A 71,494-nucleotide genomic window follows, 5' to 3' on the forward strand; every position below is an offset into this window, starting at 1 on the left:
TGCAGAGGCGGGCAACGACAAACCACCTCTGCTTGATCACTTGCCTTGAAAAGTGATGGCTCTTTATGTACACAAGAAACCAGCTGAAGTAAATGCGGCTCTTTCTTATTCTGCTCTCAGACCTACTTTTAAAATTGAAACTGTTATATAAATGAGACCTTGAGCAATTTGCTGGTCTTTAAGCCAAGTTTGCCTCACAGGATGGTCATAAGTGTAAAATGGCTTGTGGCATCTTTGATTTTTTTTTAAAAAAAAGTAAATAAATCTGCTAAGAAATACGTGGTACAAATGATCCGCAAATAAAATGCCTTTTTATTTTTAGATCACTGCCTCTCAATCAGGGGCCACCTTCCCTTCTTAAGCATGTTTTTAACTCTCTGTCAAATACCCATTTTTTAATCCAATGTATGCAATGATTTCTCATGGGGATACTATTCTAGCCTGAAACATCAATAAGTCAACTGTGTGCATATGAAACCCCTTGAAGTAATTGTGTGTGTTCTTTTCTATTCATTGCCTGACTTTCACTCATTCCCAATATTTCTACTGAGCGTGATCAATACTGACTGTGGAGAAGAAGAGCCAGATGAATAAAACATGATAATTTTGGACCATATATCCATAACATTCATTCTCCATGTTGATGGGTGCTTTGTATTTATGTCAGAGACCCAAGTTGTATTTATAAATGTTGTGTAAGCACACTCTTGGACAAAAAGGAACATTTTGGGAAATCAAAAGACATAATTTCAATCCCTGCCCAGGACAGAGACATAGAAGAAGAGTTTGGATTTATACTTCACCTTTCTCTCCTGTAAGGAGACTCAGCGTGGCCTACAAGCTCCTTTCCTTTCTTCTCCCCCCAACAGACACCTTGTGAGGTAGGTGGGGCTGAGAGAGTTGTGAGAGAACTGTGACTAGCCCAAGGTCACCCAGCAGGAATGTAGGAGTGCGGAAACACATCTGGTTCACCAGATAAGCCTCTGCCACTCAGGTGGAGGAGTGAGGAATCAAACCCGGTTCTCCAGATTAGAATCCACCTGCTCTTAACCACTGACACCACGCTGGCTCTCAGTTGTTCCAGTGATAAATATCAAGTACACATGAACACATGTAGCTGCCTTATACTGGATCAGATTATTGATCCGTCAAGGTCAGTATTGTCTACTCAAACTGCCAGCAACTCTCCAGGGTCTCGGGGAGAAGACTTTCACATCACCTACTGCCTGGAGAATTGGGGCTGCTAGAGATTTAACAATGGGACCTTCTTTGTGCCAAGCAAACATACTACCACTGAACCACAGGTTCTCCCTAATTGTACTACATTTGCCCAGTTCCTTACAAGGGGATGAAGAGCAAACATTACAACAGAGGAGACCAGAAGAGGATTTGATGGTGCTTTTTTTAAGGGTGGGGGGGGGGCGGGGAGATCCAGCTGCAATGATATCCTTTGGATATTGGCCCTGGAATGTAAACGGGTCTGTTCTGATTTTTCTCATGCATCCTGTAGACAAGATATCACAACGGGGCATTTTTATTGTGGTCATTGCACAAACTGTACATTGTCCATGAATATCAGAACCTCCGAACATCCTACCAAAGAATTCAAGTGGGTTCTGAAGTCACTTACAACCTGCCAAGCGAAATGGTGCATGTACTTTCTTAAATGCGCCTTCCAAAATTATATACTGGGATGAGCACAAGACTGTTAAAATATAGGATTTCAGAGCATAGATAAAAAATAAAACACAGACATCTTGATGATCCTCTAGTAGAGCACTTTTATTATTATAATACACATAACAACACGGCACAAGTGTCTGGAATTCTATTATTATTATTATTATAGCATAATTAATATAGCATAATTAATATAGCATAATTAACCATAAATAAATAAATATAGGTTCTATACATATTAAAATATGAAACCCCATTAAAATACAGCGTTCTAAATTAAAAAAAAACAACAGATGGCGTCTCACAACTAAACCCCCCTGAGAGAGGGTCGGCAGGGTTCACTGATATTATAAAGAGGGGGTGGGGGCAATCAGCGTCTGGCCTCCCCAAGAGCCCGGTGGAACAGCTCGGTCTTACAGGCCCTGCGGAACTCATTAAGGTCCCGCAGGGCCCAGACAGCTGGAAGAAGAGCATTCCACCAGGCAGAGGCCAGGGCTGTAAAGGCCCTGGCCCAAGTGGAGGCCAACTGCATCATTGAGGGGCCGAGGACCACCAGTAAATTGGCCTCTGCACTCAGCAGTTGGGACATATAGGGCAAGACAGTCCCGCAGGTATGAGGGTCCCAGGCTGCGCAAGGCCTTAAAGGTTAACACCTTGAAAATGATGCGGAACTCAACCGGGAACTCACCACTGGCCAAAGGCCATACCAACAGCATCAGCAATTACACATATGAATTACATAAGAGATTAAAACAGTGGTGGGATTCAAATAATTTCACAACCGGTTCCAGTGGTAGGATTTAAATAATTTAACAACTGGTTGTTTACAAGCACCATTTTAACAACCGGTTCTGCCAAAGTGGTGCAAACCTGCTGAATCCCACCACTGGATTAAAACCAATAGTTATATAGCATAAGACAAAATTAAACTTAGGGGCAAAAAATCCAAACATAGGGGCAAAAAATCCAAACTTCACATACACGCTACAGGGGTCAGTGCTATCAGTCACAGACCAGGAAAGGGATTTGGGCGTCTTATTTGAGAGTTCCATGGGAATGTCAACTCAATGCATGGCAGCTGTGAAAAAGGCAAATTCTATGCTGGGGATAATTAGGAAAGGAGTTGATAATAAAACTGCAAGGATTGTCATGCCCTTATATAAAGCTGTGGTGCGACCGCACTTGGAGTACTGTGTTCAGTTTTGGTCGCCACATCTCAAAAGAGATATCGAAGAGATAGAAAAAGTGCAGAGAAGGGCAACGAGGATGATTGAGGAACTGGAGCAGCTTCCTTATGAGAGGCTGCAGCGTTTGGGACTCTTTAGTTTGGAGAGGAGACATCTGAGGGGGGGATATGATTGAAGTCTATAAAATTATGCATGGGATAGAAAATGTTGACAGAGAGAAATTTTTCTCTCTTTCTCACAATACTAGAATCAGGGGGCATACATTGAAAATGCTGGGGGGAAGAATTAGGACTAATAAAAGGAAACACTTCTTCACGCAACGTGTGATTGGTGTTTGGAATATGCTGCCACAGGAGGTGGTGATGGCCACTAACCTGGATAGCTTTAAAAAGGGCTTGGACAGATTTATGGAGGAGAAGTCGATCTATGGCTACCAATCTTGATCCTCCTTGATCTGAGATTGCAAATGCCTTAACAGGCCAGGTGATCGGGAGCAACAGCCGCAGAAGGCTATTGCATTCACATCCTACATGTGAGCTCCCAAAGGCACCTGGTGGGCCACTGCGAGTAACAGAGTGCTGGACCAAATGGACTCTGGTCTGATCCAGCAGGCTCGTTCTTATGTTCTTAAACTTGTAACAACGTTAGAACAGCATCTTATGATTATGTCTGCAGGCTAACACAGTTGCTCTCCTTCCTTCTAAGCTTAATCAATAAGAACATAAAAGAGGCTGCTTCCTGAGTAATTTCTGTAAAAACATCAGCCAGAAGAAAACACAATATATTTTCCCCACTATCTTTCGATTTATCTAATATGTTTGTAAGATATTAGTTTCTAATATGGAGGTATAGAGGACAAGCTATTACATAATGGGAGAGCATCCTCTACCTGGCCAGAACCACAAACAATTTGCAAGAATACATTAGTCGATTGGCTTATCTGCATATCTTCCATTTAAATAGTCAGAGGGAAAGGATTGAAATCTAGGGCGAGTAAAAGCCTTTCTTAGATTTGCATTTGGGAGATTATGAAGACAGGGGGCCAGACACTTGTGTTTCTTTAGCCTGAAAAACCAGGGAGAAAAATTTGACGTTGCAGCACTGTCTTCATCCATGAGGGCGTCTCTTTTAAATAGTTGCTCTCGTATTTTACTAACTTCCCAGTCCTTGATACAATCGAGGAATGGAGGGAGGATATCTCATAGAGCAGTGGCGGCGAACCTTTGGCACTCCAGATGTTATGGACTACAATTCCCATCAGTGTACGTAATTGTGTACGTAACTGTGGTTCCCACATATTAGTTTGATTCCTATAACCTCAACAGAGACTGGCTAGATGTCCCTGAGATAGACCTGTTAATCTTTTACAGTGTAAGAGCAGCCTGAGGTGAATTCTTGTTTTTATTGCCAGAACACCCGTTTCTAAGAGGAGCAAACAGGCCGGTGTGGAGCCTGGGAGACCGAAGATCTTTACAAGGAGCTTATTCTGAATAGTTTCTAATTGGGCAATTATATTTAAATTTCCAGCCCCAGATTTCAGCTCCGTAAAGAACTTGAGCAATTATCTTTCCTTGAAAAATATTCAGGGCTGGAGGGACTAATTGACCACCGTTTGTGAAGAAAAATGTTAATAACGAGTTAATAGAACAAGTTGCTATTGAAATTTGTTATTTTATTTGTATACTCCAGGATAGGGAACTATGTGAAACTATACCTAAGTATTTATAGATCCTAAGTTGTTCAACTTGTTGTCCAGCAATCTGCCATTTAAGTGTCTTTGTTCTCCTTCCAAAAACCACTATCTTTGTTTTCTTGTAATTTATATTTAGTTTGTTGTTTTTACAATATGTCACCACTTGGTTTAGCATCCTTTAAATCCCTAGTTGGGTGAAAAACATGGCAGCCGTATCATAAAGTAAGAGGGGGATCTTTCTCCCTTCAAGTGATGGAGGAAAAAATTCTGTTGATTTTAGACCTCATATACAGTTGTTGATATAGAAGTTGAACAGAAATGGAGCTAATAGGCAACCCTGTTCAGTTCCTTTCTCTAAGGCAGTGGTTCTCAACCTGGGGGTCAGGACCCTTTTGGAGGTCGAACGACTCTTTCACCTAAGACTCTCTGCTTCAGTGTTCTCCATCTGTAAAATGGATAAATGTTAGGGTTGGGGGTCACCACAACATGAGGAACTGTATTAAAGGGTCGCAGCATTAGGTCGCACTGATCTAAGGGGATTTTGTCCATTAAGAAGTTATTATTTCCAATTCTTATTCTGGTAGTTATATTTGAGTGTGGTTCTTTCAAATTTAAGAAGGATATTGACAAGCTGGAATGGGTCCAGAGGAGGGCAACCAAAAGCTCTGGAATCCATGCCCTACAAGGAGAGACTTAGGGAGCTGGGTATGTTTAGTTTGGTGAAGAGAAGGTGAAGAGGCAACATGATAGCCATGTTTAGATATTTGAAGGGATGTTATGTTGGTGAGAGAGCAAGCTTGTTTTCTGTGGCTCCAGAGACTAGAACCAGGAGTAATGGGTTCAAGGTGAAGGAAAAGAGATTCCACCTAAACGTCAGGAAAAACTTCCTGACAGGGCTGTTCAACAATGAAATGCACTACCTCGGAGTGTGGTGGAGTCTCCTTCTTTGGAGGTTTTTAAAGAGAGGCTGGATGGTCATCTGTCAGGAGTGTTTTGATTATGTGTTCCTGCATTGCAGGAGATTGGACTTGATGGTCCTTGTGGTCTCTTCCAACTCTATGATTCAATGATCCATCTTCGTTTGCACATTTTCTGTGAGTTACAAGTCTGGGAGTTTGCTGAACGGGCGGCGTTTCCTTGACCCCATCTCAATTGGGAGTGCCGTTTAGATAATGCAATCCAGATGGTAAGTTCAACAATATAATTAGTGTTCGGCAAGACAGAACTTCTTATCAGAAGAAAAATATCCAAGCCATGTAATTAAAAAGCATATAGTAACGCAAGCGGCACGTTAAATATAGCATAAAATCAGAGAGCTCAAAAAGCTGAAGGTCACCATTTAACAATAAATAACTGTTAATTTAGCAGTTATAATGGAAACAAATAATATACTGCTGGCTAAAAATGTGCTACTAGCACTTAGAAGCAGTCTCTTAATATAGTTTTAAAAGTTAAAAGGTTAAAAGATTGGAGCAATCTTACAAAGCTGCTACCCGAAGCCATCTTTTCTTGTTAGTACATTTAGTGGTTCACATTTATAGAGTCAATGACTTCTGCTGTCCCACTTGGAAATGAGCCCTTTGGGTCAATTCTAAATACCTAGGTCTTACATTACAATTTCAAAGTACTGAGACCACAACTGGATTTATTTTAAAAAGAGAGAGAGAAATGCAAGGCACTCAGATGAACACAGAAGTCATATCCGTTCCGTAGTCATATCGTTCCGTAGAGGCCAATTTGCTAGTGGTTCCCCAGCTCCCTCGAGTAGATAGGCTGTAGCCTCCATTAACCTTGAGGCCAGGGCCTTCACAGCCCTGGCCCCGGCCTGGTGGAGAGCAGCTTCTTCCACCAGCTATCACGGGTCTCGCGGGACCTTGGTGAGTTCCGCAGGGCCTGCAAGACAGAGCTGTTCCGCCGGGCCTTTGGAAAGACCAGCCGCTGATGGTGCCCTCCCCCCCCTCTGGCCCTACACCTGGGCCTTTAACATCTATATCAAGATCTGCCGTTCCTCTCTAGGGGGAAGAATTTAATATTAGGTATCGGGCGCCACCTATACCTATATCTATGCTTTTATTCATTCTACATTTTATATGTTAATGTGTAGCTAGTTTCGCTGCTTTTATAAGTTTTAGCCTATTTATGATATTTGATGACTGTATCCATTGTATGCTGTACGCCACCCAGAGCCCTTCGGGGACGGGGCGGGATAGAAATTTAAAGTATAAATAAATAAATAAATAAAAATATCCCTTGCCCTGTTTACTAGCACCTGAACTACCTATGGTTACTCAGTGGTGAAGCAAGGGGTCTCGCCGTAGGTCTGCGTATTTAATGTTCTTGTAAAAATGTGGATTTGTAAGAAGAAATTTTAAAAGGGTAATTAATTAACTGGTTGCAGGTAACACTACATTGTTCAAGATGGTAAAAGGCCACGTCAGTATGTTAAGGTACCCACATTCATCCGTGAGATTAGTATGAAAATCTCACTCATTCAGTGGAACTGGATTGTGAATGAAACTGTCAGGTACTTAATTTCACAGGAGGCGCTGTCATAAAGCTGTTATCATAAGCTAGTTACTTGGAGACAGAAACCTCTGTATCCATTATCAAGGGTCCCTTGAGATCTGGTTTGCTGATCCGAGGATAAAATGCTATCAATAATTCATTCAGTTTGCAGTATCATTTTCAGTTTTGACATAAATCCTTTTCCCGCTGTGCTGCTGCCCATATGTCCTGCCCCTTTGCGGTTGGCAACACATTTCTTTATTACAATTATCTGCGGGGCGCGGGGGTGGGGGGGAGAGCTTTAAAGGCTAATTTATGTTTTAAACTTCAGGGTGATTTCTTTAAAGTGCTATTTTGAAAAAAAAATAATCAGAATGTTTTGCGTGGCATAGTAGTCACGGACTACACAACAATTCACACTGCATTCCACATGGTGAATTTCACAAACGATAAAAATGAAATATTAGAATTTGTATGCATTGTAGGCAAGGAAAAGGGGGTAGTATTTCAAGCAATACAGATGGCCCTAGAAAGAATTAAGCCAAGAAATGGACCATATCTGACAATCAGGTTGTGAAATGGAGGGAAAGGATAGCCCCTCCAAAACTTCAGGCTTCAAAATGCTGTTAATAGAGAGTTGTCCTTTAACAACATTGTAATAGCTATTAGAAATAACCACAAAGGTGCAACAAGCTATTAGAAGTATGTGGCAACTGAGGGAGGGTCTTCTTGGCTGAGGTGCTGCAAATATGGAACTCCCTCCTTCCCAGGGTTATTCCCTGGGAATCTCCCCCACTCTATCACTGTCTTTCAGCGTAGTGTAGTGGTTAAGAGCAGGTGGATTCTAATCTGGAGAACTGAATTTGATTCCCCACTCCTCCACCTGAGTGGCAGAGGCTTATCTGGTGAACCAGATGTGTTTCTGCAGTCCTTCTGCATTCCTTTTGGGTGACCTTGGGGTAGTCACAGTTCTCTCTGAACCATTTCAGCCCCACCTGCCTCACAAGGTGTTTGTTGTGAGGAGAGGAAGGGAAAGGAGCTTGTAAGCCACTTTGAGTCTCCTTACAGGAGAGTAAGGTGGAGTATAAATCCAAACTCTCCTTCTTCTCTTCTTCCAGCAGTGGATAAAGACTTTTCTTTGGCATTCCCTCACTAACTGTCCTTACCGTTTGTGTGTTTTAATCCCCCCACTGATTTCCTTACAATAATTATTTATAAAGAATGCTATAAAGAATGTTCATTTTGAACAGCTAGTTGGCAAGTGTTTCTAACAGAAATTCTTTAGAGATATACACGGAGGTTACATGTACTCAGCTAGCCATTAGGGTAACTAATGCCTAGTGGTATCTTAGTTGGTGCTTTATGAAAGTGTTTGTGTAATACATCTGGAGTCCCGCTAACATCACTGGAACCACCATTCCCCCTCTCTTCTTGGGGAGGGTTTTCATGTGGGTTTTAATTGAGGAACGCCACGAAATTTGTATTGATTGCTGGATTTTAAATAGTTTTTAGCATGATGACCTTGGGGCCTATATTATTTATGTATATTTTGTAATTTTTTTATGTGCTCCACTGGTTTTATTGTTGTTTGTTACGTTATACACTGCCCAGAGCCCTTCAGGGGAGGGGCAGTATATAAAATTAACAATAAATAAATAAATAATACACATGAATTGCTTTAAGGGGATTAACATAATATATTTGTTACCCTCAAGTGCATTTTTTGCTTTAACTAACCAACTTAGATACCCTTCTGGAATCTGATAAACACATATCATACAGCAAAATCAATCTGTTTTAAATCTGAGATTCATGATACCCATTCAATGTCCCCTCCTTGTATTAAGCACTAAGTGGGTCTCAATTTACACTTGCTAACTTCAGGTGTCCCCCACCCCCCCCCAATCCTTGGCTCTTCTGCTATTGTGCATGTGAGGAAAAAAAAACATAGGCTGTTCTGAATGCATTCATACCCAGTTTCTGAACTATAAATGGTCATATCAGAAAATTAATTTCCAATTGCATTTAAGCCTTCCCGTGCTATACAATGCATTTGTGATTTTGAACTGAGCACATTAACAGTGTGATCCTAAGCATCATCATTTTAAGTCCATTGATTGCAATAGACTTGGAATGGCAAAACTCTGCACAGGATGGTACCATATGTAAGCTAGGCTTTTTACAGAATGAGACGACATTCTTTGCACACTGTGGTTCTAGTCCAATGTGAGTCATACACCACAAGCAACGATACAGATATGTGCTGGTGCCTTTGAAATCCTTCCTTTTTGAAAATGCAAGTCATATGCCTAAGAGGACACTAAGAGCTGATATTCACTTTCCCTTTTCTACTTGCTTGAGTTTTTGCAGTCAGAGATGGAAGACATGTAAATGAGTGCATATTTTGAGCCATTTCACTTTAAAATACTGCCCAGTAGCGACTGGGTCATGATCACACTAACCCAAGTTGCATCTATTTTAATTTTTTAAAATCATTTAGGCTTCCTCAATCAGATATCTGAAGGGGCGGTATATAAATGCCCTAAGAAACAGGAATGGGCCCTAGAAAGACAACCAAGTGTCGCTTATTCTTGATAGGATGCATATGTCTTTTTGTACTTCAGTCAACTGAATATTACTCAGCTCGCCAGCATGATAAATTCTGCCGCTTTGCATGTGGAAATGATTTCAAACAAATGCTTTCTTCTGAGGAGGGTGTACGAGACAGAAATTTTACACAACAAAATCTCAGTGATTGGAATTCAATAGGGGAATCAGTGTGTCCCCTGCCACAGTGGAGTTACACAGATAAAAGTGAGCTTGATTTTCAGAGGCTGAGGTCACCATGGACAAAAAACAGCCATTCCCACTCCTCCATGGGGGTTCCATGCAAAGTTCATTGCTTCCTTCCATACGCACAAATACTTGTAGGTTTTTTCATTCTATGGAAAAGAAGTAAAGTACAACATTTAGAGATGCCATCAAGGTAAAAATTATAATCCATCTTCCTTCCCTGAACGATCTACACATAATACCAAACCAGAGCTCCCAAAGGCACCTGGTGGGCCACTGGGAGTAGCAGAGTGCTGGACTAGATGGACTCTGGTCTGATCCAGTAGGCTTGTTCTTATGTTCTTATGGCTTGATGCTCTGTGAATGTACCCCGTGCTCATGATTTGCTGTCCCCGCTCAAGCAAAGTTACACCCGTTTTATTTATTTGTTTGTTTGTTGCATTTCTACTCCGCCAAATCTCCTAGAGGACTCAAGGCAGTTTACGATAAAAAAAACACAATATAATACAATAAATAATACATATATACAATTAAAAAGCTTTTAAAACAGTGACAATAAATAGTATAACGAGAACCTACAAGAGGACATATAGAATATAAAAACAGATGTGCACATCATGTCCAGACGGGAACACAGATGACACTAAGGAAAGGAATGCCCAGCTGGCCGGGCAGAGAAAGCCCGGTGGAAGGGCCTTGAGAAGAGTTTAATTCCGCTTAGAATTTTTTTTAAAAAAGGTAACGTTTCCCCTTCAGTCATATCTGACCCTGGGGTACCACTGCAAGCAGTGATTTCATAGGTAAGCCGTTTTTGTGGGGTAGTTTGCCATTGCTTTCCCCAGCTATTCTTTACCTAGCTATGTGCTAGGTACTCATTTACGGACGAAGGAATGGATGGATGGCTGAGTTGACCATGAGCCAGCTGCCAGGATATCTGACCCACAGGAGGCTCAAACTCCTGACCGTGTGAGTGGCAGTGCAAGCACTTAACCACTACGCCATGCGGCTCTTCACTTACACAGCAGGTATCTGCCGATTTTGCACACATTTCCTATTACATCCTTGCATTTAATTCAGAAGGCCCATCTAATTCAGTCAGGCTTACTTTCAGGAAAGTGCTCTTAGGATTGCAGTCTGACTTGCAGCTAGTGTTGCCAACTCAGGATTGGAACATTCCTGGAGATCCGGGGGGGCGGCAGGAGCTGAGATTTGAGGATGGGAGGAAGCTCAGCCAGGTATAATACCACATGGTTCATCCTCCTGAACAGCCACTTTTTCCAGGGGACTGATCTCCGTAGCCTGTAGATCAGTTGTAACTCTGGGAGATCTCCAGGCCCCACCTGGAAGTTGGCAGCATGGGAGGGAAGGACACAGGATGACGTCGCATATAAATACATGTGGGCTTGTTCACGTGCTATGATTCCATGGTGTGACATTATGTTTCATGTAACACAGAAGGGTCCCTTGAGGAGAGAGGGATGGGAGAAATGCACAGAGAATCCATTGCTCCCCAGGGAAATTTTAAATATAAATCCTCCCTCCTCATACATACCCTGTCCTAACAGGGAGTATTTTGTTAGCAGTCAGATACATGCATGCATGCATAAGTAGTTTTTTGTTTTTCCCTAATGTATCGGAATTAGACTAAGGCACAAGGAGGTCAAATGATTTAGTTGCCTGAAGGTATGATCTTATTTGCAGTCTTTGTGATCGGTGTAGACAGTATAAATTCACCCAGTGGGTAAAGCACATCACATGGTACACTCCTGTTTGCACGGACCAAAACAAAAGTTATCACATTCCTAATTTGCAAAATAATGTTTAAACAGATTCTGGAACGGTAGCTTGTTGCATCCAAAAGGGCAAAGATTCCTGAGCCACTTTAAAGACTAACATTTATTATGATATAAGCTTTGATGAGTCAGACAGTCATTTCACCAGGTGAATAAAGTGTTACACATGTTAAAAGATATATGAATAATGCATCTGGATGAAAGGACTTTGACTGACGAAGGGTTATATCAAAATAACTGTATTAGGATTTAAGGTGCCATGACACTTGCTACTAAATTTAAACAGCATAAAAAGAAATCTGAATCACCATATTAATAACTTTTCCTATTCACCAGATAATAACAAAAATCTATCTCGTATTACATTTGTGACGGTGAGGTCTCTTACAGTAGTTGAACTGGTATGGTGTCCACATGCTCAAGGAAGTAAGTATTTCAGATTATGTGAGGGAAGGGAAATTGTTGGTTTGGCTAGAAGAAAAAAATCTCATGAGAATAGGGACCACAGGAAACAGACGTAGACTCCAGGCTCACAAAAGTTCAAGTCATAATCAATGTGTTAATCTTTAATCTGCTGCCAGATAACCAGAGAGCAGCAGTGGCATAGTGGTTAAGAGCAGGTGAACTCTAATCTGGAGAACTGGGTATGATTAGCCTGTGAACTCCAATCCATGCCAGCTGGGTGACCTTGGGCTAGTCATAGTTCTTTGGAGCTCTCTCAGCCCCACCTACCTCACAGGTGTTTGGTGGCGTGGGGAGAAGGGAAAGGAGATTGTAAGCCCCCTTGAGTCTCCTTACAGGAGAGAAAAGGGGGATATAAATCCAAACTCTTCTTCTTCTTTTGCAATTTAGGTCAGGAAGTTATAGGACTGGCATCCGAAAGGCAAAGGGAAAGCAATCCTAAGCAGGTCTACTCAAAATCCTATTCAGGCCAATTCAATGGGGCTTGCTCAAGGAGGCTTTCTCAGGATTGCACTGACAAGAATTTATTTGATCAGTTTCACTGGAGATCACCAAAGGTGGGGAGGAAATTGTAAACAAAATAAACATGCAGCAGATCCCCCCCCCCGTCACAAAAAGGTAAATGGGAAAAGAAAACCATACCCTTCCAGATCTAGTTCTCCTTGCTATAATACATTTATATTCATTTGTGTATCTGTAGATATATATATATTTATATAGAAGGTAAGGCTGAACTGTAGAATGGACGCTGTCTCTTCTAGTTTAACCTGTGACTGTATAAGCTGGTCTACAAAATTACTATTAGACATTAAAACAAATCAAGAGGCTGCGCAGCTTGAGTAAAGCTACTGATCCCTACAGGTTTGTTTATGGAAGCCTATTCAGTTTAATTACACGGCTGTCTCATGTTCATAACATTCAGGATCACCCTTGGGGTACTTATTCCCAAAGGTTTTTAAACATTACCCTAACGAGACTTTTGAACTAGACTGTTCAAATCTCTTCCTTCAAGTATATTTAAGCTATAAAACACGGTCTGAAAGAACTGAGTCTTATTTTATTTATTCAAAACAATTTTATGCTGCCATTCCATCCAGCTTAGGGTCCCCAAAGAGGGAATCAGAAACATTAAAGTCAGCTTTAAAATAAATACACACATGTAAACATTAAAACAGTTAAAGAAAAACACATGAACCACAAGGGAGGGTCAGGGAGGCAACACCAAACAAAACAGAAAAGCCTTTACCCACTGGTGGAAGACAGCAATAGAGGGGGACGCACTTATCTCCCTGGGGAGGGAATTCCAACATTTCGGTGCCACGACTGAGAACCTTCCTTGGGTTGCCAGGTTGCAGCCAACAACCCATTTAGGAAGTGAGGATTGGTGTCCCAGCATCACACTGGTATCACTTCCGGGTTTCATTGGAGGTGACACCATGAAACACTTTAGGCTCTATGATAAAACCAGAGAGTATATGCAAATTCTAATCTAACAAGTATTTACCAGAAGAGACACCAGCGCACCACCATGAAGGTCACACATGATCCTATTTCCTCCTCCATTTCTTGCTAATATGCCAGCGGACAACAAATAAGGTTTCCAGGAGGCAACTCTAGTCGCAACCAGTTTCACCTCTGATGATGCAGGTCCATAAATATGGTCACAATGGTTTATATGGCAGTAGGTAGTGCTTAACATATGCTGGTCCCAAGATATATAGGATTTTAAAGGTCAATATTTCTTTAAGTTAAAAGAAAAGAAAAAATGTAGACTTCTCTGGTATGAGGGGAGGACGAAAAAAAATTATGCAGGTTTCCAGTTTTGGGGGGGGCATTGCAATGTGGAAGGAGTAACTATAATAACAAAAATACACAAATGGGAAAGAAACACACAACCCCAATTCGTTCACACTCAAAATCTGCAGTTCATTTCCCTGTCCTTTTAAATTTTGCTGTACTCTTCATTACTGAAGTGTAAGTACTTTGAGAGCAGTGTCCTGAGCGGTTGCCAACGTCCCCCCTTTCTCAATGCTGTGTCCGCGCTGCCTGCCCAGAAAGGTCCGTTTTCACTGACGAAAGCACGGCAGAGAAAAGAAGGTAGAAGCCCACCATAAAAACCGAACCTCACTAAGCGCCGCCACGGCTTCTTCCGGGTCTGCAACTTGCGGCTCTCCAGATGTTCATGGACTACAATTCCCATCAGCCCCTGTCACCATGGCCAATTGGAGACCCAGAAGGAGGGGGAAACTGCTCGAGGACTCCCCCTAGCCTTCAGGGGCGAACCTCGTCTGGGGCCACAGCCACGCCCCCTGCGCGAGGGGAAGCCACGGCGGCTCCCGCCAACTGCGCCGGAGGCGACGAAGACGGGTGGGCGGGAAGGGGAAAAAAAAAAAGAACGTTATCCTCACGTGACGCGCCATAACCAATGGGGAGAGGGAGGGCGGGGGAGAGGGCGCTCGAGGAGCGGGGCGGGGGAGTCGGAGGAAGGAGGAGGAGGGAGACCTGCGCGGGGTCTGAGGGAGGGAGCGAGCGAGCGCGGGAGCCAGGCAGGCAGGGCCGGCTGGCCGGCCGGCGGAGTAGGGGAGAGGCGGCAGGCAAAGAGGCGGCTCCTGGTGCTGCTGCTGCTGCTGCAACGGGGGCGCCCCAGTCTCCACCAGCACCCCCCTCCCCGGGAGAGGCCGCGACTCTCCGGCCTGGCGGGCCCCCAGCCCCCCATCCTCTCGGCCATGCCGAATAAAAAGAAGGAAAAAGTGAGCCAGGTCAGGCCGGAGGGGGTGGGGAGGGGAGCAGGCCCAGGAGTGGCGGGGGTGGGAGGAGGAGGAGGAGGCAAGACCTGGCTAGAGGCGGGCCTGCGAGGGGCCAGCGGGCGACTGAGGCAGCCGGGGTGGCGGGGGGGGGAGGGGGAGAATGGACGACTGGGTGTTGGGGGACTCCTCTGTGTAACCTCTGGGGCTCCCTTGTGTGGGTTTTGACTCGTGCACGCACTTTCTGACACGTGTGTACGTATATAGCCTGCAGGCTACAGGTTAAATATCTGCATGTCATTATATACCAGCATTTATATATTGACGTAACTATACATTGATTTTGTGCGTGTGTACAATGTGTGAAAGTAGATGGTATGGTTATGTGTAAATGTACATACAAATGTGTTACACATTTGGTGTAACTACATAAATTTTGTGTGTGTACAATGTGTGAAAATAGATAAGTGGGTATGTTTATGTATGTATATGTACATATGCATATGTTACACATTTGGTGTAACTACAAAAATTTTGTGTGGGTACAGTGTGTGAAAATAAGTGGGTATCTTTATGTGTTTATATATACATGCGTATATGTTACACATTTGGCATAACTATGCATACATTTTGTGTGTATGTACAATGTGTGAAAGTTGTTAAGTTATATTTATGTGTTCGAATACATACGTATATGTTACATAGTTGCCATGAATTTAGTGTATATGTTATATACACTTACACCCTACTGATCATATCTCAATACTGATAATGTTATATCGACACATTAATTATTTGCCATATGCATTCTGTGTATGTGTTCAGGATGCTTTGAGCTTTCTGGGAAGAGGTTGAAAAAATGGAACACAGTACACTGACCCCTTGTTATTCTCAGGAGTGACTCCTCTCACACCATAGTATCTGTGGTACACACTGGCTCAAGGCAGCCTGTTGTTGTTGCTTAAACAGTCCTTATGAGATAACAAAGAGTAAGACCCACAAGATTGTACTTTGAAGTTTCTAAAAATGTACTTTGAGGTTGTTTCTGGAGGTACTGGGTGATCTCAGGTAAAGAATGGTGGTTTCATGTGGTGGTGTATGGCTGTTAGGAAAAGGAACTGTCGGCTACTGCCATATAACTATGACCAAGTTGAAAGAAACAAACCTCTCAACAGCATTGGTATTGAGGGGTCAACACATTTCCAATTATTTTCAGAATGCATCAGTGTGCTCTTAAAACTATGGCTAAGTTTTAATGAACCACTTCTGAACATTTCTTTCCTCTCATTGTTTATAAGTGTGGCCATAATTCTAAGTAAGGCAGAAATCCTGCGCTCACATTCATGGAATACAAAAGCTTGGGTTTGAATTCTTCCCCTGCCGTAAATCTCACTGCACGATTCTGGCAAAGTTCTGTGTGCCCATCTGGACATATCTCACGAGTTAAAATGGAGAAAGGATGGAGCTTTGAATGCTGTAAACAAATAATGTGTAGGCCTCTGTGCCTGTTTAGGATTTCATCCACTGTCTTCTGATGGATAGCATGACTGTGGGCAGCAGGCTGGTCTCTTCTAAGTGTTCTGAGGAGTCAGTATGAGCTTTAGTATTGGATATACAGGCCCCTCTTCCACTTAACAGCTTCCAGTAGTGTTGAATTCAAAGCTGAGGAGTTCAACATTTCCACATCTGTTAAAAATTTATGTGCTTATTGCACTATATGTCGTTATTGTTCTCTCAGTATGTTGATGCCCTAACAGCCCAAAAGGGATTGGTTGCAAGCCAAAGAAATCATAAGAACTGTTCTGGGAATGTCTCATTTTGCAAGACTATATAATTCTGGCTTCTAGCTTTAGTCCTACATTGAGGATGTGAGCCAAATTCTAAAATGCTTCAATAGAAATGATACAGCATGGCAATCCATGTTTTAAATCTGGTCCGTTCATTTCTGCTTATAAGTCTTATGGATAGCAGATCATAGGGTTGTGCCGTTAACTCTTATGGCCTCTACACTGCATGTACAGTTTTCAGTATGAACTTGGTAGGGCTTGCCTACCGAAAATAATTGTATCTCAGAATTATGGGAAGTTCTGTTTGGGGATTTTGTGCCATGTGGTGACCAAGATTCCTCCCTCCCCCCCTTGGGGCTTCTGGGACTTTCCCCTTGAACCAGAAAAAGCTAAAACTTTCCTTTGCTCCAACTTAAAAGAGAAAATGGTGGAGTGGCTCTGTGTGGATTATCCATGGGGAAGCTCTGCCGCCAATACAAGGAGGGTAGAGAGCTGAGCTCTTCCTTCAAAGTGACAGAGTTAAGTTCCATTTCTTCCCAGCTCTTTAATTGACTTTTTTTGCTTTTGGTTCATAGCTAGGCCTCAGTGTTCTTTTAACTGTAGCTCAGCTGTGAAAGCAAAAGGTGGGTTGTGATCACAGTAGGCCAGCAGGAGTCGGCAACCTGCGGCTCTCCAGATGTTCATGGACTACAATTCCCATCAGCCCCTGCCAGCATGGCCAGTTGGTGCAGCCTTAATGCATCACATTGTAGTCTTCCTTTTTTTGTTCTTTCTTTTGCTATTCTAAAACTATTGCGTGCTTCCTTCGTTTTATAGCTATTCTGGTTGCTAAGAGCAGATAAAGCATAATGTAACAGCATTCAGATCTTGGTAAGCTTAAATAAGGGGCTCTGTAACTAAAATTGCTTCTATTCCTACTTGAATGTGAAACTTGCATGTGATTATACGTTTCAGGAACCTCCAAAAGCAGGCAAAAGTGGGAAGAGTAGCAAGGATGTGCAAGATAACCTGGACATTGAGGTAATTGTTGCTCAAACATCTTGTTTTTCTTCAAACATTTTTATACTGACGTACTATAGCAGTGGTGAAGAACCTATGGCACGGGTGCCAGAGGTGGCACTCAGAGCCCTCTCTGTGGGCACGCACAAACAGAGTCACCCCCACCCCCCACATATCTAGGCTGGTCTTGGCCACTGGGCTCGATTATTAGCATTAAACCTAAGACCTAATTTTGGGGAAGCAGTGTAGGTAACCCTGTTAAGTGCTGTTAAACCCCACAGATTTTCATGCGAAGAACTAAAGTGCAATCCTTTACCTGGGATAAGCTCAGTTGCTGGCAATGGGGCTTGCTTCTGAGTAAACCCTCCTAGGGTCGTGATTCACCCGTTGGGAGAGTTGCACGGTTTCTTCAAAGCAAAGCCACCGACAACCACCAAGCTTGCTCCCGAGTAACGCATGCCTCTGAGCCAACCTTTTTTTAAAAACTAAAACCTCAGTATTCAGATTAAATTGCCATGTTGGCACTTTGCAATAAATAAGTGGGTTTTGGGTGGCAGTTTGGGCACTCGGTCTCGAAAAGGTTCGCCACCACTGTACTATAGCATTTGAAAGATTAGGTGCTCCAACATATGTTCCTCTGGCTTTTTACCCCCCCCCCCCCCCCCCCCCCCCCGGTCCTCCTGCTTTTTAAAAAATCACTAGCAACTTGCAAACTATCATGCAATCAGATACAGAGCCATTTCACTCTTAAGGCCACAGACATTAATGGGTTTGGACTGGAATAACTGCATATAACTGCATTGCTTAAAGCCCTTAGTTTGGAATGTGTGGTAATATCAAATGTTCAGAGTTCAATAAAATCTTTGTCTGACCAACAGGGGTAATTGAGGCAATGTGTTTGGAGCACTTAATGAATCAAAAAAGTGTGATTCGATTCATTTATACGTGGCAAAATGAAGATTGTTTTTGTATTATTTGGACTTCAATATGTTTCATGTGAAGAAAATACATTTCCGTAGCTTATAGGCCTGCAGATAGAACAAACTCATAGAAAGGTAGAAGGAAGTGACAGCTTCCTGAATAGCCACTTGTGAGTGTTGGAGCTAGGGCAGTTGGCAGAAATTTCTTCCTGTCCCTTTCTGCCCCACTGAAGCTGCATATATGCGTTCTCATGGTCCATGGTTCGATCCCCACCATTTCCAGTTAAAAGGATCTCTGGTACCATGTGTTAAGAAAGATCTTCCTCAGCCTAAGCCCTTGAGAGTACTGCTGGTCATGAGTAGAAATCTGACTGTCACTACAATACAACTTCATGTGTTCTGTAGGGTCCAGCTTGTCCATGAATGTATTGATATTATGATGGCGTTTTGATGTAGCTGTACATGTCAGCTGTACTTTGTTTCTTCTTTGCCAGTGGCTTGGCTTAAAGTGCAGTCAGTTGCTCCTGAGCTATAAACATACTTTTCTATCTCAAGATACTTCCAAATTTACTGTTACAGCAACAGCTTATATGAGTCAGCAGTGTGATATGCCAGCCAAGAAAGCCAATGCAATTTTGGGATTCATCAATAAGAGTATAGTGTCTAATTGTACCACTCTATTCTGCATTGGTCAGACCTCACCTAGAGTACTGTGTTCAGTTCTGGCACTGCAATTTAAGAAGAATATTGACAAGCTGGAACGTGTTCAGAGGAGGGCAGCCAAAATGATAAAAGGTCTGGAATCCATTCTCTAGGAAGAGAGACTTAGGGAGCTGGGGATGTTTAGTCTGGAGAAGCAAAGGTTAAGGGGGGACATGATAGCTATGCTTAAACATTTGAAGAGATGTCATGTCGAAGAGGGCTTGTTTTCTGCTGCCTCGGAGACTAGGATACGGAGTAATGGATTTAAGGTGCAGGGAAAAAGATTCCACCCAAACATTAGGATGAACTTTCCAACTATCAGGGCTGTTCGATAGTGGAATCCACTGTCTCAGAGAGTGGTGGAGTCTCCTTCATTGGAGGTTTTCAAACAGAGGCTAGATGATCATATGTTGGGAGAGCTTTGATTATGTGTTCCTGCAAGGCAGGGGGTTTGACTTGATGGCCCTTGTGGTCTCTTCCAACTCTATGATTCTATGAAATGCTATACAAACAAGCTGAGTTTTGAATTCACAGGTACTTCAGCCAACTCCAGGTGCTGGGGAGTACGTGGGTTTTTTCCCCCTCTGCTATGCAAATCAGAGACCATGTTATTTGTATATTGTATGCCTGTCAACATTTCATGGAAAGGGAAAAGTTACTTCAGGTATCATAGAAACCGGTATATTTCCCTGTGTATAATAGTTTTCACAGAATAAGTGTATGGACAGCTTGCCTTTGCAGTGTTTTCTTTCAAGAAAACTCTAAAAAGAGCAGCACAACTTGTTTGTTATACTTTCCTTGAACTACAAAGTGGAGGAGGAGGAGCAGTGGAGATAAAAACTCTGCTATTTGTGAGTTAGGATTGGGTGAGAGAACTTGACAGAATTATGGACTGAATGTATGCTGTGGTTGCCACCTACAACAGATGTTATTTAGATGCAAAAAAGCACAGGCATCTTAACAGGCGTCTATTTCAGGACTTTAATTGTTATGGTGATATGAGAAATGGGTGCAGGTACAGATTTAATATTCAGTCAGACATTTTTTTAACCAGGATTTATATATCAATCTGTTCTGTGGGAAGTAGAATTGAAAATAATTCATCAAGATACTAGCAGTTTTTTTTTTCACATAACAAATCCTGGCTCCGGCCTAGTAAAACGCTCTTTCAAATGTAACCTAGCCCCTGTGGAACTTGCTTCAGTTTTGCTGGGCCTATGAAACAGAGCTACAGTTGAGGGTAGCAATGTGTTTCCAACATAACTGGCTTTCCTTTCCCTGCCTCTTTCCCTTTATTTTTCGAGCCCTATCCAGGGGGGGGGGGAGGGGGGGCATGAAAGGGCTGTAGGGAACGGCACGGCCTTGCACCAGTTCGTTGGCCCCTGGGGCACTTACCCAGCGGAGGGGGCAGATGCCACACAACCTATAGCCCCAATGCCACAAAACCCAGAAGTCTAGGCTGCAGTGGTGTCCCGCTCAGATGCCCTCTGGGGGGCATTCCCAGAAGCGGTGCTGATGTTTTGGGGCTTTTCTGAACTCCCCACGCTGCGGGAAAGCCCTGTAGGAGGTGACGGTGTGGCACTACACTGGCACCACGTTCCACCGCCTTCAGGTTTGGATGGGGCTATATGTCTTCTGTTTTGTAGACTGTTCCCCAAATTCTCACCTATTAGTTATGGCGCAGAGATAGTGGGAGGCATGGTATACAAAGTTATGGTTGATTTTATAAAGTTGTGAGCTGCCCTGAGCCTGTTGACAGTGACAGGCGGCAAATAAATCATATTAAATTATGGGAAGATTTTATTTTACATACAATATCTACTCCAGTGGATGGGGTACACTGGGCTTATACAGTGAGTGCATTTGAATGCTCCCTAGACCAGCGGTTCTCAACCTGTGGCTCACAACCCCTTTGGGGGTCGAACGACCCTTTCACAGGGATCACCTAAGAGACTCTGCATCAGTGTTCTCCATCTGTAAAATGGATAAATGTTAGTCTTGGGGGTCACCACAACATGAGGAACTGTATTAAAGGGTCGCGTCATTAGGAAGGTTGAGAACCACTCAGTGGAGTTGTAACTACCAACACATGCATTTTTGAGGCAACATAGAAACAAATAAATGGAGCACAAGCTGACTTCAGTCAACCTCCTTAATGTCAGGTCGGTCTTCAGATAAGCAGTAGCAGCTGACCTATCCATTCGATACTTGTAATGTCTGGAGCATGCCAAGAATCGAGATTGCTTTAGGATTAGATAAGCAGTACAAGGGGTGGCCCAGTTTTGTGATCCAGTCTTCTCTGGCTAAGACTCCGTTCCACATCCCCAAATGCAGTCTTGGATACTTCTGACTAATTTTGAAAGTATTCTGTTAGACCTCTGTGTCTGAAAATGTACTAGCATATGTTGTATTTTTCCCCCAAGTGCTTGTAAAAAATGCCAGATTGTGACAATTAGAGATTGTCCTTTGTTCAAAGAACATGGAGAACGCAGCAGAAGCATCCCCAAATACTTTGTTATTTATAGAAACCTATATAAACCTTAGCACTGTATTTTCATTTATGCTGATATCCTTCTTTTTTACATCTCTTTCTCTGAAGATCTGAAAACATTAGTAGATATGTATTTCTAACAGCTTGCCCACAAAGGGACCTCTCTGAAGTCTAAAAGAGAATTAATTCATAGCTGGGGCAGCATTTGTATTCTGATAGGCTGGAAGCAGAGTGTTAGGTCTTGCAACCTTAAGCCAACAAGTGGACTCTGAAATATTGATCAGCAGCGTTTATTGAAAAGGCATCAGAGCGCCATACTTGACAAAGCCAGTTCTAATGAAGCTGGCATTCACAGTCCCCTTTATCCCCATTGAAAGTCCCCCTCCCATTTTCCCAAGAGGTTCTGAAAAAAACAGTCTCTGGAGCTGAGGCACCAAGGTTGAAGGCAGATTAGGAAGAGAAAGCCACCTGGCTTCCTGCCCTACAAGATAACAGATATAATACAGTTCCCATGGGACAGAGGTACTAGAGGAAGCCTAGTTGTCTACAAAGCGTGTGAAGCCATAAAGTAGAGATCAGGGAAACAGTGCGCAGATGGCAATGGATACATATAGCCGGCTGGTTACATATATCTTTCTAGCAGCATCAATTTGTTATTTTAAGCAGTTACATTGGCTTGGGAATGTATCTCAAATCACCTAGATAGTGTCCCCCTGTCACAGATGCAGGAGTTGTGAGACTACCTACAAAATGACACTCATGAATCATCGCCTCCTCAGTGACTTCTTGCTGCCAACTTTCCACCTAAGTGGCTGCTACCAAAATAGTAAAGTGATGGTGGGGAATCTTGCAGCATAGAAACATTGGTTTTGTGCTTATTGCAGCATAGAAGCATGTTTTGTACATATGACGTAACTGGGAGAGCAAGCGGAGGGAGATTTGGCCACTGCTTTTGGCAATAGCCATGCAGCTTTCATCCTATCTTAGTCCTCTGTTAAATTTGTCTGCAGAAATCTTTTCTGCTTCCAGCTGGAGATCCTGGTTACCAGAGTTGCATTAGCTCTTATGTAACTGCAGTTGGGGCTTCACATAGCCTTCTGTGTGCATAAAATACCATTATGGTATGATACTTCAGCAGGACTGTCAGTTCTAAGTGCCAAGGTTTCTGAGCTTTGGCTGAGGCAAACATTTTATTTTCTTTATTTTGCTCTCAAGTTAGCATACAGGCTTGATCGTGAGCTGCTGTCATTATTGGCAGCAGCAATGGACAGTCTAGTTTGGAATCGGTCTTTGGAACGCAGGCAAGCCCTTCTGAATGTTTCTGGTGGATAGAGACCAGGAGGTTGTTGATTAGAATTGTCTGTCATCAGGCATTGAGAAGAGCTATCATCTTCTGAATTCACTTCTTTTCATAGGACCAATTTAAGTTATGAAATGATTTTTCATTGTGATTGGGGACAGTGGTCAAGTTACATTTTCACATTAGCATCAAGAACTGGGAGCAAAAAGCCTGGAACTGAAATATGTTTTGATGGATAATATGTCCGTTATGGAGGAATGGAAAACTGCCTGCTTTGGTTGCCCCCAAACACCCTCAGCAGTTGGTTCCTGTCGTTATAGAAGGTTCTCTTTTTTTTGTCTGATGTTCTGCTAGGTTGTTCTAAGATAGCATCTGTGAAATATATAAGAAAAGAAGGCTTCTTCAGCTGCCTGGCAAATGGAAAACTGAACTTTAGATGAATGTACAGATGTACTTGTAGGGAAATGTGAGGAAGGGTGGAATTTTTTTTTAATGTGAAACATCTGCAGCAAGGACATGATAAATTCCAATGGCTTCTTTTACAGAATGTTATGCAAGCTGCAAATCCAACTGTCATGCATGTGTGTTGCATGAAGAGATGGAACTGTGAACCAGAGGGACACTTGTCCAGGATTTCTGCAATTGTTGTAGAAATTTTCCCAGTTGCTGTGGATATAGGAATTGCTGTCCTTGCACAGCTTGGTTAGTGGCTTCATTTATCTGTGTCAGTATAGATTTTTCAGTAGTCGAGAATGGGCTGCAGTTTCTAGCTTGCTGGAGACAACAGACTGGTGGGAATTGTACAAAACTCATAGTTGATGGATCTTCTTAGCCATTTAATCTGTTTGCTGCTTAAGATTGACTTTGTAGTGCCATTCTTGCACCTTTAGAAAGTAGCTGTAATTGTGCATTGCTTTGCTCACTGTGTTTCAGGACAACTTAACTGAAAATTACATAAAGGTAGTAGACACTGGAATTAGCACAGTGACAAGCACTGTGCAAAAAATCCCAACTTGATTATATCATGCATCATTTTCTGTGAATGTACTACAAGGCCCCTTTTATCTGTGCTCAGAATTCTGTTTTCCTGATATTGTGCTGTGAAAACATGCCCTCTGTGTGGCATAGCTTGAGAAATCCCAGGCACAAGGTCACCATGGTGCTTAGAAATTTCTTTATGACACCAGGTTGTATGGCCATGTTCCAGTTGCTACTGGAACACAGCCATACAACCCAGAGAACTCGCAACACCTTAGTACAGTGGTGGCGAACATATGGCACTTCAGATGTTCATGGCCTACAATTCCCATCAGCCCCTGCCAGCATGCCAATTGTCCATGCTGGCAGGGGCTGATGGGAATTGTAGGCCATGAACATCTGGAGTGCCACAGGTTCGCCACCATGGCCTTAGTGATTCTGGCTGTGAAAGCCTTTGACAATACAGTAACTCAATTTATTATTGAAAAGTGAGAAAAAAACAAAAAATTACAGGATCGTAATTATGTAAGCAGTGAATAACTTTACCAGGTATATTCAACTCATTTTAATTATTGTATACACAGTTGACAGTTGCAAAATAGTATATTTCAGTTAGATTAAATGATGGGTCTAGACATTAAATGATGTATCCAGACAGTTGGGACCTTGAAAAATATATTGGAAATCAGGCTTTGTGATAAATTCTGTATTGCATAGCTATAAGATTTCATGTTGAAGGAATATATTTACTGGTATTGCTTGAGGTCGCGCATTGGAGTAGTCCAAACAATTAATGTAGTTTTCAAAAGATTCCCTTCTGGAAATGGTCTTTGGCCTTCTTAGAGTGTGTGTGAGAAATCAAAATAAAACAGGGAATAATACACAACTCAGTGGTTCCCTGAATAGCTTTCTGTCAGAGTGTGACATTTGAAAAGCAGAGAATGTTGTAATATTGAAGTGGAATATTTGTAAAATCATTTTTCAATTGCTGGCAAGTAAAATTGTTTCTGGATGGTTCCCTGATGGCCTTTAGGGAGCTTTCCCATTGACATGGCTGTCACTCCTGTTGAAGTCCTAGTTGGTCTCTGGAACTGGGAAATGAATATTCCTAAGCTGATCTCTTCATTTGTAGAGCCTGGTTTCATGGTTTGCTGCAGGTCTTCAGCTAGCAAAGCAAATAGCAGGTGTCCAGAACACAACTATAGGTACCGAGATGCACTGTGGAATTGACATAGCCACTGGGCATAAAATATATTCTGTTTCTAAGAAGAAGGCTCAGATATCAATGTATTGTCAAAGGCTTTCATGGCCGGATTCAACTGGTTCTGGTGGATTTTCCAGGCTGGCTCTGAAGATGCCAGCCACAGATGCAGGCGAAACGTTAGGAACAAGATCCACCAGACCACGGCCACACAGCCCAGAAAACCCACCAGAACCAGCTCAGATATCAGTTTGTTTCTCACGTGAGGATTTGAGCAATAAACTCTTACTACTTCACTCAGCTGATGTTTCCCTTTTCCCAAAGTTCATGCATCTTATGATTGTCAGGTTGTAAAATGTTAAATACACCGGCAGGAAATTCATCTGTTTCTTTGTTGTTTTAAAAAATATGAATAGCAAACAAACCATTGGAAGCAGCCTTCAGTAGTTAATTAACACTTGTATAAGATTTATTTGTAATGATTTCGCCAATCAAAGCTTTGGGAAAGAAAGCCAATTTTTAAAAAACTTTAAACAAATTAAAAAAACTTGGCTTAATGAACAACAAATATTGATATATTACTTAGGAGTGTTTACTTTCTGCATGTCAATATGCAAATATAGTAGAGTGCAGGGTTTTCCTGTTGTCAATCATTGTTCAGTTTCCCCTTATAGGTTTCTGAATAAAAGTTTAAGCGTATAGTGTTGAGTTGGCGCTTTAGTCAACTGATCTGTCAGCTCGCCAAGGCACATTGCTTGTTAAACTTAATTAGATGACGTTAAGTATTCCTTAAAACTGAGAATATCACTATGTAGGTGGCAACTTTCCTTTACTAAAAATTCATCATGTTGTCTCAAGGTGAAGACCCCTTTCCTCCTAGCCAGCAGCAGTTGAGCCAAACCTTCATCTGCCCCCAGTATGACTGCAGGCATCTCCACACAGGAATGCAAGCTGTCAGTGGTGGCAATGATCACCGTCTGGCATCATCTGTGACTCTTTCTTTCTTGGTATGGGAAACTCTGGTGTTCTAGGATAAAAGCCAAAGAAGCTGTTTACTTTTTTTTTAGAATTTCCACTGAACATTGCTAAAAGATACAGTTCCCTTCAATTGTTTACATATTTCATTGCGTTGTTTCACAATAGCCGATACCTAATTAGTTTCTGCAAGTATGGAACCTGTTGAATAAATTGTCTCATTTGCTCTAATAATGCTAGTTCTTTAAAACATTTGATCGTTATTTGATAATATTTAACTTTGAAACTTTTGTGGATAATCAAATGCGTAACGTTATGCAGATAACTCCCTCAAACTCCCCCCCCCCCCCAAAAGCTTGACCATGAACCTCGGTGTGCTGAAATTACATCCTTGTTCTCTTTAAGAAACCTGATTATGCTTTTTATTTGTTTTTTAACAGCTTGCCAGCAAAAAGTCAAACAGCGTTCCACCTGCCACACAATTATCTAAAATCAAAGTACCTCAACCGCAGACTGCAGCGAAGAAAGAAAAACGGCAGAGTTCTTCTAGGTTTAGTATTACCAGTAGCAGAGAACTCCAAAAACTGCCAGCTTTAAAAGGTAAGACTTTGTCACGGAAGCATTTATGATTGGAGGGCGTATGATCCTAGGTGTGGGTCTGGTCACTGCCTGGATGGGAGACTTCCTGGGAACCCTGTGTACATCAATCACCTTGTATTCTGTTGTGGAGGAAGGGCAGGATATCAATGTATCCTTTGGAAGATTTCTAGAAGGCTCATTTAGGAGGAGAAAGGCAGAAGCACTTTTGTGTTGCCTAAGAGGAGTACATTGCAGAGCTGGACATTTCTTGAAAACGGCAATTCAAGCAGTGCTCAGGGATCCTTGAAGCGGTTGGCAAAGAAACTGGAGACTCGCTGTAAATATAGCTTATCTTGTGGTCCTTAGCTATGAACACCTGACTACGTTGGTGCATTTACTTGCATTGTCCCATCATGCTGGGGCAGATATTAACTCTGAATTTTTGTGGAGGGGGTTCCTATTGAACAAGCATCATGCTTGTGGGAATATCTTCTGCTGAATCGACTATACAAGTTTTCTTTTTTGGTGAGGCTGAAGGCCATTTTGGAAAGAAACTGAGGGGCCACAACAAAGTCAGCTACCATCCAGAAAATTGAACACATGATCAGGTCTTGCTTTCACCTGTAGGAGACAAAGATATGACCACAAGCCAGCTTGTATCCTACAGTGCAAATGCTCCATCTGTGCTTGTGGTGTGTACTCACTTGATTGTAGTCTAAGTGTTGCTTATCTCAGGGGTCTGGCTTTTTAAAGCAGGTCTTGTGTTTGCCACAGACATCATTATTTTTCACAAATTCTGGACAGTTAGTGGCAAATTGTAATGTTTAAGATAAGTGAAATTGTTATTAAATACATCAGATTATTAGTTTTAAGTTACAGTTTATACACACACACACTAATGCATTACAATACAGGTTTACATTTTAATTGAGCTATCTCCCTCATTAAGAACACTTTCCTGGTCAGTTACTATCACTTCAGGCCCCAATTCAGTTTATATTTTAAGTTGCATTTTTTTTCTCCAGTGTGCATTCCTTTATACTTGCATCAGATTTCATTTGTCACCTTGTTCCTTACTTGCACTCCAGATAAGTTATAAACAAATTAGAAGCACTCGTCTCTGTAGAATTCCCTATACTTACCTACTTTCCTTCACTGTAATAATTGTGCATTTAATCCTAGTATCTACTTTGAGTTGCTTAATCAGTTTCTAATCCACGAGTGGCCTTTGATGAAGGACTGTGCTACAGCTTTTAAATTCTCTGTACGTACTGCTTACTGGATCGTCCTTGTCCACACATTTGTTGACCCGCTTGAAGTCCAGAAGTCGGTGAAATGGGACTTTCCTTTACAAAAGCCATGTCGATTCTTCTTCTTTAGGGCGTTTTCCTCCACATGCTTAATAATTTTATGCTTAATTAAAGTTTCAATCAATCTACCAGGAACAGATGAAACTTGTCTGTAATTCCCTCACTACTGGATTGAAGGCTGATTTCAGTGACAGCATGCGTATTTTTATTGGACAGGTGCACTCTCTCATCCACGAGCCTTAAAAGCCCTTGGATGAATGATCACCCTGCTTAATCTGCTTGAAAACAGCAGCTTTGCAACAGATCAGCCGCTGCACATTTTTTACACAGCAACCAAACACTTCTGCTTTGTCATAGGTAACTCCTGAACACTCTCCACAATATGCTATCTCCCGTTTCCTTTTAGTAGTTCTTTCACATCTTTGTTGACCAAAGGATCCAGGGTTTTTCTGGCCAGTTTCCTGCTTCTGATGTATTTTTTAAAAATCATATTACTTATGAAGGAAAAGAAGAGTTTGGATTTTTCTCTCCTGTAAGGAGTCTCAAAAGTGGTTTACGAATTCCTTCCCTTCCTCCTCCCCCACCCCACAACAGACACCTTGTGAGGTAGGTGGGGCTGAGAAAGTTTCGAGAGAACTGCGGGTAGCTCAAGGTCACCCGCAGTCTTCAGTTCACCAGTTAAGAGTCCACTCATGTGGAGGAGTGAGAATAGAACCCAGTTCTCCAGATTTGAGTCCACCGATCTTTTAGCAATACGCTCCACACATTCTCATTTCCCCACCTTATCAACTTACGTTTACTGTGAGAGATATTGTGTTGCTCCTTGTTCACCTCAGCTGTAAAGGGAACATTCTTGCATTTTGTGATTACATGGGCGTTGCTTGTTAATGATATGGGCATCCTCTTAAACTTGATGGTGTTTTTCCTAATCTGAAATATCTATTCTATTAGATTCTGTTTATTTGGACTTAAATAGCTTGTTAGCATCCTGAAGAGATTTTATCCCTTTCCTCATCTTTTAGACACGTGTCTTGTTCTGAAATTAAACATCATGTTGGACCTTTCTGATAGCCTTGCATTCACATATGAATGCTGAACAAAATAGCCCTGTGGTTACTTGTTCCTAATTGGTGCAACTATACTTCATAACTCACACTAGGTCTTGAGCATTCCCCCGGACTAGTTCCTAGGATGGCTGCTGGAAGGCACAAGTATTTTTAATATCTCCACATTTTATTACTCTTTCATGACCTCATCATTCATTAACACGGTCACTATGAGGGTAGTTGAAGTCACGCAGTATTACACAAGTTTCTTTTACTGGTTACCTGCCTTATTTCCTTGATATCGAGATATGTCACCTTTGATCAAGTGCACAACATGTATCCCCAATATTATCCTTCAAGTCTGGCACTAATTAGCATCTTTGTAGGGGGAATCAGTTTTGCTTACATTTTGTAGCTCATTGGACTTCATACTGTCTCTGCCAGTCTTTCCAACTCTTATAAGTCCTATATCTTTCCTATATAGTTTGTATCCAGGCATAGCCCATCTTTCTGATTTCGCCCATTTCAGGTTTCTGAAAATGCCCAAAGTTTTCTTCAAGTACATATTGGGATTGTGTAAATTTTAATCTGCACCATCACAGGAAAAAAATTGTGTATGCATATTTTTGAAAGTGAAATTGTTTGCCATTGTGCCAGGTTTGCTGTTAGTCTATGATCAAATTCATGCATGCCCCTTAACATTTTTCAGTTCCTCTCCAAGTTTTATTTATTTGTTTTTTTAAAGAGATTATTTTAAATGCTCTCGTATTGATTCCCGCATTGGCCATGCAGGAAGGTCTTATAATGTGCATGTGATTTCAGCCTTATAAGGGCAGTGGGCAAGAGTGGTGGAAAGTGAGTTGCAGAGGAATCCAGTTTTACAAGTCTCTGTAGTTTGGTGGAAGATCCTACATTTTTGAAATATGGCAAAGTATTTTGGATAAGCGAGTGCTTGGATTTTGTTGTAGGTTGATTGCTTCATGCTGAATTTACAAGATTAAATCTGGACGACATATAGTTTCTGCCGTCTTGTCTTTTGCCTCTGCTTGAATTTTATATGGCTGTACGGGTAGCCATTTGTCCAAAACCTACAGCACGTACTGCAATTTGCCTCCCCTCTGTGCTGACCTACACAGGTGCTTGCTACTTTGTGAAATCTCTGTTATAGAGTTTGTGCAGATCCTATACTTGAGAATTGCTCGCTTTTACAAGACAGAAGTGTTCCCCTATGACATGAGCAGGAGAACAGATTTGCACTAAAGTGAGCTAAGAGCTTGTGAAGAATTGCTGGAGTATGTAAGTAGGGGAGAGACAATTAGGAAATCTTCTCCATCTGACCCAAATCTCCTCCTCCAAGATATTGTAGCCTCTGTTGCTGTCTTCATGGTAGATACTCAGCGGTGAAGTACCAGGTACAGTTGAGTATATATGAAGTGAGAGAGAATGTGGGAATCTTCATCTGAGACCCAAGTCTCCAGAATAAGTTCTCTGGGTGTCAATAAGTAGATTCTTCCCCTTTAACTGATTCTTAGCTGCTTTCGAGTGTATCTAGTCCTAGCCAGGCTGGTGTTTAAGGTAACGTCTTTTGGTAAACGTGCAGTGCCATATTTTTCTGCATATCTAGAAAATCTCTTGAAATTCCTGTCAGATTTGCACTAAAGTGAGCTAAGAGCTTGTGAAGAATTGCTGGAGTATGTAAGTAGGGGAGAGACAATTAGGAAATCTTCTCCATCTGACCCAAATCTCCTCCTCCAAGATATTGTAGCCTCTGTTGCTGTCTTCATGGTAGATACTCAGCGGTGAAGTTACAGAGTACAGTTAGTATATATATATGAAGTGAGGAAGAGAATGGCAGAATCTTCATCTGAGACCAAGTCCAGAATCCAATTCTCTGGAGTGGTCAATAAGTAGATTCTTCCCCTTCAACCACAGTTCCTTAGCTTCTTTAGGAATTAGCTTATTATCTAGTCCTAGCCAGGCTGGTGTTTAAGGTAACGTCTTTTGGTAAACGTGCAGTGCCATATTTTTCTGCATATCTAGAAAATCTCTTGAAATTCCTGTCTTGTCCTGATAATCCCATTGTGCAGCTTTGTCCACCTAAAGGCCAGACAGGATACAGTTAGCTGAAGTGAAATCATTCACAACTTCTTACACTATTTAACCAAGTGATACATAATCATTGTCATCTAAACACTCAAGATTGGCTGTCCCAGATGGCTTTCATACTGTTCAGAATATAAAATGGGAAATCACCATCAGTGCTGGTAAGATCCCCCTGCGCTGAGCAGTACTGGTGCTGAGGCAGTGTTGGCGCCCAGGCGTAGTCACCAAAGACAGTTAAAGAAGGTATGCTTTCCCACATTCCTGCTCTGGTTATCCTTATGTGCAGTGCCAATCCTGGTTTTTGGGATTCATTTTTCATTCATTCATTGGTTTTGGTTTCATTTGCTGCCACTTCCCTTCGTGGGCTCAGGGTGCATTAAAATGTCAGAGCTGCTACTGCTTAACATACATTTTCCCAACTGAAATAGAGGCAATGCGTAACACATTCTGAGTTGCTTTCCAAACCTGATTTTAAAACAAATCTTTTTAGAAGTACAGTTCACAACTCATAGAATTTTGTCTTGCCCTCTTGAATTCAGGCCTTGGAAAATGGATACACCTGTCATAGAGGTCTATATCAAGGTAGGCATCCATTAAACAAGTTGCTAGTTGTGACTATGAGCTTCTGTTGATTTGATCTTTTTATTTTAGTATTTTCAAGTACAGACTAACTGTGGAGTGCTGAGTGATGTTCTTTGGTTTGTTTGGACTAGACTAGCTGCATGTGACATGCAGAATGACTGAACGAATCTGCTTAGCACACCTTTTTGTTGGAGAGCCTGCGGAGCATGCCAGTCAGTATCTTTAGAGCTTTTGTGAAAGCCTTGGAAGGAAAGTGATGACAAAATTGATTTGTGTTTCTGGAACAATATAAAAGTATTGGAATGCATGAGACTGAAATTCCTCATTTTTAATCATAGTTAATTGCTACTATCTGGTGATATTTGAAATTGGAACCACATTCCATGGAACTTAAGACTTTGGAGAAAAAAACTTAAAAGATGTTTGGAGGGACTATTGTGAAAGTTATTAGTAGCTGCTTTTATATTTACATCTAGCTGGCTGAAGATTGCATTAACTTCATGGCTTTACAGCTTTCCTCAGAGAAAAGTGAAAACACTACAAAATTAGACTAAAATGCTTACTAAATTATACATTAATAATCTCTCTAGGAATTAACAAACATAACTCTCAGACTGGGTAGCCACTAAAGCAATACTATCTGTAAATACATTTAAAAACCAGAGCCTTGGTCTTGGTTGTCAGGTGATGTATCACAGTCATCAGTATAAAGTCCAGGATAGAAGCCAAGTTCCGATGACTATCCAGGTAACAATTTGTTTTGTTGTAACTTCATCAGTAGTCTTTTTGGTCTTGTCCTGGTAAGATCACTGTTCTTATAATATCAGCCTTGCTCTCAAGAAGAATCTGGTAGCACCCTTCATTGTATATGCAATCGTTCGTTTCTAGCATGCTGACTGATCTTTCCACAGATCAAAGTATGAGTGACTTATGGCTCAGTTCAGACATCCCATAAACCCATGATTTGTTTAAACTTACTGTAGTTTGTTCCAGTGTCTGATGGCAGGATACTCCCCTCTGTAGTTAGTTAGGGTCTATTAATCTACAATCTGAGGTGCCTTTTTTAAAAAAACAACACCTTACAGATAAAGCTAAACCAACTTTGGTTTCTACATCAACTTCTGGATTGGATCCTAACCCATCTTGAAGTGGAATGACCTTCATTCAGACAATTTTACTTACTACAGTTAGTTTCAACAAACCATGGTTGCACATGCTGTCTGAACTGAGTGACTGACTGTTTTCAACAAGCTTATTAACAGGATGTTGTGGGTTTTCCTGGTTATGTGGCCGTGTTCCAGTAGCATTTTCTGCTGATGTTTTGCCTGCGGGATCCTCTGAAGATTCCAGCCACAGATGCAGGCAAAACGTTGGGAGAAAATACTACTGGAACACGGCCACACAACCTGGAAAACCCACAACATCCTAGCGATTCAGGCTGTGAAAGCCTTCGACAAGCTTATTAACAGTTATGGTTTTATGGAAAGGACTTTGGCAAAGGCAGAAAATATAAACATTCTCCTACAGCATTCTGAGCCGCTGTTTGAGATTGAAAAATCAATAACAGCGATTTGTATGTTTGTGGCCTGATTAATATGTCTGCATGCTGTAGGCCTCGTTTGGGCCTTTTTGCATGGACTGGAGTAGGCTTGCTCAGTTCTGCAATCTGCACACAATCCTTTGACGATCCTCCAGAAGCCAGTATACAGGAGCTCTCCATATTCTGTTCATACAGGATTTTGCCTTCCTGTCCCACTGACAAGTGATCTGTGGCATAAGGGCGCCTGAAGTATCTGGAAAAGCTCCATTGGATGGTGTTGTACAGACAGAGAGGTGGCAGACAAGCAAGGTCACTTTGCTGCCATTTCCACCACAGAGTAATCACAGAACATATGTACATTTTAAAAAAGGTATAATGCCTTGATAAGATCAGGCTATCCTGATCTTGTCGGATCTCAGAAGCTAATCAGGGTTGACCCTGGCAAATATTTGGATGGGAGCCCTCCAAGGAATACCCGGTTTGTGACATGGAGGCAGGCAGTGATAAACAAGCTTTAAAATCTCTTGTCTTGAAAACCTCACCAGGGATCGACATAAGTCAACGGCAGCAAAAACAGAAATTCCCTTCCCTTGGATCTCTGTAGCTTTATAGTTAGCAGGATGGATAAAAATCAATTACCATTTTAAAAAATTAAAAATGGATTTCTTTTTATTTAAATCCAGTTTTTATTTAAATTAGATTTTTCCTCAAAAGACCTGTTATTTAAAAAATCTGTTTAAATAGTTTTCTATTTAAGATACTTTACAGTTATTCATCATGAAATAAGGATTAATTTTTAATTATGGAACATGAGACTGTATCCATGCAAGGTTTAAAATTTTTGGTAAATGAATCCCATTAATCCATTCAGAATGTCTTGCTTTTCCAAAGGTTTCTGTAAGATTATTTTGGGCAGTTTTTCTATGCACAGTTTTTTTCCATCTACAGTTGCAAAACGGCACCTGGGACCCAACCCCTGGCCAAAGTCCCCCACTGCCATGCTCCCCTTCCCCGCAGTCAGCTCCACCCAGCGCGTAGTAGGTGGTAGCCAGCGCTGAGACGGGGAGCAGCAGGTTGTTGTGTGGTGTGGGCCAAGCTGGACTAGACTGAGCAGGGGAAGGGAGGCTGGCAGAGCAAGGGTGTGGGTGCAGGTGTATGCTGCACACAGGGTGGGAGGTGCACCAGGGCTGAGGTGAGCTCCATGTTCCAGGAGTAGTGGCGCTGTGGGTCGTGTCAGCCCAGCCTCTTCCTAGGCGAGGCACAGGCTTTGAACCGTGGAGGAAGCCCATGGGTGGCGATGACCCTCCCCCAGGCTGTCCCTGCACCTGTTGCAAGCCTGGGCAAAGCTGTTTTTCTCTCCTTTTTTAAAGGCTTGATCTGAAACTTCGGCAGCTTCAGTATCAGCCACTTTCCCGAATTCTCTCCGTTGCCACCCTCTGGACCTGTGCCAGTGCCCTGTCTGAAGAGCAGCTGAGGGGGGGGAGGCTGGCAGAGCGGGAGGTAGCAGGGGGCCAAAAGGCACCCCCCATGTGACTGAGGCAAATGATCCTTCATCCTGTGCCCCCTCTGGTTCCCCCAGATATGCCACTGTCGATCTAGAAATTATCACAGATCCTTTGGTTTTGCAGTTTTCAAAACTGTGAATTTTTTGTCTGCAGAGATAACGTGCCTCTACTTCACAGTAAAAATGTTATGAAATAAATATTCAGAGTTCCAGAAAAGACCTTAATCCCATTGTTCCTTTACAAATCTATGTACGTAGACTCAAACTCCTCCCTTTGAAGTTCTAAGTTTCAAGAGGTTCAATGAATAGAAGATTGTTTGGTGTGGAACTGTTTCATTGGTTTAGTGGAACTGCTTTTTTCACTTTTTAAAATATCCCGTTCTTCTCAATATTACAGCCTCCCTCCAATATTGCTTTTGCGCTTACAATTCCCATGATCCTTTGCATAGTATTTTTTAATGGACAAAAGAGACCCTTCCTTTCTTTTTCTTCTCCTTGCTGAATCCAACCCTATGCTTGCCTGATGTATTACTGTAACCTGTATTTCTGTTTGACCTCATCTGAACTACATCCTCATTTAGTCTCCATTAGCTAGAAGCTAATAATACAATAATTAGTTGTCTCCTTTAATTGACATAATAAAAAATCTTTACCAGCGTACTTTTGTAAACAGTTCATTATGCAAAAGCTTCCCCATTGCTGGGCCAAACATCTATATATGTTTTGCCATTTGTTTTACTAGCTTTTAAAATATAACTAACTGTACTTTCTGATTAGTTATCTGTGTTGTCATGCATTGAACATCTTTAAATAGCTTTTCCAAGATTGAAGTTACCTCTACGTGAGGGTGGAAATTTGAACATTGCTTTAAAAAATAATAAAACAAAGTTGGATTTAATAAAACATTTCCATCCATCCTGTCACATACTCCTCTCCAAAAAACAAAGTTTTCCAACAATTTTTTCTTTCGTTTTAAGCTTTTTGTAGCAATCTAAGCTGTATGCCTTGTTTACTAAACATAAAAGGTATTTGTTACCTATACCATCAGAATTCTGTGCTGAGAACTGCCAAGAGGTTGTAGGAATTGCACAGGGCACTGAACTTCCTCCAGACCCACATTCATAAAACCCTTATTCTGTTGGCCCTTGGACTTCTAAGGTTTCAGCAAGAGTTGCTTGCACCACTTCAAGTGCAACCATAATAGCTGAACTGCTAAAACCCTTAAGAAAACTTCTGGAATAAAGAGTCATCCTGGTTGTACTATTTTTGCAGAATGCGTTGGTAAGTGGTTCAGCAACTTAATCCTTTTAGGGCATCGTTATTTGTACCTTTGTAAACAGTGTCCTCATCCACTTATCATTAATGGTTTTCTTCCTGCAAAAAGAAAAGTAACTGGGCTTTGAAACAACCCTTCAAAATTACTGATTTTGGACGGGGTTGCTTTTTAACCCAAGCATATGGGGTTTTTAAAATGCTTTGATAAGTTTTAACAAAATAATTGTTTGTTTTTGATCCAGGTAAGCATTCAGCTAGGTTTCATTGGAGAGCATTTACCTAACCACAGGCAGATACTTGCTTTGTATAGAAAATTAACCTTTCTGATAACCAAAAATGTTAGCAATTAATGATAAGATGTTTGAAACAAGCTCTGGGTCTTTTTTCTGACACCCCAAACACAATTGCTAACATTTTACTACTTCCAAGACACTATGGAATCTTTCTTGGGATAGTGAACGCACTCCAAATACGATTGTTCAAGAACTTCCGTGATGCAGCGGCCAAGAAAGCCAATGTGATTCTGGGCTGCATCAATAGGAGTATAGTGTCTAGATCGAGGGATGTAATTGCACCTCTCTATTCTGCATTGATTAGACTTCACCTTAAATATTGTGTACAATTCTGGGCACCTCAATTGAAAAAGGATATTGACAAGCTGGAGCAGGTCCAGAGGAGAGCAACCAAAACAGTAAAAGGTCTGGAATTCATGCCCTACAAGAAGAGACTTAGGGAGCTGGGTATGTTTAGTTTGGTGAAGAGACGGTTAAGAGGTGACATGAAAGCCTTGTTTAGATATTTGAAGGGATGTCATGTTGGTGAGGGAGCAAGCTTATTTTTTGCAGCTCCAGAGGCTAAGACCAGGAGTAATGAGGTTTCAGGTGAAAGAAAAGAGATTCTACCTAAACATCAGGAAAAATTTCCTGACAGTAAGGGCTGTTTGACAGTAGAATGGATTACCTCGGAGTGTGGTGGAGTCTCCTCCTTTGGAGATTTTTAAAGAGAGGCTGGATGACCATCTGTCAGGAGTGCTTTGATTGTGTGTTCTTGGATGGCAGGGGGTTGGGCTGGATGGCCCTTGGGGTCTCTTTCAACTCTATAATTCTATGACACATGAGTTAAAAGTATTGAATGAACAGGTTGCTTAATTGATTCTGGCAAGCCCACAATACATAGAGAGATTTGATACACATAGAATAGATTCTCAATACTATTCACTTTAAAGTAATGAAGTGTTGGGCTTTTTTGAGAGGGCCAATTGGATTGGTATTCCAATTTGTATGTATTCCATTTTTAATTAAGGATTTGATATGTTTGTAGAATTGCTCTATCCTTCCTCTACAGTCCCGGGAACTATGAAGGAAACTGCCTCCTAGAAGGAAATAAAAGTGTGTGTCTGCCTGTTTGGGATAGAGACTTTTTTTTAAAGTGCAGAGTTATTGCCACTTACTCTGTCCCACCACCTGCCTTGTGCATGATAACAAGTAACTGAAAGTTTTCCTCTTGACAATGTAAGATGCTGTAAGTCTGCATTAACCAGTGGGTAAAAACCACCTAAATAAAGTAAATATAATTGAAGATACAGGTACTTGGGAAATCTGACTTTGTATGTAAAAGCTCCCTGTGAAATACAGTCGTGTTCTGATGAATTTTATGCTTATGTGCATTTTCAGTGTGCACACACAAGATTAAAACAAATCCAGAAGTTTAAAAAAATCTAAAATGGGCACTCTGGAGTCCTTTATTATGCCTCTGCCATAGTGTACTAATGGGGTTCTCGTCTATGGGAAGTCAAGGGAGTTCTCTTAATTATATTGAGCACAGGTAAGAGATGTATTTGGAATTTAAATTATGCATATTTGTGTCACTAATTCCTAAACTTATGTTGTTGCCTAGCCAAATTAAATTGGCAGTGATGATCAGTCTCACAATTGCATGATTTATTTTGTTACAACATTTCTACCCTGTCTTCCTTATCATTCTTGGTGACTTAAGCCAGTATGTTGGAACAAAACATTATAATCAGAACTTCACAACAAGCACTACAGCAACTAAATGTCCCAAATGCCCACCACATGATCTTAGTTCTGTTAAAGGGGTCGCTTACATAACATAGACTTACAGTGTTTTCAGAACCAATCAAAGATACAAATCTTCAATTTTCCTGGGAGATAGTTTGAACAAGAAATACTTAGGAGGAAGCTGTTAATAGATGAAGGAGGTTAGATCGTAGAAGCAGCATGTTTGGAACTGACACATTCAGTTTTATTGTTTTTTATTGTTACTTTTATTGTTTTTTGGGTTTGGTTTTTTGTAGCCTACCTGAAAAGCATAGCTACCCTGTACTGGTACAAACCAGGTGTTCATTTTAGATCATGCTCCTTCTACTACGTTGGCTGACCAGATACACTGAGAAGGTGCAGGTGGAGCAATAGAGAATGAGCCATCCGCTGATGTTTCTCTGGTCTTCTGGTTATCAAATCTATACTGCTCCCAAGTAAAAAACCCTTCCATATTTAGCTAATATCTGCTAATGTGTCTTTCAGTGGCTTACATCATGGGGGATTTTCTGATGCTTTAGGAAAAAAAGTGCAACCTTAAGTATTCTCATTTCCCTAGGTACGTATTGAATAAAGTAGTACTTTCTCTTGCCTCCTCTTAAACCAACTGTCAGCATGACAGTGGACCTTAGGGGCCTTAGAAGAAGGTAGCTGGTTCATAATTTCCTTGTAGAGAAACGACTCACAATTTTTAGATGCATTTTTCTTCACCTTCTAGGTGTAATTTAGGTTGATGCTGAGGAAAATCTCACTTGGGATAACCACTGGAAATGTTTCCAGATTATGTTTTATTAAGTAATTGATGTCACTACTCAGTTTTAGTCTTGTCACTGATGTGATTTCTGGCACCAGTTCAGAGGGTAGCTGTTTCAGAGCTGTGCAATTGTGTGTATGTGCATAAAGTGCTATCCAATGATAGCCAACTTATGGTGAGTTTTCAAAGCAAGTGATAAAGCAGAGGTGGTTTGTCATTGTGGCAACATTATGGTGGTGCAGCTAAAACATATGAAGGTAAGGAAATAAATGGTGCAGAGGGAAACAAATTTGTTTTGCCTTGATGTAGCCCCCTTGTTTTTTTCACAGCTGACACATACGCCAACTATGCCAAGCTTCAGGTTTTTCTGCAGGAACACAGGCATTTATAACAACTTTCTTAATGATTTCAGTAAATTGTTGAATTTGTCTTCGAATACATTTTGAATTATTTGCCTTTTATTTCATAAATGTTCAGTTCGTCACTGCAAGCATCAGTTCTTCCTTTGAACCTGAGGACATCTTATGGGTGATTCCCATTATTCAATCAGGGTGGCAGGAAATGAATTTTTTTCTCCTTCCTGTCATGCATGGGATCACCACCTCCTCTTCAGTTCTGGATACTCCAAATAGCAATTAACAAACTAACTTTATTATACTCAACTCTAGACTAGAATTAAACAAACATATCGTGCTATTAAAGCAAAGGAACAAGAAGGATATAAGAAATATAGAAAAACTAGCAGTAAAGTCCGTTGTATGAACAAATACAACAGGTTCTAGGGAACTGTTGGTGGGTTAACGGCACCCATCGAAGAAGCCAACCCCTCTGACCTGCTCTGGGATCTGCACCTCTTCGTTATCTTCCTCTCCCTCAAAGAGGAATTCCCCCTCCTCTCTCAAGACAGGAAGGAGAAAAACATTCATTTCCTGCCTCCCTGATGATCAAGATGGGAATCATCAAGGTGGGAATCATCCATCAGATGTCCTCTGTGTGCTTAGAGAGGAAGAACCATTCACGGGAAAGTAGCCATTGGTCCTTGTGTGTTTTAGCACATGCTTGAAAATGGGAGGTATATCTCCTGCAAACTGTGATCCTATTTGCATTTCATATACTAATGTTCAAATAAAACTCATTTTCTGCAGCCTGTAGGTTTTGTGCTTGCACTAAAATCCATAATTGGCACCATTGTTGTCAGTAAGCTTTAGGAACTGACCGATTATCCTGTTTGCTCTATCACTTCAGGTTTTCAGACAGTGGTCTAACAGAATCTCTATCTGTGAGAAGTATCACCTTTAAAAAGGTTGTTCTCATTGTGCACTTGTTGACAGGGTTGTGAAAAAACTGCTTCACATCCAGAAAAGGAAGGGTAAAAATGATTAAAATGTTGAAATGCTTGGCAAATGGATAGATAGTTTGTAAGAGATCACAGTGCCAGTGACATCAGTGTCCAGTGCTATAGGACAGGTTAAACATGTGGCAGTAAAACGCATGCAGGGGTAATTAAATGCAAATTGCAGTTCCAGAGTTACAAAAGAAAATAATCTGGCTGTTTTCCCTTGAAATGTTTACCTCCTTTCATTCAATTAATGAAACCTGCCCGGTGTCTTGATGTTCTAGTTTTGCTGATGGACGCCTGTTACGCTCTGCTGGTATGGTTCAGAAGGCCATTTCATACATTACTCTGAGGTAAACCCCAATTTCCCAAGGAACAGCATTTGTGTGATACAATGCAAGTGAGGTAGATTGCATTCACACTTCACATTTTAAAGCATGCATGTTCTATGTACCTTTTAAAAATGCAGTGTATGATATGGCCTTGGTTTGTATTATTATATTGTTTAGGAAAGCAAATGCTGCATCTTGGAGATTAGCTTGAAGTGGCTCACAAGACACTGCCATAAAAACAACTTAGGCTCATTCCGCACATGCAGAATAATGCACTTTCAAACTGCTTTCAGTGCTCTTTGAAGCTGTGCGGAATGGCAAAATCCACTTGCAAACAGTTGTGAAAGTGGTTTGAAAACGGATTATTTTGTGTGTGCGGAAGGGGCCTTTGATGATCAATATTAAAAACAAGCCAAGGGTATAAAACAACACAAAGCAAACATTGACCAGTCTAAAAATAGAACAGTCCTCAGGCAACAATTACCAGACCATAAAACTAAAAATACAAAAAATCCTTAGTTAAAAGCCTCGGTATAAAGAAATACTTTCCCCGGTGCCTGAAAAATAGTAAGGCAGTCACCAAGCAAGCCTCAAGTGGGTGCATTCCAAAGAAGAAATGCCACCAGTGAAATGTCCTTTCTCTTGTTGCCTCACATCTGCAGCAGCCCACAGAGAAGGTCTTTGAAAGTTGGGTCAGACAGTATGGAAGGAGATGGTACTTTGTCTGCCCCGGCCCCTAGCCAAACAGGACCTTAAAAGAACCAGCACTTTGAATGGCACCTGGAAACAGACAGGCAGCCAATTCATATCATTGAGCAGTAGGATAATAAAATCCCTGTATCCAGTCCCCGCCAATAGTCTGACCACCACATTTTATACCAGTTGAAGTTTCTGGAGATTTTGCAAAGGCAGCCGTGCACAATGTGTATTACAGTAATCTAAACAGGATGTGATCAAAGCATGGATCACAGTGGCCAGAACTATGTTTGCAAAGAATGTCAGTAGCTGGCATATCAGCCTAAAGCAGCGGTTCTCAACCTGTGGGTTGCGATCCCTTTGGGGGTCGAACGACCCTTTCACAGGGGTCGCCTAAGACCATCGGAAAACACATATTCATAACGGTAGCAAAATTACAGTTATGAAGTAGCAACGAAAATAATTTTATGGTTGGGGGTCACCACAACATGAGGATCTGTATTAAAGGGTCACGGCATTAGGAAGGTTGAGAACCACTGGCCTAAAGGCCTCCATGCCTCCAACCTTTGGCCAGAATGCAGCAGTACACTCCAGACTGGCAATCTGCTCCTTCAGGAAGGTGCAGTTTCCTCCAGGACAGATTGACTTTGAACACCTGTGTTACTTCACAGCAGAACTTCAGTCTTGTCTGAGTTGAGCCTCTGTTTAGCGACTCTGATTTGCCCCAATATCTTCTCCGGTTATCCCTGCTGGACTGTTACAAATTCACCTAACTAAGTTGATAAGGAGAAATCAATCTGTCATCTCGCCATTGGTGGCATCTTATTCCAAATTCCTGGATGACCTTTCCCAGCATTTTCATAAAGATGTTAGCTTGGAAGACAAGATGGACTCCTCTAGGATCCAATAGCATAAATGCCAGCACTGCCTCCTGGCACTGCCTTCTGGATCAGATCTTACCATCCACATAAGAGATCAGATCTTACCATCCACTGAAGCACAGAGATACATACACTTCAATACAGCTATCCTCTGAAGAAAGATGCCGAAGTTGATGGAATTAAAATTTCAGTCAGGACAACCAAAGCCATTTCTGTGCCTAAATCTGGATTGAAATGGGTCTAGACCAGGGGTAGGGAACCTTTAACACTCAAAGAGCCATTTGGACCCGTTTTCCACGGGAAAAGAAAACACTTGGAGCCACAAATAATTTTTGACATTTAAAATAAAGATAACACTATATATATAGGGTTTTTTTTTACCTTCTACTCCGCTCATTCTGAGAAGCGCATGGATGCGCCCACCCTGCTGCCTGCAGGGCGGGCAAGGATGAAGCCGGTGGCTCGGCCTTGCCGGCCACCAGGAAAGCGCCCACCCCGCTCCAACAGGGCGGGCAAGAGGGGAAGCCCGCAGCGCGGCCCATTCGACCGCAAGCAGTTGGTGCGCCCGCCCTGCTGCCTGCAGGGTGGGCAAGGATGGGGCCGGCAGCTTGGCTTGTGGAGCCGCAGTGCAAGGGCAGAAGAGCCGCATGCGGCTCTTGAGCCGCAGGTTCCCTACCCCTGGTCTAGACAATCAGTCATCTCTTAAGATAGCCTGAGAACCTTGCCAGACAATGATGATAATGTAGGCCATTTGGGTCCAGCCGCCTTCTTTAGGAGTAATAACTGTCTCATTTAAAGTGGTGAGAATTACATCCTCCCCCAGAAACACATTTATTATCTCTAGGCCTGACACAGTCCTACATACCATCCACAGAGGCAAAAGGTATAGCTCAGATGTGGTGGGCCATATGCTTCTAAGCAATTTGTCAGCTTCCTCAGTGCTCACCAGCTGAAAGTCATCCATCCAACTAGGAGCAGGCTGTGCTTCAGCAGTCCACGGAGGTGCTTATACTGAAATGTGCTTCCAGTTTTACATAAGCTAACCATAAATGAAAGGAAAAGTTCACATCCATTAGGCTGATTTGTCTATATGTATTATTTATTTTTAAAAATCTATAGCCTGCTTTTCTGCCCTCCCAAAGGCCAGCAGGGCGTCTAACAAATTGAAAATATGCATAACGACAACATCTTAAAAACCATTAAAACCAGCTCTAAAATGCACATACAGGAACATTAAAACAACAATGAAAACATTGGATAAGAAAGAGGGGTCACTGAAGGAACACCAAATGGAACCAAAAAAAACCCCCTTCACTCGCTGGCCGATGAGTGTCCTTGAGGAGAGAGTTCCAGAGTTTTGATGGCATGACCAAGAAGACCTTCCTCTGAGTTACTACCCACCCAGTGTCAATAGGTGAGGGTACCCAAAGCAGGACCTCTGAATATGACCACAATGGTTGGGTATGTTCATAAGGGAGCAGGCAATCCTTTGGATATGGTGGTCACAAATCATATAGGCCTTTAAAGATCAACACCAACTCTTACAATTGCGCCCAGAAACAAATTGGGAGCCAATGGAGATGAGTCAAAACTGGAGTGATACAGATCCAATGACCAGTCAACATGCTGGCTGCACCATTTGAAGTTTCCAAACACTCTTCAAGGTCAGCACTTTGTAGTAATTGACCTGGGTGTAACCAAGCATGCAGCATAGTGGCCAGATCTTTTCTGCACAGGAAAAGCCACATCTGGCTAGCTGGTCACAGCTGGTACAAGCACCTTGGCCTCACCTGCTACCTGCTTATCCAGCACACCCAGACTATGTGTCAACTGCATAGTAGTGACAGTACAGCCAAAATCCCCAGATTGCCTTACCCAGCAGTTTCATGTAGACCAGGGGTAGGGAACCTGCGGCTCTCCAGATGTTCAGGAACTACAATTCCCATCAGCCCCTACCAGCATGGCCAATTGGCCATGCTGACAGAGGCTGATGGGAATTGTAGTTCCTGAACATCTGGAGAGCCGCAGGTTCCCTACCCCTGGTATAGACCACCTCACACAAATGGAGAACGGGAGTTAATATAGGGTGAACAAACTGCAATAGATTCAGATTTCAAATGTGTATTGAAATGTTCTAGATGGGTGTATTTCCCTTGGATGGCTTCCTCATCTCATCCTTCAATAAAGAGTAGTATGTTTCCATTTACCAGGAAACAAGGTGGTGTGTGTTTTCTCTTATGCAGACACAAAGAGCCATCTGGCACGGCTCAACAGCGCACATTACTATTTTTATAGTTTGGAATACACAGCTGCCTTTGCACATATCCAGGTTCAGATAAACTGTACAATAGGCTACGGTGCTGGCTGGATTCGGTGCATTTTTTGTTTTTAATTACTTGGCTCGCCTTTGCTCTGTCCCTTACTTAAGTTATCCTTTTCAACACTCCTAGGAGAAGCGGGGGGGCTTTATTCAGTCCTCATTTCAAGAGCAAGGGCAGGGTTTCATCTGGGGAGATGAGGGTTCTTGAATTCCTCCACTCAGCTCTTTTATAAGCCTGCAGTATAGTTTCAGTTCGGGCAAAGGCAGCTGTGACCGTAATCTTTATCTTTTGAATCTCCTCACTTTAGCTTGTTGGTTGTGCGTGGTTGCCAGGCGTTTCTGCTGATGCTTGTGGTCAGCTGCAGACAGTTAAAGCTAAACTGAAACATCCTTATCTCATACAGACTTGGTTTTTAGTGGCTTTTAATTTTCGGTGTGCATATAGCTGCTTCTGATCTAATGGAATGCGACCATCTTATGCAATACTTCAGCAAGTATGACAACAGCTGGGCATTGGTTAACCTTGTTCTGCAGTGATGTGTGTTTTCCCTGGAGCTTTTTGCTAGCTGTCCTACAGCTGGCTGGGGCTGAATTTGCAAACTGGGCCAGTGTTTGTAGGAACATTACAAACCCATGCCTATTTTGACATATACGCATGAAAGTGTCCACTAAAAAGTATAGACTTTTCCTCCTTAGAATTCATCAGGAAAAAAGAATGTAAAATGTGAGTATGTAGTGGTATTTTTCAGGAAAAAAAGTTTTGAGTCCAGTAGCAACATTAAGACCAACCAAGTTTTATTCTTGGTATAAGTTTTTGGAAAGCTTATACCAAGAATAAAACTTTGTTGGTCTTAATAATGCTACTGGACTCAAACTTTTTCCTGCTGCTTCAAACTACCACTACCCACCAGAATCCATCTTCATAATATTTTTGAGAAACAGGACATACATCTTATGTGAGCAAAATGAAGACTTGGTTTTCTCAATGCTGTAAAATTGGGTGAACAATGGCCTCGGGTGGACATATGTTATGTATTAACTGAGTGTGCATGGGAGGGGGAGGGGTTTGGATAGAGTAGCTGTTTTTCATGCACAAGGTCTTCAGGTGTAAGGGTCAGGTAGAGAGCAGCTGCCAGTCAGAGTAGACAATACTCATTTTGAAAGGGGTCTGGCTCACTAGAAGTGCCGTCATGTAAAAAATCCCAGTTTTCCTGTTTAGGTTGAGATTTAGTTTCATGGATCAACTGCTTGAGACTGTTATCAAATTTTGAGTCTAATTGGGATTTTGTGGTCGTTGCGCTTTAAATTCTAACCCTTTCATACACTGTAACATAGACACTCAGAAGCAACTAAATTTTCTTGGTTTCTAAAGTGTTGTTTTTTGTTTATCCTAATGATGTTACTTTTTTCTCCTTGATTCAGCTGGCATACTGTGTAGTTCAGTTTTTAGAAAAGGACAGCACACTCACTGAGCCAGTAAGTCTTATTTCTTTTCTGGTTTTTTGGCCTTTCAAGTGCATTAACGAAATGTTTTTGAAATCTGTTTGCAAGCTAATCTCTATTCATTTGGCATAACTGTTTGATGGAGTGCAGTATTGTATTTGCATGCATTTGTGCAAATCAGTGTAAATATCACTTGCCATCTCATCTTCGAAATACTAACCATACGTTGCTGTGTGTTAAACCTTTTTATTGAAGAAATTGACTTGTAAGACTTTCAATACAGAGTCCGGGCTACTTCTATCAAGATCTTCCCTTTATTCCTTCCCCTTTCTGCTTGTACTATGCCAGTATAGCAGAATTCCTGTTCAAAGACTGTCTAAAACTGGGGTCTGCAACCTGCGGCTCTCCAGATGTTCATGGACTAAAATTCCCATCAGCCCCTGCCAGCTTGGCCTGGTGGGATTTGTAGTCCATGAACATCTGGAGAGCCTCAGGTTGCAGATCCCTGGTCTAGAAAGTGGGTTAAGTCCATCCTAATGTAACACACATGAGGGAAGAAAAGAAGAGGAGGAGGAGGAGTTTGGATTTATATCCTCCCTTTCTCTTCTGTAAGGAGACTCAAAGGGGCTTACAATCTCCTTCCCCCCATAACAAACACCCTGTGAGGGGGGTGGGGCTGAGAGAGCTCCAAAGAACTGTGACTAGCCCAAGGTCATCCAGCTGGCATATGGTTCACCACAGCTCAAGTGGCAGAGCGGGGAATCAGACCCAGTTCTACAGATTAGAGTGCTCAAGCATAATTGAATGCTTGAGAATACAGAGCAGGGAGGGACAAAATACGATGGAAGATGCTTTCCATAAGCATTGGGAACCATAATGTCCATTTACCACCAGGATATCTTGTAATGCAGCCATTTCAAAACAAGGTATTATTTGCAAAGTTTACCTTGGCTTACTCCTGACAGAAATTTAATAATGGAGTGTTAAATTGTGCACTTAATCTACTCATTTAATAACCTAAAAATATCAGCCAGGGCTTGGATGTGGCTTCTCACGCCACATTAAATACAGCAAGAATATAGAAAAAATATATTATATATTAAATTAAATATATTATATATTTAAAATATATTAGATACAGAAGAATATAGAAAAAATATACAGAACCTTGTGTATTGTGGTGTGTGTTAGTGGAAAGCTCTTGTATTGGGCATTTCAGTCTCTTCAAGAGTTAGGCAGCCCAGTCTGGATGGGGAATGGGGACTCCATGGCCATAGGAGGCGGTGTAGGCTCATGCCACCACATTTGCCTTCCTGAACAATATAAGTGGCACTTAATCCAGCCGGGAGGGGAGACGGAGACAGGTGGGCTCCGTGGAACTCCATAGTGCCCAACCCACCTTTGTCTGCCGCTCCCAGAATTGTCAGCCTAACTTGTAGCCAACCTGGGGGCGTTCCCAGAGGCAGACCTGACATTAGTTGGTTCCCACCAGGCTCTCACTTTAGGAATGCTGGTGGCAGGAAAGACAGTGGCGTAACTCAGTTTTCCCATGTGGAGGGCTTTTGGGCGACGGGGGTGTGTGTGTTTCTTCTGCCTACCCCGGGCCCCCTGAAAACCCTCTGGAGGTGGCACGCCGCCATCCCCAGCTGCCTCCAGAATCTGGATTGCACTCTCAGTCCCTAGAAAGCATTCCTCTGAAATAGAATGGCTGGAATAGAGTAAGCACACACTTAGAAAAAGTCACACTTCAGAAATATCTACTTTGAGTAAACAGCAAAGGCTGCTATTCTGTTACTGTGAGATCATTCCTGTTCAGGATTTAAAAGGACCTTACCCTGTTGTGTGTGCTGTATGCCAAAGCGTTTGGTTGGAAAGCCACAAGCAACCTGGATACGTGTGATTTTGATTGGAACGAGGCTTCCTAGCATGCCTAATCGATGCAGTTACAAAATCAAGAAACAGTTTTCTTAAAACAGTAACCTTGCAATTTCTGTGTGATAGAAGTCTGGAAATTGTTTATTTTAGTGTGTCCTGGAAACTGGGCATTTTTTCCCTTTTCTTTGTTTTTACAGGTGGTGATGGCACTACTCAAATACTGGCCAAAGACTCACAGTCCAAAAGAAGTTATGTTTTTAAATGAATTAGAAGAAATTTTAGATGTTATTGAACCGTCTGAATTTGTAAAGGTTATGGAACCTCTCTTCAGGCAGCTAGCCAAGTGTGTCTCCAGTCCACACTTTCAGGTCGGTAACTCTAGGAAATGCAGCAATTAAGTCTGGCTCACTGACGTTACTCAGCATTAAATGCTCCTTTGTGGATTGATGACACAAAATCTACTAAACTTCAGCCTATTACAGGGTACAATATTTCAGGCAACAAAAGAATAAGGTCAGCTGTGAGAGCCTGAGCTTTGCAGGAGCCCTTCGGGGATCGGGCGATATATAAATTTAAGAAATAAATAAATAAATAGGTTAATACAGTGGGCTGTTTTATCACTTCTGTAAGCTCCAATCACACATTACTAGCAACCACAGGAGCATTCCCACAATTACCAGCTAGGGAAACAAGTAAGGTACAGGGGAAGATCACTGTTAAGGTAGAAGCCAGACCCTGGGGAGAAGTAATGCCATAGAGCAGGGGTGTCAAACATGTTGCTTGGGACCAGATCTGGCCCCTTGAGGGGGCTTTTCAGGTTCACGAGGCAGCTGAGGCAGGGTCCCCCCCCCCTTCCAGTTCCCAATCTGACCTGGCAAGCCCAGTTAAGTCAGCAGCAAGAAATGGGGTCACCTCAGCTGGCTCACGACCTAAGCCCTCCTAAGGCAGCCACCCCAACCCACTGCGGGCTCACCAGTCCAGGTACTCTCCCCGCCCCCACCCCAGTGCTGTTCTGGGGCTAGCCAAGGCAGCCACACACACCGCTCAGGCCTGGCCCATTAATATCCTATACAGCCCTCAAACCAAATGAGTTCGACACCCCTGCCACAGAGGTTTGTGGATTGTTCAAGTTGCATGAATGTACCTCTTCTTTTTAGGTGGCAGAACGAGCACTGTACTACTGGAATAATGAATATATTATGAGCTTAGTCAGTGACAATACAGCAAAGATTTTGCCCATCATGTTTCCATCCTTGTACCGGAATTCAAAGACGCACTGGAACAAGTAAGGAACTGTCATACCATGTTGCTTGATGCCCTAAAGCCTAACCTTGCATGGCTGGTATTCCATGTAGATGCTCTGACTTCGGGAATGAACTTTCCCCAGGGATTGGAAGGGATAATGGCAAAGGTCAGTGATCCTCGTGCCAGTAGATCACTAGAAGCAATGCATCATATATCAGTAATTAATTAAATAAACCAGGGGTAGGGAACCTGCGGCTCGAGAGCCGCATGCGGCTCTTCTGCCCTTGCACTGCGGCTCCATCTGTTTGTTTCCGCTGGTCTCATCCTTGCCCTCGCCTCTGCAGGCAGCAGGGCTGGAAGGGCACCAACTGCCCGCGCAGAGCCGGCGCTGGGCCATGCCGCTGGCTTCCTCTCTCGCCTCGCCCTGCTGGGAGCGGGCGGGCAAGCTTCCGGCGGCCGGGCGCAGGCTGAGTCAGCATTAAGTCCCTTGTCTCAGCCCTCAGCCTCTGCAGGCAGGCAGGGCAGACCCATCTCAAGGCGCTTCAGGAATGAGCGGAGTAAAAGGTAAAAAAACCCCAATATATACAGTATTATCTTTATTTTAAATGTCAAAAATTATTTGCGGCTCCAAGTGTTTTCTTTTCCCATGGAAAATGGGTCCAAATGGCTCTTTGAGTGTTAAAGGTTCCCTACCCCTGAAATAAACCATTGCCTGAAAAGGCTAACTTGGATAGGTACATTTTGAACCATAATGTCCTGCTGAAACTGCATGGCGATGCCAGCACTGAGGCGTATCTGTTCCCCTTCTTCATTTCTCTCCTTTTTTTTTCTTTCTTTCTTTCTTTCTTTCTTTCTTTCTTTCTTTCTTTCTTTCTTTCTTTCTTTCTTTCTTTCTTTCTTTCTTTCTTTCTTTTTATTTATTTATTTATTTATTTATTTATTTATATTTTTTTATGCCGCCCCATCCCCAGGGGGCTTTCTTCACATACACCTCTTATTTCCAGTCATCCACTAGTTTAGAATTCTGGCAGGAACATAACCACCTCAATTCTGCAGCTGTTTAATGTTGACAGAAAGAAAACTTGTCTGAGCCACTGTGAAGAATATTTGGTTCATTAGTTGCTCTAAAACATGGTGCTAATTGTGGCTTTGAGGATTACTGACGGGGTGGCTGAACTTCTTGATGAACCTCCCACTGCAGCACAATGACAAAGAATCCTGAGTAAATGCCATTAAGTGCTGATGTGCATTAGCTGGATGCAGCCGGAGTATTGATGCATTAACTTAAAGTACAGCATTTTAACTGTAACCCTTTTATTTAAAAAAAAAACCATATAGACAGCATATGGATCAATGTGTTGTCGGAGGCTTTCGCGGCCGGAATTCAACTGGTTGTGGTGGGTTTTCCAGGGTTGTGTGACCGTGGTCTGCTTGATCTTGTTCCTCACGTTTCGTCTGCAGCTGGCCTCTTCAGAGGTGGGTGAGTGCGTTGTATTGCGGGTGGGGTTATCAATCCATTTACATTTGTAGTCGTATTTGCCTAATGGACTGATAACCCCACCTGCAATACAACGCACTCACTCACCTCTGAAGATGCCAGCCACAGCTGCAGGCGAATTGTTAGGAACAAGATCTACCAGACCACGGCCACACAGCCCAGAAAACCCACCACAACCAGCATATGGATCTTTTTATTCACTGTTTATGAGCATCCAGGAATTTTGTATTAAGCCCTTATACATACACAGTTCAGCACATGTTCTCACTTTTATGTGCATAATGGAAGTACAGGTTTGCCTTTTAGATCTAATGATATAACATTTTAAGGATTAAACAATAACTCCCCAACTGTGTGCTGCCTGGTTCTGGTGAAGAGCTTATCCCTTTTTCTTTAAATGTCTCTTCCCGAATAGTTAAATTGACTTGAGTTCTGAACTAAGGGGTAACCTTGTCCAGCAACAGTTATAATTCGCCAGAAATATCTTTTGCTCGGATTGTTTAGATTTGGCTTGATTGAGACTCCTTGGGTAATTTTTGCATATGTTACTGTGAATACGTTAAAACTTAATTAATGTGTTACTGACATAATTACCCTTTGCACACACACAAAAAATACCTCTGATGCTATGTGATGTTTTTTAATCATTAAGTTATCAAAATTCACTTTCTTGCCTGTTAACATTGCAAAGAAAAAGGAGAAGCAGACCTTTATAACATCTAAAACAATGCTTGGGCTTGCTAAAGATGAGAAGTAATAATAGAATGCATATGGTGTAGGAAAATCAGAATCTGTATTAGTCATTCTTCAGCAGAAGAACATAAGAACATAAGAACAAGCCAGCTGGATCAGACCAAAGTCCATCTAGTCCAGCTCTCTGCTACTCGCAGTGGCCCACCAGGTGCCCTTGGGAGCTCACATGCAGAATGTGAAAGCAATGGCCTTCTGCTGCTGCTGCTGCTCCTGAGCACCTGGTCTGCTAAGGCATTTGCAATCTGAGATCAAGGAGGATCAAGATTGGTAGCCATAAATCGACTTCTCCATAAATCTGTCCAAGCCCCTTTTAAAGCTATCCAGGTTAGTGGCCATCACCACCTCCTGTGGCAGCATCTTCCAAACACCAATCACACGTTGCGTGAAGAAGTGTTTCCTTTGATTAGTCCTAATTCTTCCTTCCAGCATTTTCAATGTATGCCCCCTGGTTCTAGTATTGTGAGAAAGAGAGAAAAATTTCCCTGTCAACATTTTCTACCCAGACTTCAATCATATCCCCCCTCAGCCGCCTCCTCTCCAAACTAAAGAGTCCCAAACGCTGCAGCCTCTCCTCATAGGGAAGGTGCTCCAGTACCTCAATCATCCTTGTTGCCCTTCTCTGCACTTTTTCTATCTCTGGGAAGAAACTTAGCCCAGCTAATTTCTGGGCTCTTTCTAAAATAACACAGTTTCCACTGAAATAACGAAATTGACTACTCTTTACCAGAAAGGGTAATTGTTGTAGCAAGTCTCAACTCCATATTATTATTATTTTTTACTTGTAGGACAATACATGGTTTGATTTATAATGCTCTGAAACTCTTCATGGAGATGAACCAAAAACTGTTTGATGATTGCACACAGCAATTTAAAGCAGAAAAACTTAAGTAAGTTTCCTCTTACATATTCTTCTGGTTGTTGTTTTGTTTTACTTCACAAAGGGTAGCGCTACTGACTAGAAAGCACTTCTAGCACCCTGAAAATATATCTGCCAGCAGCTATATAGTGATTGGGTTTTTTATACAATATCTATATAGCTTCATGGATAAGAAATCAGTGTGACATACTGGTTAGAGATCCAAGCTCAAATTCAGCCTTGCCATGAAACTCACAGGGTGACCTTGACCTACTTGCTCTTCCCAGCCTCACCAATCTCACCAAGTTATTGTGAGGATTAAAAAAAGTAGAAAGGGATAGAATCATATATGCTGTCTTAAGTTTCTCGAAGCAAGGGCGAGATAAAAATACATACAATAAATAAAGAGCATTGATTTTGTTCATCTTCCAAATACAGTTGGAAGATTGCTTTGTACCTGCAGCACAAATGGTATATTTGGGCTAAGGGGAGCAAGGCGTACTTAAAACCACCTCAGTGATCCATAATTCAGTTGATATTGGGCCACAGATCTCTTGAGTCGAAATTGGATAATGTCCACAGTGCCAAACTAACTTCTTGTCTGTCTTGATGTATTGCATGTCTACACTTCTGCTTAATAAAAAGCACCAGGTGTAAGATATTGCATAACAGACTTTTGCACAAAGAAGAAATTGGGCAGGGTTAAAAAGCCCATAAAATCAATTAAATTAAAAGAAAAAAATTAACTGGCAAAAATAAATTGAATTCAGCAGATTGAAGAAGGCAGAACATTTCATTTGCTGTCATAGATCATCGTCTTTCAAATTATAAGTTTCTGTATTTGGCTGACCGGCAGATACAAGAAGTCAAACATGGAAAATGTTTGCCCCTGTCTTAATCCCAAAGTGCCGTGAACCCATTTGCCCAGCATGTTTTTGTAATTGTTAGGGAGAAAGAGAAGGAAGCTATTATAACAATACACCTTCATTCATCAGAAGGGAATTGTTGCCAGGGCTATCTGAGCTGCCTCTGCAAATTTGGAAGGGCTAAGGGGCAAGCAGTTGTCAGGGGAGGAGGAATCCCTTCATGAAACTTTGCACGTCTTGAACCCCAGGTTCTTACTCACAGAGACTATGTTCTGCCTATGAGTAATAAACAGATCTCAATCCCTGAGTTGTTTTTATAGGGAAAAATGTTGGGTTTGATCCTGTTCCGCAAAACCACCAAGATCAGAAAATGACTGCAAAATCTGTGATGTCCTATATCCATTTCCGTAGAAAATTGGGCAGAAAAGCCTTCATAAGAAAATTGGAATGGGAGGGGAATCTTGGGTCTATTATCTTTTCACTGTTAAAAAAATATTTCTTTGTTCATATGCACAGTTTTTAAAAAGTACGGAACATTTACTTTGATTTCTAATGTTTATGGAAGTTGGGTAACATACTTTTTTAAAAGGGGAAAATTCATTAAGCTTTAATCTCTGTGTGGGGTGTATGTGTATTGTTTTACAGAGAGAAGCTAAAAATGAAGGAACGGGAAGAAGCGTGGGTTAAAATAGAAAATCTAGCCAAATCAAACCCGCAGGTATATGGAAAATATTCAGAGGTTGAGTATTTCAGCTTTTTATTAAATACTCCTGCAAGGATAGGGGGCATACCAGATGTTACATTTTCCATACTTGCTTGGAGCGTGCAAGGAAACTAGTAGAATAGATTTAATGGATTTGAGATGATGTTTTTCATTTTCACTTTTTAATTTCTTTTCTTAGTCACTTCTCTATAAAATAGGACCAAAGTGGCTTACAATAATTTAAAAACAAATCAGTAAAACTAGCCAGATATCAGGATAAAACTATATTAAAATGACTTCAGTTGGCAGTTAATAGTGCAATAAAAGTGTCTCTGCAAGACAGTCCAGACAAAACCCAAATTACGAAAGCCAATTAAACAAAATGCTTGGGGAAAGAGCTAAATTTTCACTTAGCTTCTAAAACATAAAAGGATAAACAGATAGCTTTGGGGAGTACGTTCCTTGAGGGATACCAAATCTCACACAGCAGCCTTTATTACATGGCTAATTAATACCAAATGGAGTTTTCATTTCCTAAGAACAGTAGCTGCATTAAAAGGAGGACATACTAGTTATGAGACTCACTTTGTTTGGACTCCTTTCACACAGTAGCCCTATACACGGGTTACAGTGAACACACATATATCACACATGTACATACAGACATCTGTAAGGCAGAGTCAATGCAGGTTCACTTTAAAAATGAAATGGGGGGCAGGGAGTGGCAGTCCCTGGAAAAATGAGCAGTTCCATTAATACATGCAGCTGTACATGTGGTGACTATAACATCAGAATTATTTTATGCACATGTAAAGAAAAACCCAGTTTGCACAGATTGTACGTGCATTGACTACAACCTGTGAACAGGACTAAAGCTGGACAAAGTCAGAGTGCAATAGATGGTATGCAGACTCCAGTGAAGCGCAGGGAAGCAGCGAAAAGCTGAAACACCCCAGCCGCCTGAAACCCCCCTATAGGGCTCAACGGAGTTATGCCACCCAAAAGGGTCGTGTAAGTCCTTCAGCTGTCCCACTGGCATTCCCAGGGCCAAAGCCCGGTGGAAACCGACTAGCATCAGCCCCACCTCTGGGAACGCCCCTGGAATGCCCCCAGCTACATCGCCCTCCATATTAGGCATACGCAGCTGTGGAGTCAGCAGCAGCAAGCAAGTTAGGCCCGCAGAGCTCCACAGAACCTGCCTCCCAATTTGCCCTCCTGGCCAGTATAAGTGGCACTTGGCCGGCCAAGAGGGCAAACTTGTCAGTGCAAGCCTATGCCACCTCCTGTGGCTGTTTCGCCCCGCCCCCAATCTGGATTGGGCTGCCTGTCTGGGGCCTTCTCCAAGCCAAGCAGATTCTTTACCACTAAGCTATAGCCCCTCCCCGTTAGACATATGTGATGTTGGATTTGGCTATATAATGAGTTCCAATGATGATGTAAGTACTTGTAAAATATGGCATAAAGGTTTCTAAGGAGCTGCCTTTTTCTTCATTTATGTTTTGTATACAAGTACTCATAAAAGCAATTGTTGAAATCATTTCTGATACAGACTTTCCTCAATTCTAAGAAAAGTTAGTCAGCATTGGAAATGTATTGTCTCTGGGAAGTACAGAATTTTCAGGCTTAATAAATGTCTGTTGTACGGTTCTCTTATAAAGCTGGAAACGTTAAATAATTTTGAAATTGGCGATTGCTGGGAATTCCTTGTTAGAGGACCTTAGTTTGATAGAACTAAAATTCTTAGAGGCTTTGTTTGGGAGCTATAACACTTAAACAAGTTTACGGTCTTGCTTTAATATGTATCATGGACTGTGCCACTTGTTGGAAGGAGCAGCTTTTTTTCACTTTTGTTGAATGGTAGCCAGATTCTGTGTTAATCTCCAAGCACATTTTAAGGCAGAAAGGTGTGTGTTCTAATTATTACCTTTTTCACTGTCATGTTTTTCACCGAATCAGTTGGCAGAATTTTTTTGGCGTCGTAATTACACCAAATCTGTCCCAATGCAAAGCGTTCCTGGTTGTTTTTTTACATCAGGAAGTAGGTAAGCTCTGGCATGCATTCCAGACAGCAGGGCAGAATTATGCTTAGCGCATAGGACTAATTTTCTGTCTGAGCAACCAAGAGAAGGTCCCTAAAATACTGGCGGCCCCCTGGGACCAGCAGCGTGGGAGAAGGCAACAGACTTGCTTCCTCCCCCAAGACCTGCCCAGCCCCCGACAAGTCTGAGGTGAATCTGGAGGGGGTGTTAGTTCTGCTTTAGCCACAGGTGTCAAACTTGTCCCCCTCCAGATGTTATGGACTACAGTTCCCATCATCCGCTGCCAGCATCATGCTGGCATACCCCCCCCCCCCCCCCCCCCCCCCCCCTCCGCCCCTCCCCCGCGCCGCCCCCCCCCCCACCCCCCCCACCCGCCCGCCTCCCCGCCCCCCCCCCCCCCCACCCCCCCCCCCCCCCACCCCCCCCCCCCCCCACCCCCCCCCCCCCCCACCCCCCCCCCCCCCCACCCCCCCCCCCCCCCACCCCCCCCCCCCCCCACCCCCCCCCCCCCCCACCCCCCCCCCCCCCCACCCCCCCCCCCCCCCACCCCCCCCCCCCCCCACCCCCCCCCCCCCCCACCCCCCCCCCCCCCCACCCCCCCCCCCCCCCACCCCCCCCCCCCCCCACCCCCCCCCCCCCCCACCCCCCCCCCCCCCCACCCCCCCCCCCCCCCACCCCCCCCCCCCCCCACCCCCCCCCCCCCCCACCCCCCCCCCCCCCCACCCCCCCCCCCCCCCACCCCCCCCCCCCCCCACCCCCCCCCCCCCCCACCCCCCCCCCCCCCCACCCCCCCCCCCCCCCACCCCCCCCCCCCCCCACCCCCCCCCCCCCCCACCCCCCCCCCCCCCCACCCCCCCCCCCCCCCACCCCCCCCCCCCCCCACCCCCCCCCCCCCCCACCCCCCCCCCCCCCCACCCCCCCCCCCCCCCACCCCCCCCCCCCCCCACCCCCCCCCCCCCCCACCCCCCCCCCCCCCCACCCCCCCCCCCCCCCACCCCCCCCCCCCCCCACCCCCCCCCCCCCCCACCCCCCCCCCCCCCCACCCCCCCCCCCCCCCACCCCCCCCCCCCCCCACCCCCCCCCCCCCCCACCCCCCCCCCCCCCCACCCCCCCCCCCCCCCACCCCCCCCCCCCCCCACCCCCCCCCCCCCCCACCCCCCCCCCCCCCCACCCCCCCCCCCCCCCACCCCCCCCCCCCCCCACCCCCCCCCCCCCCCACCCCCCCCCCCCCCCACCCCCCCCCCCCCCCACCCCCCCCCCCCCCCACCCCCCCCCCCCCCCACCCCCCCCCCCCCCCACCCCCCCCCCCCCCCACCCCCCCCCCCCCCCACCCCCCCCCCCCCCCACCCCCCCCCCCCCCCACCCCCCCCCCCCCCCACCCCCCCCCCCCCCCACCCCCCCCCCCCCCCACCCCCCCCCCCCCCCACCCCCCCCCCCCCCCACCCCCCCCCCCCCCCACCCCCCCCCCCCCCCACCCCCCCCCCCCCCCACCCCCCCCCCCCCCCACCCCCCCCCCCCCCCACCCCCCCCCCCCCCCACCCCCCCCCCCCCCCACCCCCCCCCCCCCCCACCCCCCCCCCCCCCCACCCCCCCCCCCCCCCACCCCCCCCCCCCCCCACCCCCCCCCCCCCCCACCCCCCCCCCCCCCCACCCCCCCCCCCCCCCACCCCCCCCCCCCCCCACCCCCCCCCCCCCCCACCCCCCCCCCCCCCCACCCCCCCCCCCCCCCACCCCCCCCCCCCCCCACCCCCCCCCCCCCCCACCCCCCCCCCCCCCCACCCCCCCCCCCCCCCACCCCCCCCCCCCCCCACCCCCCCCCCCCCCCACCCCCCCCCCCCCCCACCCCCCCCCCCCCCCACCCCCCCCCCCCCCCACCCCCCCCCCCCCCCACCCCCCCCCCCCCCCACCCCCCCCCCCCCCCACCCCCCCCCCCCCCCACCCCCCCCCCCCCCCACCCCCCCCCCCCCCCACCCCCCCCCCCCCCCACCCCCCCCCCCCCCCACCCCCCCCCCCCCCCACCCCCCCCCCCCCCCACCCCCCCCCCCCCCCACCCCCCCCCCCCCCCACCCCCCCCCCCCCCCACCCCCCCCCCCCCCCACCCCCCCCCCCCCCCACCCCCCCCCCCCCCCACCCCCCCCCCCCCCCACCCCCCCCCCCCCCCACCCCCCCCCCCCCCCACCCCCCCCCCCCCCCACCCCCCCCCCCCCCCACCCCCCCCCCCCCCCACCCCCCCCCCCCCCCACCCCCCCCCCCCCCCACCCCCCCCCCCCCCCACCCCCCCCCCCCCCCACCCCCCCCCCCCCCCACCCCCCCCCCCCCCCACCCCCCCCCCCCCCCACCCCCCCCCCCCCCCACCCCCCCCCCCCCCCACCCCCCCCCCCCCCCACCCCCCCCCCCCCCCACCCCCCCCCCCCCCCACCCCCCCCCCCCCCCACCCCCCCCCCCCCCCACCCCCCCCCCCCCCCACCCCCCCCCCCCCCCACCCCCCCCCCCCCCCACCCCCCCCCCCCCCCACCCCCCCCCCCCCCCACCCCCCCCCCCCCCCACCCCCCCCCCCCCCCACCCCCCCCCCCCCCCACCCCCCCCCCCCCCCACCCCCCCCCCCCCCCACCCCCCCCCCCCCCCACCCCCCCCCCCCCCCACCCCCCCCCCCCCCCACCCCCCCCCCCCCCCACCCCCCCCCCCCCCCACCCCCCCCCCCCCCCACCCCCCCCCCCCCCCACCCCCCCCCCCCCCCACCCCCCCCCCCCCCCACCCCCCCCCCCCCCCACCCCCCCCCCCCCCCACCCCCCCCCCCCCCCACCCCCCCCCCCCCCCACCCCCCCCCCCCCCCACCCCCCCCCCCCCCCACCCCCCCCCCCCCCCACCCCCCCCCCCCCCCACCCCCCCCCCCCCCCACCCCCCCCCCCCCCCACCCCCCCCCCCCCCCACCCCCCCCCCCCCCCACCCCCCCCCCCCCCCACCCCCCCCCCCCCCCACCCCCCCCCCCCCCCACCCCCCCCCCCCCCCACCCCCCCCCCCCCCCACCCCCCCCCCCCCCCACCCCCCCCCCCCCCCACCCCCCCCCCCCCCCACCCCCCCCCCCCCCCACCCCCCCCCCCCCCCACCCCCCCCCCCCCCCACCCCCCCCCCCCCCCACCCCCCCCCCCCCCCACCCCCCCCCCCCCCCACCCCCCCCCCCCCCCACCCCCCCCCCCCCCCACCCCCCCCCCCCCCCACCCCCCCCCCCCCCCACCCCCCCCCCCCCCCACCCCCCCCCCCCCCCACCCCCCCCCCCCCCCACCCCCCCCCCCCCCCACCCCCCCCCCCCCCCACCCCCCCCCCCCCCCACCCCCCCCCCCCCCCACCCCCCCCCCCCCCCACCCCCCCCCCCCCCCACCCCCCCCCCCCCCCACCCCCCCCCCCCCCCACCCCCCCCCCCCCCCACCCCCCCCCCCCCCCACCCCCCCCCCCCCCCACCCCCCCCCCCCCCCACCCCCCCCCCCCCCCACCCCCCCCCCCCCCCACCCCCCCCCCCCCCCACCCCCCCCCCCCCCCACCCCCCCCCCCCCCCACCCCCCCCCCCCCCCACCCCCCCCCCCCCCCACCCCCCCCCCCCCCCACCCCCCCCCCCCCCCACCCCCCCCCCCCCCCACCCCCCCCCCCCCCCACCCCCCCCCCCCCCCACCCCCCCCCCCCCCCACCCCCCCCCCCCCCCACCCCCCCCCCCCCCCACCCCCCCCCCCCCCCACCCCCCCCCCCCCCCACCCCCCCCCCCCCCCACCCCCCCCCCCCCCCACCCCCCCCCCCCCCCACCCCCCCCCCCCCCCACCCCCCCCCCCCCCCACCCCCCCCCCCCCCCACCCCCCCCCCCCCCCACCCCCCCCCCCCCCCACCCCCCCCCCCCCCCACCCCCCCCCCCCCCCACCCCCCCCCCCCCCCACCCCCCCCCCCCCCCACCCCCCCCCCCCCCCACCCCCCCCCCCCCCCACCCCCCCCCCCCCCCACCCCCCCCCCCCCCCACCCCCCCCCCCCCCCACCCCCCCCCCCCCCCACCCCCCCCCCCCCCCACCCCCCCCCCCCCCCACCCCCCCCCCCCCCCACCCCCCCCCCCCCCCACCCCCCCCCCCCCCCACCCCCCCCCCCCCCCACCCCCCCCCCCCCCCACCCCCCCCCCCCCCCACCCCCCCCCCCCCCCACCCCCCCCCCCCCCCACCCCCCCCCCCCCCCACCCCCCCCCCCCCCCACCCCCCCCCCCCCCCACCCCCCCCCCCCCCCACCCCCCCCCCCCCCCACCCCCCCCCCCCCCCACCCCCCCCCCCCCCCACCCCCCCCCCCCCCCACCCCCCCCCCCCCCCACCCCCCCCCCCCCCCACCCCCCCCCCCCCCCACCCCCCCCCCCCCCCACCCCCCCCCCCCCCCACCCCCCCCCCCCCCCACCCCCCCCCCCCCCCACCCCCCCCCCCCCCCACCCCCCCCCCCCCCCACCCCCCCCCCCCCCCACCCCCCCCCCCCCCCACCCCCCCCCCCCCCCACCCCCCCCCCCCCCCACCCCCCCCCCCCCCCACCCCCCCCCCCCCCCACCCCCCCCCCCCCCCACCCCCCCCCCCCCCCACCCCCCCCCCCCCCCACCCCCCCCCCCCCCCACCCCCCCCCCCCCCCACCCCCCCCCCCCCCCACCCCCCCCCCCCCCCACCCCCCCCCCCCCCCACCCCCCCCCCCCCCCACCCCCCCCCCCCCCCACCCCCCCCCCCCCCCACCCCCCCCCCCCCCCACCCCCCCCCCCCCCCACCCCCCCCCCCCCCCACCCCCCCCCCCCCCCACCCCCCCCCCCCCCCACCCCCCCCCCCCCCCACCCCCCCCCCCCCCCACCCCCCCCCCCCCCCACCCCCCCCCCCCCCCACCCCCCCCCCCCCCCACCCCCCCCCCCCCCCACCCCCCCCCCCCCCCACCCCCCCCCCCCCCCACCCCCCCCCCCCCCCACCCCCCCCCCCCCCCACCCCCCCCCCCCCCCACCCCCCCCCCCCCCCACCCCCCCCCCCCCCCACCCCCCCCCCCCCCCACCCCCCCCCCCCCCCACCCCCCCCCCCCCCCACCCCCCCCCCCCCCCACCCCCCCCCCCCCCCACCCCCCCCCCCCCCCACCCCCCCCCCCCCCCACCCCCCCCCCCCCCCACCCCCCCCCCCCCCCACCCCCCCCCCCCCCCACCCCCCCCCCCCCCCACCCCCCCCCCCCCCCACCCCCCCCCCCCCCCACCCCCCCCCCCCCCCACCCCCCCCCCCCCCCACCCCCCCCCCCCCCCACCCCCCCCCCCCCCCACCCCCCCCCCCCCCCACCCCCCCCCCCCCCCACCCCCCCCCCCCCCCACCCCCCCCCCCCCCCACCCCCCCCCCCCCCCACCCCCCCCCCCCCCCACCCCCCCCCCCCCCCACCCCCCCCCCCCCCCACCCCCCCCCCCCCCCACCCCCCCCCCCCCCCACCCCCCCCCCCCCCCACCCCCCCCCCCCCCCACCCCCCCCCCCCCCCACCCCCCCCCCCCCCCACCCCCCCCCCCCCCCACCCCCCCCCCCCCCCACCCCCCCCCCCCCCCACCCCCCCCCCCCCCCACCCCCCCCCCCCCCCACCCCCCCCCCCCCCCACCCCCCCCCCCCCCCACCCCCCCCCCCCCCCACCCCCCCCCCCCCCCACCCCCCCCCCCCCCCACCCCCCCCCCCCCCCACCCCCCCCCCCCCCCACCCCCCCCCCCCCCCACCCCCCCCCCCCCCCACCCCCCCCCCCCCCCACCCCCCCCCCCCCCCACCCCCCCCCCCCCCCACCCCCCCCCCCCCCCACCCCCCCCCCCCCCCACCCCCCCCCCCCCCCACCCCCCCCCCCCCCCACCCCCCCCCCCCCCCACCCCCCCCCCCCCCCACCCCCCCCCCCCCCCACCCCCCCCCCCCCCCACCCCCCCCCCCCCCCACCCCCCCCCCCCCCCACCCCCCCCCCCCCCCACCCCCCCCCCCCCCCACCCCCCCCCCCCCCCACCCCCCCCCCCCCCCACCCCCCCCCCCCCCCACCCCCCCCCCCCCCCACCCCCCCCCCCCCCCACCCCCCCCCCCCCCCACCCCCCCCCCCCCCCACCCCCCCCCCCCCCCACCCCCCCCCCCCCCCACCCCCCCCCCCCCCCACCCCCCCCCCCCCCCACCCCCCCCCCCCCCCACCCCCCCCCCCCCCCACCCCCCCCCCCCCCCACCCCCCCCCCCCCCCACCCCCCCCCCCCCCCACCCCCCCCCCCCCCCACCCCCCCCCCCCCCCACCCCCCCCCCCCCCCACCCCCCCCCCCCCCCACCCCCCCCCCCCCCCACCCCCCCCCCCCCCCACCCCCCCCCCCCCCCACCCCCCCCCCCCCCCACCCCCCCCCCCCCCCACCCCCCCCCCCCCCCACCCCCCCCCCCCCCCACCCCCCCCCCCCCCCACCCCCCCCCCCCCCCACCCCCCCCCCCCCCCACCCCCCCCCCCCCCCACCCCCCCCCCCCCCCACCCCCCCCCCCCCCCACCCCCCCCCCCCCCCACCCCCCCCCCCCCCCACCCCCCCCCCCCCCCACCCCCCCCCCCCCCCACCCCCCCCCCCCCCCACCCCCCCCCCCCCCCACCCCCCCCCCCCCCCACCCCCCCCCCCCCCCACCCCCCCCCCCCCCCACCCCCCCCCCCCCCCACCCCCCCCCCCCCCCACCCCCCCCCCCCCCCACCCCCCCCCCCCCCCACCCCCCCCCCCCCCCACCCCCCCCCCCCCCCACCCCCCCCCCCCCCCACCCCCCCCCCCCCCCACCCCCCCCCCCCCCCACCCCCCCCCCCCCCCACCCCCCCCCCCCCCCACCCCCCCCCCCCCCCACCCCCCCCCCCCCCCACCCCCCCCCCCCCCCACCCCCCCCCCCCCCCACCCCCCCCCCCCCCCACCCCCCCCCCCCCCCACCCCCCCCCCCCCCCACCCCCCCCCCCCCCCACCCCCCCCCCCCCCCACCCCCCCCCCCCCCCACCCCCCCCCCCCCCCACCCCCCCCCCCCCCCACCCCCCCCCCCCCCCACCCCCCCCCCCCCCCACCCCCCCCCCCCCCCACCCCCCCCCCCCCCCACCCCCCCCCCCCCCCACCCCCCCCCCCCCCCACCCCCCCCCCCCCCCACCCCCCCCCCCCCCCACCCCCCCCCCCCCCCACCCCCCCCCCCCCCCACCCCCCCCCCCCCCCACCCCCCCCCCCCCCCACCCCCCCCCCCCCCCACCCCCCCCCCCCCCCACCCCCCCCCCCCCCCACCCCCCCCCCCCCCCACCCCCCCCCCCCCCCACCCCCCCCCCCCCCCACCCCCCCCCCCCCCCACCCCCCCCCCCCCCCACCCCCCCCCCCCCCCACCCCCCCCCCCCCCCACCCCCCCCCCCCCCCACCCCCCCCCCCCCCCACCCCCCCCCCCCCCCACCCCCCCCCCCCCCCACCCCCCCCCCCCCCCACCCCCCCCCCCCCCCACCCCCCCCCCCCCCCACCCCCCCCCCCCCCCACCCCCCCCCCCCCCCACCCCCCCCCCCCCCCACCCCCCCCCCCCCCCACCCCCCCCCCCCCCCACCCCCCCCCCCCCCCACCCCCCCCCCCCCCCACCCCCCCCCCCCCCCACCCCCCCCCCCCCCCACCCCCCCCCCCCCCCACCCCCCCCCCCCCCCACCCCCCCCCCCCCCCACCCCCCCCCCCCCCCACCCCCCCCCCCCCCCACCCCCCCCCCCCCCCACCCCCCCCCCCCCCCACCCCCCCCCCCCCCCACCCCCCCCCCCCCCCACCCCCCCCCCCCCCCACCCCCCCCCCCCCCCACCCCCCCCCCCCCCCACCCCCCCCCCCCCCCACCCCCCCCCCCCCCCACCCCCCCCCCCCCCCACCCCCCCCCCCCCCCACCCCCCCCCCCCCCCACCCCCCCCCCCCCCCACCCCCCCCCCCCCCCACCCCCCCCCCCCCCCACCCCCCCCCCCCCCCACCCCCCCCCCCCCCCACCCCCCCCCCCCCCCACCCCCCCCCCCCCCCACCCCCCCCCCCCCCCACCCCCCCCCCCCCCCACCCCCCCCCCCCCCCACCCCCCCCCCCCCCCACCCCCCCCCCCCCCCACCCCCCCCCCCCCCCACCCCCCCCCCCCCCCACCCCCCCCCCCCCCCACCCCCCCCCCCCCCCACCCCCCCCCCCCCCCACCCCCCCCCCCCCCCACCCCCCCCCCCCCCCACCCCCCCCCCCCCCCACCCCCCCCCCCCCCCACCCCCCCCCCCCCCCACCCCCCCCCCCCCCCACCCCCCCCCCCCCCCACCCCCCCCCCCCCCCACCCCCCCCCCCCCCCACCCCCCCCCCCCCCCACCCCCCCCCCCCCCCACCCCCCCCCCCCCCCACCCCCCCCCCCCCCCACCCCCCCCCCCCCCCACCCCCCCCCCCCCCCACCCCCCCCCCCCCCCACCCCCCCCCCCCCCCACCCCCCCCCCCCCCCACCCCCCCCCCCCCCCACCCCCCCCCCCCCCCACCCCCCCCCCCCCCCACCCCCCCCCCCCCCCACCCCCCCCCCCCCCCACCCCCCCCCCCCCCCACCCCCCCCCCCCCCCACCCCCCCCCCCCCCCACCCCCCCCCCCCCCCACCCCCCCCCCCCCCCACCCCCCCCCCCCCCCACCCCCCCCCCCCCCCACCCCCCCCCCCCCCCACCCCCCCCCCCCCCCACCCCCCCCCCCCCCCACCCCCCCCCCCCCCCACCCCCCCCCCCCCCCACCCCCCCCCCCCCCCACCCCCCCCCCCCCCCACCCCCCCCCCCCCCCACCCCCCCCCCCCCCCACCCCCCCCCCCCCCCACCCCCCCCCCCCCCCACCCCCCCCCCCCCCCACCCCCCCCCCCCCCCACCCCCCCCCCCCCCCACCCCCCCCCCCCCCCACCCCCCCCCCCCCCCACCCCCCCCCCCCCCCACCCCCCCCCCCCCCCACCCCCCCCCCCCCCCACCCCCCCCCCCCCCCACCCCCCCCCCCCCCCACCCCCCCCCCCCCCCACCCCCCCCCCCCCCCACCCCCCCCCCCCCCCACCCCCCCCCCCCCCCACCCCCCCCCCCCCCCACCCCCCCCCCCCCCCACCCCCCCCCCCCCCCACCCCCCCCCCCCCCCACCCCCCCCCCCCCCCACCCCCCCCCCCCCCCACCCCCCCCCCCCCCCACCCCCCCCCCCCCCCACCCCCCCCCCCCCCCACCCCCCCCCCCCCCCACCCCCCCCCCCCCCCACCCCCCCCCCCCCCCACCCCCCCCCCCCCCCACCCCCCCCCCCCCCCACCCCCCCCCCCCCCCACCCCCCCCCCCCCCCACCCCCCCCCCCCCCCACCCCCCCCCCCCCCCACCCCCCCCCCCCCCCACCCCCCCCCCCCCCCACCCCCCCCCCCCCCCACCCCCCCCCCCCCCCACCCCCCCCCCCCCCCACCCCCCCCCCCCCCCACCCCCCCCCCCCCCCACCCCCCCCCCCCCCCACCCCCCCCCCCCCCCACCCCCCCCCCCCCCCACCCCCCCCCCCCCCCACCCCCCCCCCCCCCCACCCCCCCCCCCCCCCACCCCCCCCCCCCCCCACCCCCCCCCCCCCCCACCCCCCCCCCCCCCCACCCCCCCCCCCCCCCACCCCCCCCCCCCCCCACCCCCCCCCCCCCCCACCCCCCCCCCCCCCCACCCCCCCCCCCCCCCACCCCCCCCCCCCCCCACCCCCCCCCCCCCCCACCCCCCCCCCCCCCCACCCCCCCCCCCCCCCACCCCCCCCCCCCCCCACCCCCCCCCCCCCCCACCCCCCCCCCCCCCCACCCCCCCCCCCCCCCACCCCCCCCCCCCCCCACCCCCCCCCCCCCCCACCCCCCCCCCCCCCCACCCCCCCCCCCCCCCACCCCCCCCCCCCCCCACCCCCCCCCCCCCCCACCCCCCCCCCCCCCCACCCCCCCCCCCCCCCACCCCCCCCCCCCCCCACCCCCCCCCCCCCCCACCCCCCCCCCCCCCCACCCCCCCCCCCCCCCACCCCCCCCCCCCCCCACCCCCCCCCCCCCCCACCCCCCCCCCCCCCCACCCCCCCCCCCCCCCACCCCCCCCCCCCCCCACCCCCCCCCCCCCCCACCCCCCCCCCCCCCCACCCCCCCCCCCCCCCACCCCCCCCCCCCCCCACCCCCCCCCCCCCCCACCCCCCCCCCCCCCCACCCCCCCCCCCCCCCACCCCCCCCCCCCCCCACCCCCCCCCCCCCCCACCCCCCCCCCCCCCCACCCCCCCCCCCCCCCACCCCCCCCCCCCCCCACCCCCCCCCCCCCCCACCCCCCCCCCCCCCCACCCCCCCCCCCCCCCACCCCCCCCCCCCCCCACCCCCCCCCCCCCCCACCCCCCCCCCCCCCCACCCCCCCCCCCCCCCACCCCCCCCCCCCCCCACCCCCCCCCCCCCCCACCCCCCCCCCCCCCCACCCCCCCCCCCCCCCACCCCCCCCCCCCCCCACCCCCCCCCCCCCCCACCCCCCCCCCCCCCCACCCCCCCCCCCCCCCACCCCCCCCCCCCCCCACCCCCCCCCCCCCCCACCCCCCCCCCCCCCCACCCCCCCCCCCCCCCACCCCCCCCCCCCCCCACCCCCCCCCCCCCCCACCCCCCCCCCCCCCCACCCCCCCCCCCCCCCACCCCCCCCCCCCCCCACCCCCCCCCCCCCCCACCCCCCCCCCCCCCCACCCCCCCCCCCCCCCACCCCCCCCCCCCCCCACCCCCCCCCCCCCCCACCCCCCCCCCCCCCCACCCCCCCCCCCCCCCACCCCCCCCCCCCCCCACCCCCCCCCCCCCCCACCCCCCCCCCCCCCCACCCCCCCCCCCCCCCACCCCCCCCCCCCCCCACCCCCCCCCCCCCCCACCCCCCCCCCCCCCCACCCCCCCCCCCCCCCACCCCCCCCCCCCCCCACCCCCCCCCCCCCCCACCCCCCCCCCCCCCCACCCCCCCCCCCCCCCACCCCCCCCCCCCCCCACCCCCCCCCCCCCCCACCCCCCCCCCCCCCCACCCCCCCCCCCCCCCACCCCCCCCCCCCCCCACCCCCCCCCCCCCCCACCCCCCCCCCCCCCCACCCCCCCCCCCCCCCACCCCCCCCCCCCCCCACCCCCCCCCCCCCCCACCCCCCCCCCCCCCCACCCCCCCCCCCCCCCACCCCCCCCCCCCCCCACCCCCCCCCCCCCCCACCCCCCCCCCCCCCCACCCCCCCCCCCCCCCACCCCCCCCCCCCCCCACCCCCCCCCCCCCCCACCCCCCCCCCCCCCCACCCCCCCCCCCCCCCACCCCCCCCCCCCCCCACCCCCCCCCCCCCCCACCCCCCCCCCCCCCCACCCCCCCCCCCCCCCACCCCCCCCCCCCCCCACCCCCCCCCCCCCCCACCCCCCCCCCCCCCCACCCCCCCCCCCCCCCACCCCCCCCCCCCCCCACCCCCCCCCCCCCCCACCCCCCCCCCCCCCCACCCCCCCCCCCCCCCACCCCCCCCCCCCCCCACCCCCCCCCCCCCCCACCCCCCCCCCCCCCCACCCCCCCCCCCCCCCACCCCCCCCCCCCCCCACCCCCCCCCCCCCCCACCCCCCCCCCCCCCCACCCCCCCCCCCCCCCACCCCCCCCCCCCCCCACCCCCCCCCCCCCCCACCCCCCCCCCCCCCCACCCCCCCCCCCCCCCACCCCCCCCCCCCCCCACCCCCCCCCCCCCCCACCCCCCCCCCCCCCCACCCCCCCCCCCCCCCACCCCCCCCCCCCCCCACCCCCCCCCCCCCCCACCCCCCCCCCCCCCCACCCCCCCCCCCCCCCACCCCCCCCCCCCCCCACCCCCCCCCCCCCCCACCCCCCCCCCCCCCCACCCCCCCCCCCCCCCACCCCCCCCCCCCCCCACCCCCCCCCCCCCCCACCCCCCCCCCCCCCCACCCCCCCCCCCCCCCACCCCCCCCCCCCCCCACCCCCCCCCCCCCCCACCCCCCCCCCCCCCCACCCCCCCCCCCCCCCACCCCCCCCCCCCCCCACCCCCCCCCCCCCCCACCCCCCCCCCCCCCCACCCCCCCCCCCCCCCACCCCCCCCCCCCCCCACCCCCCCCCCCCCCCACCCCCCCCCCCCCCCACCCCCCCCCCCCCCCACCCCCCCCCCCCCCCACCCCCCCCCCCCCCCACCCCCCCCCCCCCCCACCCCCCCCCCCCCCCACCCCCCCCCCCCCCCACCCCCCCCCCCCCCCACCCCCCCCCCCCCCCACCCCCCCCCCCCCCCACCCCCCCCCCCCCCCACCCCCCCCCCCCCCCACCCCCCCCCCCCCCCACCCCCCCCCCCCCCCACCCCCCCCCCCCCCCACCCCCCCCCCCCCCCACCCCCCCCCCCCCCCACCCCCCCCCCCCCCCACCCCCCCCCCCCCCCACCCCCCCCCCCCCCCACCCCCCCCCCCCCCCACCCCCCCCCCCCCCCACCCCCCCCCCCCCCCACCCCCCCCCCCCCCCACCCCCCCCCCCCCCCACCCCCCCCCCCCCCCACCCCCCCCCCCCCCCACCCCCCCCCCCCCCCACCCCCCCCCCCCCCCACCCCCCCCCCCCCCCACCCCCCCCCCCCCCCACCCCCCCCCCCCCCCACCCCCCCCCCCCCCCACCCCCCCCCCCCCCCACCCCCCCCCCCCCCCACCCCCCCCCCCCCCCACCCCCCCCCCCCCCCACCCCCCCCCCCCCCCACCCCCCCCCCCCCCCACCCCCCCCCCCCCCCACCCCCCCCCCCCCCCACCCCCCCCCCCCCCCACCCCCCCCCCCCCCCACCCCCCCCCCCCCCCACCCCCCCCCCCCCCCACCCCCCCCCCCCCCCACCCCCCCCCCCCCCCACCCCCCCCCCCCCCCACCCCCCCCCCCCCCCACCCCCCCCCCCCCCCACCCCCCCCCCCCCCCACCCCCCCCCCCCCCCACCCCCCCCCCCCCCCACCCCCCCCCCCCCCCACCCCCCCCCCCCCCCACCCCCCCCCCCCCCCACCCCCCCCCCCCCCCACCCCCCCCCCCCCCCACCCCCCCCCCCCCCCACCCCCCCCCCCCCCCACCCCCCCCCCCCCCCACCCCCCCCCCCCCCCACCCCCCCCCCCCCCCACCCCCCCCCCCCCCCACCCCCCCCCCCCCCCACCCCCCCCCCCCCCCACCCCCCCCCCCCCCCACCCCCCCCCCCCCCCACCCCCCCCCCCCCCCACCCCCCCCCCCCCCCACCCCCCCCCCCCCCCACCCCCCCCCCCCCCCACCCCCCCCCCCCCCCACCCCCCCCCCCCCCCACCCCCCCCCCCCCCCACCCCCCCCCCCCCCCACCCCCCCCCCCCCCCACCCCCCCCCCCCCCCACCCCCCCCCCCCCCCACCCCCCCCCCCCCCCACCCCCCCCCCCCCCCACCCCCCCCCCCCCCCACCCCCCCCCCCCCCCACCCCCCCCCCCCCCCACCCCCCCCCCCCCCCACCCCCCCCCCCCCCCACCCCCCCCCCCCCCCACCCCCCCCCCCCCCCACCCCCCCCCCCCCCCACCCCCCCCCCCCCCCACCCCCCCCCCCCCCCACCCCCCCCCCCCCCCACCCCCCCCCCCCCCCACCCCCCCCCCCCCCCACCCCCCCCCCCCCCCACCCCCCCCCCCCCCCACCCCCCCCCCCCCCCACCCCCCCCCCCCCCCACCCCCCCCCCCCCCCACCCCCCCCCCCCCCCACCCCCCCCCCCCCCCACCCCCCCCCCCCCCCACCCCCCCCCCCCCCCACCCCCCCCCCCCCCCACCCCCCCCCCCCCCCACCCCCCCCCCCCCCCACCCCCCCCCCCCCCCACCCCCCCCCCCCCCCACCCCCCCCCCCCCCCACCCCCCCCCCCCCCCACCCCCCCCCCCCCCCACCCCCCCCCCCCCCCACCCCCCCCCCCCCCCACCCCCCCCCCCCCCCACCCCCCCCCCCCCCCACCCCCCCCCCCCCCCACCCCCCCCCCCCCCCACCCCCCCCCCCCCCCACCCCCCCCCCCCCCCACCCCCCCCCCCCCCCACCCCCCCCCCCCCCCACCCCCCCCCCCCCCCACCCCCCCCCCCCCCCACCCCCCCCCCCCCCCACCCCCCCCCCCCCCCACCCCCCCCCCCCCCCACCCCCCCCCCCCCCCACCCCCCCCCCCCCCCACCCCCCCCCCCCCCCACCCCCCCCCCCCCCCACCCCCCCCCCCCCCCACCCCCCCCCCCCCCCACCCCCCCCCCCCCCCACCCCCCCCCCCCCCCACCCCCCCCCCCCCCCACCCCCCCCCCCCCCCACCCCCCCCCCCCCCCACCCCCCCCCCCCCCCACCCCCCCCCCCCCCCACCCCCCCCCCCCCCCACCCCCCCCCCCCCCCACCCCCCCCCCCCCCCACCCCCCCCCCCCCCCACCCCCCCCCCCCCCCACCCCCCCCCCCCCCCACCCCCCCCCCCCCCCACCCCCCCCCCCCCCCACCCCCCCCCCCCCCCACCCCCCCCCCCCCCCACCCCCCCCCCCCCCCACCCCCCCCCCCCCCCACCCCCCCCCCCCCCCACCCCCCCCCCCCCCCACCCCCCCCCCCCCCCACCCCCCCCCCCCCCCACCCCCCCCCCCCCCCACCCCCCCCCCCCCCCACCCCCCCCCCCCCCCACCCCCCCCCCCCCCCACCCCCCCCCCCCCCCACCCCCCCCCCCCCCCACCCCCCCCCCCCCCCACCCCCCCCCCCCCCCACCCCCCCCCCCCCCCACCCCCCCCCCCCCCCACCCCCCCCCCCCCCCACCCCCCCCCCCCCCCACCCCCCCCCCCCCCCACCCCCCCCCCCCCCCACCCCCCCCCCCCCCCACCCCCCCCCCCCCCCACCCCCCCCCCCCCCCACCCCCCCCCCCCCCCACCCCCCCCCCCCCCCACCCCCCCCCCCCCCCACCCCCCCCCCCCCCCACCCCCCCCCCCCCCCACCCCCCCCCCCCCCCACCCCCCCCCCCCCCCACCCCCCCCCCCCCCCACCCCCCCCCCCCCCCACCCCCCCCCCCCCCCACCCCCCCCCCCCCCCACCCCCCCCCCCCCCCACCCCCCCCCCCCCCCACCCCCCCCCCCCCCCACCCCCCCCCCCCCCCACCCCCCCCCCCCCCCACCCCCCCCCCCCCCCACCCCCCCCCCCCCCCACCCCCCCCCCCCCCCACCCCCCCCCCCCCCCACCCCCCCCCCCCCCCACCCCCCCCCCCCCCCACCCCCCCCCCCCCCCACCCCCCCCCCCCCCCACCCCCCCCCCCCCCCACCCCCCCCCCCCCCCACCCCCCCCCCCCCCCACCCCCCCCCCCCCCCACCCCCCCCCCCCCCCACCCCCCCCCCCCCCCACCCCCCCCCCCCCCCACCCCCCCCCCCCCCCACCCCCCCCCCCCCCCACCCCCCCCCCCCCCCACCCCCCCCCCCCCCCACCCCCCCCCCCCCCCACCCCCCCCCCCCCCCACCCCCCCCCCCCCCCACCCCCCCCCCCCCCCACCCCCCCCCCCCCCCACCCCCCCCCCCCCCCACCCCCCCCCCCCCCCACCCCCCCCCCCCCCCACCCCCCCCCCCCCCCACCCCCCCCCCCCCCCACCCCCCCCCCCCCCCACCCCCCCCCCCCCCCACCCCCCCCCCCCCCCACCCCCCCCCCCCCCCACCCCCCCCCCCCCCCACCCCCCCCCCCCCCCACCCCCCCCCCCCCCCACCCCCCCCCCCCCCCACCCCCC

At 53.1% G+C, this 71,494-nt stretch overlaps 1 protein-coding gene and 1 long non-coding RNA gene across 2 annotated transcripts; one reads left to right on the forward strand and one right to left on the reverse strand.

Annotated features, from left to right (window-relative positions):
- Positions 1-8,742: 8,742 nt before the first annotated feature.
- LOC125426993 lies at positions 8,743-14,215 on the reverse strand. The gene is made up of 2 exons (XR_007243617.1): positions 13,360-14,215; positions 8,743-10,007 (listed from the first exon to the last, which is right to left on the reverse strand). It is a non-coding gene; the product is annotated as an uncharacterized LOC125426993 (long non-coding RNA).
- Positions 14,216-14,612: 397 nt separating this feature from the next.
- On the forward strand, positions 14,613-56,067 carry PPP2R5C (protein phosphatase 2 regulatory subunit B'gamma). The gene is made up of 8 exons (XM_048484635.1): positions 14,613-14,872; positions 17,599-17,664; positions 26,651-26,810; positions 45,901-46,004; positions 48,044-48,214; positions 49,004-49,131; positions 52,128-52,229; positions 53,710-56,067. Exons 1-8 carry the CDS (start codon positions 14,840-14,842, stop codon positions 53,900-53,902), a joined length of 957 nt encoding a protein of 318 aa, XP_048340592.1. The 5' UTR covers positions 14,613-14,839; the 3' UTR covers positions 53,903-56,067.
- The last annotated feature ends 15,427 nt before the right edge of the window (positions 56,068-71,494 follow it).

The sequence above is a fragment of the Sphaerodactylus townsendi genome, linkage group LG02 (genome assembly GCF_021028975.2).
Source record: "Sphaerodactylus townsendi isolate TG3544 linkage group LG02, MPM_Stown_v2.3, whole genome shotgun sequence".
Lineage (NCBI taxonomy): Eukaryota > Metazoa > Chordata > Lepidosauria > Squamata > Sphaerodactylidae > Sphaerodactylus > Sphaerodactylus townsendi.

Excerpts from the sequence above, each read along its gene's own strand:
- PPP2R5C (XM_048484635.1), top strand. The coding sequence starts at position 14,840 with ATGCCGAATAAAAAGAAGGAAAAAGTGAGCCAG. Across the intron at positions 17,665-26,650 it reads AAGATAACCTGGACATTGAG|CTTGCCAGCAAAAAGTCAAA; the intron begins GTAATTGTTGCT and ends GTTTTTTAACAG. Across the intron at positions 49,132-52,127 it reads TCAAAGACGCACTGGAACAA|GACAATACATGGTTTGATTT; the intron begins GTAAGGAACTGT and ends TTTTACTTGTAG.